Source organism: Alosa alosa, chromosome 4 (genome assembly GCF_017589495.1).
Source record: "Alosa alosa isolate M-15738 ecotype Scorff River chromosome 4, AALO_Geno_1.1, whole genome shotgun sequence".
Classification (NCBI taxonomy): domain Eukaryota; kingdom Metazoa; phylum Chordata; class Actinopteri; order Clupeiformes; family Clupeidae; genus Alosa; species Alosa alosa.
In genome coordinates, this window is record NC_063192.1 from 30,751,809 (window position 1) to 30,823,157 (window position 71,349).

Sequence of the window (71,349 nt, forward strand, 5' to 3'; positions counted from 1 at the left end):
AATGGTTTACTACTCAGGGGGGCGCGATTCCCAAAACCATAGTTGCTAGCCTGTTAGCAAGTTAGTTGGTTGCCAATGGAAAATTAGTTATGGTTTTGGGAAACGCGCCCCAGAGCCATATGTTTATCATTTCCAATGTAAGTGAGTCACAAATGTATAATTTTCATCGCGATGTTGTTATTTGTAGTACAAAACAGGTTTTGTGCCAGTTGAGCTAAAGCTCTAGCTAGAACTTATTTTTTTTTATTGTATCTGCAGGGATGGATTACTGCACGGGCCTACCGGGCCCAGGGGCCCAAAGGGTCAGGGGGCCCTGAAGCCCAAGCCTTTGCATGGAATCATTGCCTCAATATCAACAAATCAGGATGTAGGCTATGAATCTAATTGAATTTAGTATTGGCCATCCCCAAAATGCACCAGAATTAGGGATGTTAGATTACCGGTATAATGGTAAACCGCGATAAAAATGTTGACGATAACAGTTACCGTTTTCTTTTCAAATATCATAATTATCACGGTTGATTACCACGGTGTGGAAACCGTGTGTTTAATCCTTCCCAGCTTCATCCGAGCCTGCTTTTGACATACAGTAGGCCTGGTAAAATGAAACAAAATTGGTACACTACTGATTCTGTTTGATTCTAATGAGTCTAATTGATGGTTTGAACTATGATTCGGATTAGGCTACACCTGATTTTAAAAGGCGGAACATTTTCACCGCAAAATGTGCACTGTATCATGTAGCCACACTGGGTCTCTTTATGTTCGCGTCCACATTAAATCAATTCCACTCACGTTATCAGGAGAATACAGTAGCCTAAAGTTTTATTTTGAACGCTTACTTTGGTCTCACTCATTGGATCCAAATAACAGAAATAGCAAACTTCAAGTTATGATAGGGTAAATTAAGCTATAAGCACATAACCCATTAAACATGACCAAGAAAAAAGTGAACAGGACACTTTTTGGAACTATTTCAGCTTGTGTAAGCCTATCAGTGCTTTCTGAACATATTGAACACACTTTTAGAAATACCGTGATAATACCGTAAACCGTAATAATTTTGGTCACTATAACCGTGAGGTTAAATTTTCATACCGTTACATCCCTAACCAGAATACAGGAAATCACATCAAACAAATTAAAAAAATTCTGGGGGAGGACCCCCAAACCCCACCTCCCACATATGCGACAATTAGTGGGGGGCCCTTAATACATGTGGGCCCAGGGGCCCGAAAGTTCATAATCCGTCCAAGTGTATCTGGGATATCACGAATGCATACCTCAGATTCAACTTTTAGGGGGGACTGCTGGGCTCCTTTACAGACGGACCTGCAGAGAAAATTCAGCTTTGTTAAGGGATCTGGGAAAACCCATCACATGATGAAATAAAAAAATCCTTGATTTTTGCTCCGTTTCAACCCTTTCTGGTGAAATTTCACCAATTTAAGATACCATCCTAGCAACATCCTGGCTAGGATGGTATCAGAATCTTAAGTTGGTGAAATTTCACCATGTGATGGGTTTTCCAAAATCCCATCACATTTCCTATCAGCATCGTCTGGGTTCACCCAGGCTTGGGGGGACTCTGTTGTTTGCGATGCTTTTAGGGGTTCAAACATTTTTAGTCATATCCCTTACAAAAAAGAACTGCCTTTATGAAGTAAATCGTTAGCAACTCTTAGTTTTGGGCACACTGTCCCTCAAATGTTCTGCTCAAATGTATCGTTGACGTTCACTTTCTAAATCATGTCTTTTCTGGGCAGACGCTATCTGCAACTTGGAACTTTACAGTTCTCTTTCAGAAACTGTTCTTAAAAAAATAAATGTTTTGCCCATCACAGGGATTGTATCATTTCCTGTCAGATTTTGGGGCCATCTTGGTAACGCGCTTCGGGCAGTTATTTCGGACAGGTACTTTCCTATTCAAATTAATTGTGAGGTAAGCTATACGTAAGGGTGATACGTACATCAGGTGAATCTGTGTTTAAATCTGAATTGAATCTTTGAATTTCAGCAGTCAATACATCTCATTGTAAAAAAGGTAACAATAAGGAGCCCCTAAACATTTCTGGCCTCTTTAAGACAAAACCTTTGCTCCGCTCCTGTAACATGGAATTGCCTGTTGTCTCATCAGGGTCCAGTCATGAAAAGTGAATCAGTACATGACAAGAAGGAGTATTTCATTTTGGGGGTAAGGCACAGCAGTTTTACACACACACACACACACACACATCATCACACACAAACAGTTCATCAATAGCTAGAGGAAAATTGTTTGATAGATAGAACTTTCTATTGTTTTATTAAAATGCATTGTATTCAAACTGCCAGGAAAACAGGAAACACAAACTAAGGATGCATAAACTTCAAACATTCTCCTTTCTTGGCTCATAAACTTCCCATCATGACCACATACGTTGTGTGTGTGTGTGTGTGTGTGTGTGCGTGCGTGTGTGCGTGCGTGTGTGTGCGTGCGTGTGTGTGTGTGTGTGCGTGCGTTAGCGGCAGTGGCTGAAGGAGCACTATGAGGCGTCTGAGGGCCATAACGTGGCCCGCAGGGTTCTGTATGAGCAGTACATGCAGCACTGCAAGGAGGAAAAGCTGAAGCCCATGAGCTCCGCCTTGCTGGGGATCGTTGTCCACTCCACCTTCATGAAGCTCAACATGAGACGACTGGGTCCCAGGTCAGGATGGCCCCGCTGCAAACACACACAGACACGTGCCCGCTGCAAACACACACAGACACGTGCCCGCTGCAAACACACGCAGACACGTGCCCGCTGCAAACACACACAGACACGTGCCCGCTGCAAACACACACAGACACGTGCCTGCACACAATAGCAGAATAGTAAGTGTGAGAATCGGGAAAATACCTGGTGGACCAGTAATGTTTTCTAGCTGTGTAGCTGTGATCTTAAAATTATTTGTAGATAGATAGATAGATAGATACTTTATTGATCCTCAAGGGGAAATTCAAATTGTATATGTTTTTCATAGAACCTCTGTGCTGCGCCCTTCAGCAACCTGGGGTGTGCGGTCGCAGCTCCTCACTGTCGCTCCTAGTAGCCGCTCCCCAAGGAGCACAGCCCTGGTAGTAATGTCAGAGCTATGACAAACTCATTTGCGGGCATGTATAAGAGTGGGGAGAGTGGGCAGCCTGCAGGTCATTACTGAAGATGTTAGAGTGACATTTTCTTCCAAAATGAGGAATATAACCTCCAGTAAAACAGGCCTTAACTCAGGAATAAAATGGGAATAATATGAAAACTCAGGATGCCTCAATGAATTTAATCCAATCATGCATTAAAACTGAAAATACATGAAAATAAAGGCTATATCCTTTATCAAAAATGCAAATACATTTTGGATCAGAGTATAATGATGTTACTAGTAGTGTGACCGCACAAGATCTCACGATATGACAATGTGCGTGTGTGTGTGTGTGATCGTTCGTGTGTGTCTTCTCAGGGGGAATTCGGAGTATCACTACACAGGGATGCGTTTGAAGAGGAGATCCCCTCTGAACCAGCAGGAGAATGCTGGAGACTCCACCACTGAAACAAAGGTAGCTTCCCTTTCTGCTTCCTGGTATCTTTTTTGCTCTTTTTCTGCTGTCTGTTTCTGCTTCCTGCTAGCTTTCTGCTCTTTTTCAGCTGTCTATTTCTGCTTCCTGCTAGCTTTCTGCTCTTTTTCTGCTGTCTATTTCTGCTTCCTGCTCTCTACTTATACTCTGTCTGTCTTGTAGCTGTTATTTCCTGTTCTCTCTTTCCCGGGATTTACTTGTTCTGTTTACTTGAATTTGTTGTTTACCTACAAAACATGTGTTTCTTTCTTATCTTGCATCTGCAAATTCCTTTTGGCTAGTTGGATCCATTGTGCATATTACCTTTTAATGCAGCAGGTTTCCTACATGTTATTGCTGATAGGATGACATCCTGACACAACACACCCAATAGAGAGAAAATGTACTTCAGTTAGTTGGAAGAAATTATACACACTGTTTCAAGTAATCCAAAATTATAGCAAAACGGTGCAAAACATTTTGAGATTGAACATTCCCTATAATCGTTACCTGCATGCAATGAAACTTTGGATATGTGGGTTCGCTGAGGATTCATCTGTTGGATCCTTCATGACCATACAAAAGAAGGCTGCATGCGTCAGCTATCTTTGCAGGGGTCTTTGAAATGGGACAGCCTAGTCACACCACTGACGCATACAGTCTATGAATGTAGCCCCAGACCTATGCAGCCCTTGGAACTCTGAGCTTACACTTAACTAACTGAGCTTCTTCTCCTGTCTCTGCTCCAGGCCAAGGGCAAACTTGTGGTGAAGACCCACGCAGGCTGGGTAACACATCACACACATGCCTAACACCATTCAAAATACTCACTCACTCACTCACTCACTCACTCACTCACTTACTCAGTTCTCTGTTTCTCTCTGATTATGCTGTGTGTGTATGTGTTAGCGGCAGTGGCTGAACGATAACTATGTGGTGGCTGCAGGGATGAGTATGCCACGCAGTGCGGTTTATGACCAGCTCTTGTGGCATTGCCATGAGTGCAACCTGGATCCAATCTCCTCTTCGGCCCTCGGCAAACTCATCAGCTCCGTCTTCCCTGAAATTATGACCCGTCGCCTCGGAACAAGGTCTCACACGGACATGGACATACACATAAAAACACAGACACACACACTCTCTGACACACTCAGATAGATGTCCCTGATCACTGACATACAAGTATAAGTATATATACTCTTTTGAGTCCGTGAGGGAAATTTGGTCTCTGCATTTATCCCAATCTGTGAAAATCTTGAGAACCGTAGGGCCTAGGATGACCAACTTTTTTTTGTATGTTGGTCTCAAGGGACCATGTCCACCCATCCCATATCCACTCATTTAAGGTATAGCGCCACCTAGTTAAAAATGAATTAGCAAAAACGAGGCATTGTAATTGCTGGTATCTTTGGCTGACATGTTGAACACTACACGAAATTTGAAGTGTATGATCATTATGACACCCTCTGAATACATGCCAAGTTTCGTGGAATCCGTTCATGGGGGCCATATCAGCTACACACACACACATACAGTACACACAGGCACTCACACGCACGCACACATACATACAAACACACACACGCATGCACGCGCAAACAGATGCACACACACATAAAGACACACGCGCCCCCCACACACACAGTACACATGCACACACGCATATGCACGGCACGGACAGACACACGCACACACACACATATCATAAACTCATGCACACACACATACACGCGTGCAGGCACACACACACATAAACACACCCACAAACACACATGCACACACTCATAAAAACACACACGCATGCACGCGCAAACAGACGCACACACACATAAAGACACACGCGCCCCCCCCACACACACAGTACACATGCACACACGCATATGCACGGCACGGACAGACACACGCACACACACACATATCATAAACTCATGCACACACACATACACGCGTGCAGGCACACACACACATAAACACACCCACAAACACACATGCACACACTCATAAAAACACACACGCATGCAGGCAAGCATGCACTCGCATACACACACACTCACAAGCGAACACACGCACACACAGAGAGAAGCACACATATACACAAAAACAAACACACTATGCACACACTTATTTACATACATAAAAGTTGCAAGAGTAGGTGATGGAGTAGGACACAGATTGACAATCATGATTTATTTTTGTTAACTGTGGTGATGGCTCTGTCAGTGTGTGAGTCTGGAGTTTAAGGTGTGTGATGGTTGTCAGTTGTGAGTTTATGTGTGAGGAGCTAAAAGTATGTATGTGTGTGTGTTTGTTTGTTTGTACTTAGGGGGAACTCAGAGTATCACTACTGGGGTATGCAGCTGAAGGAGGACTCTCCGCTCATGCGCCTGAGAGAGGCCTGTCCTGCAGAAATGGAGGTGATAAGTCCATGGACACACAGACACACACACACACACACACACTCACTAGAGATGAGTGGATTTGCTCTAATTTCACCAGAACCTGCTGCTAAAATAAAATCACCCACCATTTTATGCTAATAAAATACTTTCTGAGTACTTGGAGCAGCTATAAGTGGCAATAGGATGGTGTGAAAGCCCCCCCATTCCTGCACACCTAGCATCTATAGACAAAGAGTCCCATCTGAGAGTAAGCAGAGGAGCAGAGGAAAATCTTCCATTCAACTCTAAATCTAGAGAATTTATAGACAACAGATACAAATGAGTAATGAACATAAGAAATATACAATATGTACATACATCTGTGGAAAAAATGAAGAGACCACTGCAATTTTTTTTTCTCATGTCATCCTGCTGAGTATCATTCGAATGCGTTGACGGTCATATTCAAATTTCCAGTGGTCTCTTAATTTTTTTCAGAGCTGTATATACAGCAGTGACTCTTTCACTTACAATATACAGCACTTCAGTTACATATTACATACCCAGCACTTGATTCTTGACTTGGTCTGATAAACAAGCCTACATAACTAAAAGTTACCACATAGCACTTTTCTGTCCTTCTTTTTTTAATTCTCCCTTTTGAAATGTTTTGCCTCCATGCTACTTAAACAAGGACCTTGCCACTGTGTACCCAGACATTTACACTGATAGTCTGGCGTTATAATTTATTTGCCTCGGGTGTACTGTGGAGTGGGTCAGATGGTTTTTAGTGGCAGGCTAACGCATACTAATGACTTACGCTAGCCTAGCACCTGCAACTCTGCAACTCTGCAACTAGGACTGGATGAAACGTGTTGAAAACGGTCTCCACTAATAAATATCACACTTGCTAACTTGGAAATGAGGTCCTATGTCCAAAATCCTGAACCACCCCTTTAATGATTTATTTCAGTGACCTGTGACCCAACCAGAATGTTATTTATTTTTTTTACTTGGCCCACTTGACCTCCGTATTATCTGAAGTGGATATAACCTACATCCATACATCTCTGACACACACACACACACACACACACACAATGAAACGTCTCTATCTGTCTGCCTCATACTGTTCTGTAGACATGGAGGTGAAATGTTTCTATCTTGATATCTTATTCTCTCTCTACCATTAACAAATCAGTATTGAAATTGACTGTAATATGTTTTCTCCCAAACAGGAGGAAGGTGACTCGGAAAACTGTGCAGAAAAAACAGAGGTGAGCCTTCCCACCCCTCCACAAACACACGCACAACATCAGCATTAGAACTTTTACCAAAATACTTTTCCCAAGGATGCACACTCAAGCCAAATTATGTTTTAAGGCATTTCAACAATCAAAAGCAGCAAGAGGTGGCTTGATATCAAAAGGGTAGCTAAGCTGGCCACCGGAATGTAGTTGAGAGCACCTAGGTCCTCTGAAGTCCTAGGGGAAACCCTGATACAGTGTCTGATTTTAACATTGTATTCTTCCTGGGTAGACTGGTATGTCCTTAATTTAAGGTTTAATGTAGCAAGAGACATGCTTTCCTATATCACCTGTTGAGTGACTTGGAAGAGCATGATGAGGTGACGGAGGTCTCTCCTCCACCGCCCTCCTCTTCTTTCCCACTCATTCTCTCTCTTTCTCTCTCTTTCTCTCTCTCACTCCCACTTTCTCTATCTGGCTAGGGTCACACTACCAGGCCTAATCGGATTTTATATTTTTTTTTTTTTCACTTAATGTGACACATATCTGATGTTGTAAAAACAGTGTGACCAGCCACAGTCACGTGAAATCGGACTTTTTCAATTCTGATTTGGACCACTTCCAATATGTGGTCAAAATCAGACACAGGTCTGGAATTGAGCTATGAAAGCAGTCGGTCAGTTGGGCTGGTTGTGTGCTGGTTGTGTGTGGGTTAGTTTGTTGTTGTTTTGCGTATGCTGGTCATCAGTTCAAGACTGTCACCAGTCAACACTGGGATAGGAGTTTAATAGTCAAGGCTGCACCAGGCTGTTTTTGTTGCCGTTTTTGGAGCCTGGGCTGTCTACATTTTTTTTTATAGTGTATTCAGGGGACAGGCAGCTAGCGGATTATGAGGAGATGTTTGCTGTATGTGACAAAAAATGTTTTAGCTTGGAAACCGCGAAACATTGCTTAGAACAGTGGTTCTCAAAGTGTGGGGCGGGTCCCACTAGTGGGGAATAGAGACATGACAGGTGGGGCGAAGAACAGGAGGAAATTTGTTCTTTTGTGCCTATCTTTAATAATGCCTTTCGTTTTTGACAAGGAAGATCATAGATTCAAAACAAAATAGCCACACACAAACATAAGAGTCATAAACAGACCGACATATGAATTAAAATAACATCTGATCCAGCGGACTGAGACAGGAAATGTAGGCTAATGTGGAACCAAGATGTGGTAAAAAATATTTTAATGTTACCATTTTGCTGGGTTGATGGGGTCAGGTGGGGCTTGAAAGTTCCCCTTGACAAGCCTACATTTGGGGAATGACAGAAAAAGTTTGAGAACCACTGGCTTAGAACAATATGAACAGCCACATACACACAAAAAAAATCGTATTTGAGCAAAAACTCTGAATTGAGCTTTAGGTGTGACCCTAGCCTCAGTGTCCTATACAATGGTTAAATTTGGATGTGGTATGTATGTATGTCTGTGGTTGGGGGGTGTTGGTGCATGGCATATGGAGGGCCTACTTCACGGAAGTCCCACGAGATACTTTAAAGGTGACATAGAATGATTGAACAGGGTATTTATCCTTGTTCTGTGATGTGACATATAGACGACAACATTTTGGTTGGGTCTGAATGCCTTAGAAGCTTCCGAAAAACCTCTCTCAGAAAGCTATGTTAGGTAGGGGGATTTTCAAAGCGTGGTTTTGCACCTATTTGGCGTCCTTTCGGGCTTAACTGGCAACCTTATTACGAAATGCAAGCACTTGACGCTGATTGGCTGCCTTTGCTGCCACTCAAAAGAATGTAACTTTCCGGCTTCGGAACATGGACAAACCAACTTCTTACAGCTATGGCCCATTCACAGATTCAGCCTTATACTCTAGGCTAATGCAGATGCCCGGAGGCTATTTGGGTCTTTGGCCGTTTCAACTAGGCCTATTTGTAATAATATGAGCATCAAAACAGACAGAGGGGGCTCGCTCAAAGGCTGATGCTTAGCTGTATGTTGTATTAAAAGTCGAAACGTGTATGTAGAGTCTGATGGCAATTTTGATACCATAGATTTAATAGAGACCCAGTCAGACCAATAGTATGAAAAATCAGGAACAGAGTTTATTTACAATGATGCGCATCAAGGGAGAGACAGCATGACTTCACCTAAAGATCCATCAGCTGCTCTAACTAGACAAGGAAATAGTTAGGGTTTAAGTATCCTTCCAGGCTGACAGGAGATGGCGTTGGTCATCCCATATCACGTGGACTACACTGAATCAGACTCTGATTAGTGGCAACCTGGCAATCCGGAGCAGATAGCTACTGACGCAGCCATGCAGAACAGTGAAACACTGCAAAGACATAATATTCCCGCTTATCTCTAAATACAGTCACACACAGATATACCCAGGGACAGTACAGATATCATACAGTCATTACATAGAATCATACTTTCAGTATCAAAGTGACCCACTAATGAGAAATGCAGAACATTAAACCACATATTGGAATATTGGACATAATGCAGAACATTAAACCATATATTGGAATATTGGACATAATGTTCTATTCCACTTTCTCTCAAGTCTTAGGACAAAAGTTGGAATACAAACATTACAAATGTTTCCCATTACCAATGTCTCGGAGACAGATAGGTAGGCTACTTTCATGTTATCGCACCAGGCGAAACATATTCACAAAGTAAAGGTGCAGATGCCGACGTGCCATCGTCTTAATGTGAGCATGTCAACAACTGATTCAGCTAAAGCTTGGCCAAGGGGGTAATCCGTGCGTCGAAGGCGAATTTCATGGCGTTATCACCAGCATTAAAAAAAAAAAAATCTATATAAAACACAAAATTTGGTCTACAAAAAGCTGCTTCTATTTAGGCTATTTTATCCTTTTCCCAAAAAAAATGTCCTGAAAAGGGGGGTCGTCTTATATTCAGGGTCATTTTATATTTGGGCCAATACGGTATTTCAAATAAGTAAACATTGGAGTCTAACATATTTGAAGTAAAATTAAACAACGTCTTAGTTTCTGTGAGTGGCAAGAGAAAGAGAGCCATTTGCTGATCATAAGTTTATGTAATAGCAACAAGATCTTGGGTGGGGGGTTGAAAATGTATGAGAGTTGACTACTTACAAGTGATTTAACAATCAGGTGTGCATGATTCGCAAAATCCCCCATATCTGTTTTAACACAAGATCAGCCATGTTCAATTTCTAAAATCTAAGAGGGTGGTCTAGTGTGAAGACCTATCCGGTCAAGACATAGTCGGCCTGTCATCCATCGAAAGATGTCAATCAAATCACTAATGCACAAGATCAGCCATGTTCAATTTCAGTAAAGCTATTGCTGAATCCTGTCGATCCCTCTTATTTATATCAATTGATTTAACAGCTACGTTATTCAAGGCAGTACTTACTGTTGCACTATTCACACTGTACCTTGATTGCCTAGTGTGAAATAAATGCTCAATCTGTCTTTAAAAGTGTGTTCATCCATTTTCCATTATTTAGCTAAGAACTGTTGCTCCAACATTGACTGACTGTTGTTTGTTTTCCCCATTATTTAGCTAAGAACTGTTGCTCCAACATTGTTGTTGTTTGCAACACAATCAACACAATCACGCACCCTACCATCCGGTTATTCACTGACCAGACAAGTTCATCATAGACGGTAAATAGTGGGAAGTGATTGGTGTGTGAGTGATTGATGTGTCTTGCTCTTTCATCTGCAGGATGACTCGGAAGAGATTGTGGAAGAAAAAAAGGTGAGCACACTCACCCACCCTCCCTCATTCTCTCACCCACCCTCCCTCATTCTCTCAGTGTCCTACACAGAGACACAGATGCACACACACACTATCGACCATAGATCCTCTACCCTCGCTGCTGTCGATCATATGTCTGTCTTTATTTCACCAGCAGGATGAACCAGAAGATCTAGAAATAACAGAGGTAAGATCTCAATCTCTTTCTCTCTCCACATACACACTCACGATGCAATTACGTTTTGACCGGAGGTTTCTCACTGTCTCTGTCTTCGCCCTGTTGATCCCTGTAATCACCAAATGGGGAGACTGGGTACAGTTTTAAAGGTGCGATTTGTAGGATTGTTACCGAACGTTCTGTAGGCCAAAATCAAAACACTGGTGAACGTTCTCAAGACTACCAGACGCGAGCCTCTTCTGGGTTGCCAGATGTAATGAAGACTTCGCTAACGCTAGTTGACCTGCAGCTGCTTTAACGTTTCTCCAATCATGACCCAGCTACACATTACGGAAACAGTGAAAACAAAAAATACCTCTCTAACCAACGTAACATATTTAGCTGAATTCAGCGATGCAGATGAAGTTTAGCCTAGGCTACCTGTTGTGGAGAAATATGGCCAGCTCTGCGTCAGACTTGATATTCTTCGTTTGACGAAGACATCTCAGGAAGCTCCTCTGATGTCCACTTAATTTGTTTCTTTTTTTAATTTGGGAAATTTGCCTGCCTCTCGTAGGCGTTCATGACTACAATTGACAGCAAGTTGACAGTTGGCCTTTGCTAATTTGGCAACACAAATAGGAGGACACGCCAGCCTATCATTAATACGCTATTCTAGAAGAGATTCCGCCCCGTAACTCATTTTTTTTCATGGGTTTTACGGGTTAGAGTAATGTTGTCAAATAAGCCATTAGCCGACTTCAATTCATCTTGTTTCCTTACTCTCTGACAACATATGGTGATCATTTTTGGAATGGTTACAGTTTATTTTCCATTATTTCCTACATACTGGTCCTTTAAGGGACTGTTCGTTATTTATAAACGGGGCCACCGGAGGGATTTTGAGTGCTTCAATCAAAAGTTGCATGACCCTCCCCTGCATACAAGAAATTTTTCAATGACCCTCCAGCAGTTTTTTCAAAAGACATGACCCTCCCCGGCTAATTATCGATACCTTCCGCCCACGCTTTTAAGCACTATGAAGAAACATCGACTTTGGCTACCGTTCTAAAATCAACCTCTGCTTTCTGATCTTACACATCACACTTCACCAAGATGGTGGCCATTTCAGTAGATTTACTCACTAACATTGTTGTGGAAACACAATAAGCATGGAAACTAAATGCACACTTCCTGCAACTGCATTAGCCTACTTGAAATAAGTTACTCCTCTAGTAAGTATTCATATGAAATAAAACAATAAAACATTGAGACCATTCAACAAAGCACACTGGGTAATAACAAATTCAACACATGAACTTGTTGCTATGGACTCATCTCTAGGCTTCCTCAGTCATTGTAAAGCTGCCGAAGCTGAACATTATCCAAAACTCAATTTCTCAGACGAGCAATTTCAGACGTCAATTTGGGAGCTTGCTACACTCCTTCATTCTCAAATGACTTGAAAAGGCCGTTTGCACAATTTCACAAACTAGATGTACATCCGTTCCGCGAAAAATAAATCACACTTCAATTTGTCTCCATATTTTACTTCATCCCCCACTCTTGAAACTTTTGTGTATGCTTGTTTGGCATGCCTGAGTGTGTGTGTGCGGCTGCACAGAAAGTAGCCTACTGGTGCTGAAAAGGTGAATAGATTGTAGAATAGCCAAAGAAGATGTAGCATTGTTATAAAACCTTTAAAATCTCTAAACAATCACAAGTAGGGCAGTTCATCACAGTTCATCCATTGCAACTGGATTGATGAAAGGTCACTTACACCAGTAGGCTACATTGTATTTGGGAAAAGCAAAAAGTATCGGCATAATGTTATTTATTTATTTATTTATTTATAAACAAAAACATCTCTGTCAGTTCCATGCCGTTTTCAACAGCTATCAAAAACAAAGGTCATTTTTGGATGGATGGATTTTTTGTGAATGTTTCTTCTTCTACATAAGATTTTAGTCATCTTTAGTTCATGTAATACTTTCAATGCACAAATTAAGTAACAGTTGTCTGAAACGTTATTGTTAATGCACAAATTAAGTAACAGTAGTCTGAAACGAAATGCTGTTTTACATCTAACCAGTGGTGCAAATAACTGACATGTCCAAATGGGCCTTGATGAAATGCGTCGCTAGACTGTTCATACACATTTTAACGGGCCAAAGTTGAAGAGCTGTTGTCCGTTATTGTTTGTGCAAATATAGGCTGATTCATGTTCCCTTGCATTGTGTAACGAGGTCCATGGCTAGTCTGGCTTTCACCAGACCAAGCTCAATCTTTTAGGAAATCAAAAAATAAATAGCGGGCAGATCAGGCAGGGTTCACCCAGCCTAGTCCATAGGCACCCGATATTGTTTAATTTTACGATTGAGATATCCACGCTCTGGCTATTCTAAATGCAAAATGCATCAGGAGTTATGACAAAACTGTAACTAACAAACTAGATCCTAATAGAAAGCTGTTAGCTTCCCTAAGCTACAGGTAGGCTTATAAGGTAGGCCTATTTACAACATAAATTGTCAATAGGCTATGCTGGCTTAACACAAATAAAATCTCCTTTGGAAACCAATGGCTTACGCCTTTAATCGGGCTTACGCTTACGATCAAGCGGACTTAAACTGCCATATCGCGGGCTTAAAAGTTGTAATAAAATTCACGCAGCTCCATGAGTCAAGGAAAGCGCAAATGAAGTAGCCACTTCTAAATGACCCACTACACAGTAGCTTAAGGTGTGTTGCTAAAGCAGCCATACTGAAATGAAGGTGTCATTGGATACTTCAACTTCAAAAAAAAAAAAAAAAAAACTTTGACGATCCCTATATGACCGCTTCGCTAGCGGCGGTCATAATAATCACAGGGACCGAAAAATACCTAACATGCCAACTTTTTCCGGGTTTATCATTTAAACTTTTCCCCGCTGTCTTGCCGTTTTAATATTTTCCCAGAATATCCCATATTACTGTAATACTCTCATAACATTAGTCCTGCATTCTGGCCTGTCTGTGTTGTCCTGTTGTTACCCCTTGCCCTTCCAGTGAAACAGATGTATTCAAATCATCGTTTTGCTTGCTTGAATGCGAACTCAGAGTGATGTTAACCTAGGCCTATTTAAGTTAACGACGTGGTTGTCGTGAGAGCACGATTCATTAGCGCTTGCAGTGTTCGGCCGTAGGCTATATCTATGTGCGCACCTGCCAGGCTACTCAGCTACGAGTAGACAAAGAATTCCCCCTGTATATTCACTCCAAGTTGGCCTACCATAACTTACCAACTCTACACTGTAGACCATAAACTGGCTATTTATATGACCAATGTATTTGTTTAACTTTATGAAGCAGAATTACGCACTGGTACTTGGAACGTAACACATTTGTGTTGGCAGGAGAGAGAATGACAGCGATTAACAAATTGCACTTGTTGCTGGTTACCAATAAATAGAGCCTAATATATATTTTTTGCAAACAACAAAAACAGAAAGGATGGAGACAGCAAAGCTAGAGATGGGCAGGAACAAGGTCAATTGGTAAAAATGCTTGTTAGGAGCTGGATGTGTGGATGAATGAAGCACAAGTATGCTTTATGTTAAGCATGCGCACTGTTTAAAGTTAGGCTACACGGTAGGCTAAACTACAAGTAAACCAAAGTTAAATTGAGCTTTTTTAGGGCTGGATAAAGTTGACCAAATGGATATAGGCTGTTAGGCGTGAATAAAGTAGGCTACTTTGTTGCTCCAACCCTTCCAACGTTAATGGGGACGAATGTTGACATTTTCCGTATTTTGCATGAGAAACCCTTCCTTATTTTCATTGTTCAATGTTGACAGAGCTATGGAACGAAAGAGAACGTTATATAATGACAGAAATCAACAATCAAACAAGCCACTTTGATTTTTTGCTGTTTTCATTAATACAAAAGATGGGTGACCCCCCCTCCTAGACAAAAAAAAGTTAGGTGACCCTCCCCTCAACAAAGAATGAAAAGACTTGACCCTCCCCTATTTTCCTCCAGTGGCCCCGTTCATAAATAACGAACAGTCCCTAACATGCGGACAGTGGTAAATTTCTCAGGTCCTATTTAACATACTGTGATGAAACTCACAGATAATAATGATATGCCTTTTTTGTTTATCTTTTTTGTTTATCTGTTCAAATAATATAATTTGTCGGCTAGGAATATTTGTAACATGCATTGCAGTTGGTTGATTAATTTACAACCCATGGGAGTGTTTTTGAACATGTGTAAGTGTTTCTGGTACATTTTAACAGATTGTTAGATACTTCTATCTAACAAAGTAAAACTACTGATTCAATGACTAATTCGGAACCAGCTTTAATAACCTCATGATATAGGCCCAGTTAACCTTGCATGCAGTTGCAATATCTGTTAAATTAATTTCTTTAATGTTTTGAATGCAGGCCCGGAGTGGCTAATCAGGTCCAAACTAACAATTATAAAAAGTATAATGGCTCCGACGCCCATGTAACAACCCCATTTCCAAAAAAGTTGTGAGGCTGTGTAAAATGTAAATTCAGTGTCTCAACCTGTAAACTGTTATAAAATGTGGGTGATTATCTGCAAATCACCTAAACTCATATTTGTTTGCAAAAATATAGATATGCCGATGTGGAAACTGAGAAATTGTAGCGTTTTATTAAAAATGAACGCTCATTTTGAATTTGATGCCAGCAACACAAGATGGGATGGGGTCGACCCAACATCCGATCATAGACAGTGTATAGTAGGAAGTGATTGGTGTGTGAGTGAGTGAGTGATGTGTCTTCCTCTTTCACCTGCAGGATGATTCGGAAGAGTTGGTAGAAGAAAAAAAGGTGAGTGCTCTCTCTGACACACAAACACTCACTCACACACATATATTACAGCAGTACGGCTCTTTTGATGCATTATGGAACACTAAAAAACACTATTAGAAAGCCTCCTGCTTGTTGAGCAGCTGAAAACTTTTGTCAGGCAGGAAAAGGACATCTCATTTTCAAAACTCCAGCAACTGGTCAGTTCTCAAATATTTAGAAGCTGTTCTTAAGAGAAGAGGTGATGAAAAACAGTGGTAAACATGCCTCTTCCAAAAAACTGGGAGGTTGGATGTATCCCACTTATTGTTCACAAGGTCTGACCTCAGTGTTTCAGGTGAACAACGTCGGACATAAACGAAGAACAAGACTGACAACAATAAGTAGTTTTTTGCTTGGTTTTTGAAGAAGCAATTTGACTCTCATCAGTCCAGCCTCCTTGCCTAAAAACGAATCAGAGGAGGGGATATAGTGTTTTAGATGTTTTACTATTCACGGTGTGTGTCTCCACGGACGGCGCCATTATTGTGTGACATTAGATTACTATATTTTGTTGGCGTATTTGTTGGCGTATTGAAATTTCAGACTTCCCAGTTTTCTGGAACGCGACATAAGTACCAACCTTGAGACATGTTGCTGGCATCAAATTCAAATTGAGCATATGTTACTGACCTCAAGTCTAGAGGAACTTGAGCCAGCAGAAGCCGATTTCTTTACATGAAAGTTAAGAACAAGTAGATAGGTGTTAAGGTCGTTGTTGCGTAAACCTCCCTCCCGATGCCTTAAGGCGGGGATCACATTAGCCAGCGGCAGGTTTCCTACTGTTCTCTATGGTTCGGCAGCGGAACGGTGGCAACGCGTTGAACAAGCTGAGTTGAAACTTAGTTCAACTTTCAAAGCGCAACGCGAGCGTATTTAATTGAACAAACCGTTTGTGTTGCTTAGGAACGAGACAAAACTTATTATGGTCTGAGCGCTGTGTTACGTTTGCTGCTGCCGCTTGCCGCTGGCTGATGTGATCCCCGCCAATGGAATTCAAACCAGGCTCCCCAATTCCTTCTCTTATCTTGCCTGATCTGGTGCATGTGGCAACCTAGCAGCACTCGATTGCTCCCTAGTGGACTGGAGTTGACCCAGAATGATCAACCAAATATACATAATACATACATACATACCAGTTTATCAAATACCTAAAAAAGGGGAAATAGGGGTTAGTACAGTAATCAACCGCTACACGTATTTTCTTCATAATTGTCGGTTTCAACATTTGATCTATGTTCTTTTTGCAACTAAATATAATGATTTGCAGATCATCACATTCTGTTTTTATTTACATTCTACACAGAGTCCCAACATGTTTGGAAATCCGGGGGGGCTCATTGTGAATGGTTCAGGGCAGTTTCTAGTGATCCCTGGTGGTTATGGAAGGTGTATAACGGTATTAAATGTTTAACATGGGTTTATAGAAGAATACCAGAGGAGGTCGTGCGTCTCAGAAGAAGCCTGTCTCTGGGAAGAAGACTGGCTCTAGGACCTCACGGAGGACATAGGGTGAGTAAGTTAACCTGGGAGCCACTTTATATCCTTTACAACACAATAAAGGGGGGATCAGGTTCTGTTAGGTCCAGTCATTCTTTTCCCCACCTTTCTGATTCATTCTTTCTCTAGGTTCTGTACAAATGCATATTTTCTCTTTTGTTCTCTCTCTCTCTCTCTCTCTCTTTCTTTCTCTCTCACTCACACACACACACACACACAGACTCTCTCCCTCTATCTCTACCCTTCCCTAGATGTTAAGGATGGCTGCCTGTGCACACAGTGTCAGGGCTCAGGTCAGGGTGGATACTGAAGCCCCACGTGTCTCCTGCTTTCGCTCCTCTTGGAATGTGCCTCTACTTCACCAATAGAGATGGCTGACTAATGCAGAATACACACACACACTTTTGTACTAACAAGCAGGCACACACACACACACACACACACACACACACACACACACACACACACACACACACACACACACACACACTTGTACCAACACACTTACACACACACACACACATCTTGGTGAAATGTAATGCTATTAAAGACTTTGGACGTATTTGAGAGTGGTCATGTGTTGTAATGCATCATTGTCCTTCTTAAGGCTCTTCTTTTTGGAGGTTGCTTAGTTACTAAGCTACGTACTTAGTATACCCCCTCTATTATAATATACAACAATGACAATGTACTGTACATGTTATTTACAGGTAGCACACCACAATGACTAACATTCTTCATACAGTAATGGGTTGTGTGGTAGTCAGAGTTGGGTGTAACGTGTTACAAAGTAATGCGTTACTGTAATCACATTACATTTGTCAGTTTTGAGTAGTGTAACCAGTAATCACACTACAATTACTAACAGTGTGTGAGCAAAGATTACTTTATTCTCCTATTTTAGATAACCTACTAAATAGGAATCTTCCTCCAACCCGTGGAGACGCATGTTGCCGTTGTGTGCTACCCTGTCATGAGCAGGGTGCGTGGAATCAGGCTGTCTCCTACAGCACTACCTTTGAGACGGTCTTTAGATGATACTTCTTTGCTTTCCTACTGTATTTACAATCTGGCCGTTTATAAGCACTAAAAATAAAACACTAAATAATCACCTGTATACATTTTTTTTTTTTTCAAAATGTTGCAGCAGCAGACACAAAAATAAAGGAGAAATAGTAGCCTATTACTTTGAAATGTAAACACGTGGGGAAACTGAACAGTCTAACCAGTAGACTATGATAAGCTAGCCAACTAGGCTAGGCCTACTTTGTTTACAATATTTCCAGGCTTCAACCAGAGCTGCTGAAAGCTGAAACTGTAATCTGCATAATGTGTGCTGTCATCAGAAATTCAGTGTTTTCAAATTTGATCTTAGTTGTTTATATATTAATATCATCATTTTAATATCATAAAATATTGTGTATTCAGTGTTAAAATCAGTCCAGTTTTACAGGTTTTAATAATTCTAAAATATCCCAATATTCTAAATATATCTAATATATATATTATTCTGAAATGTTATTTAATAAAATGTCTTTTTTTATTAACCCCACTCACACCCAAAAAATCGAGGTATGTATCGAACCGTGGGACAAAAATCGTGATACAAACCGAATTGAGTTTGGTGTGTCATTACAGCCCTATGAGAGTGGGTCTGGAAAAGGTTAATAGAATTACAACTTCTGGCAGGGGCATAACTAGCAGTGAAATTAAGCTGAAATTGGTGAATTAAACTCTTGCCAAATCGTTTCAGAAGTGTAGCAATCTCATAAACCAGGGGTTTCAACCTTTTTCAGCCCAAGGACCCCTTGGCTGAGAGACCCTGAGCATAGAGCCCCACCCCGCTCCAGATTTAGCCCTGATATTCATATCTTATATTTGGAACTAAGTGTCAGTCACACACACACTCCAACTTTTTGGGCAATGTTGCCAATGTAATGTTATAATGTTATCTGTCAGTAAGTTCATGTTAATGTTTCTGTTAACGTTAGCTCTGCTAGCTAGGTTTTTAAATACCGGTAGGTGAGTCTGCACAGCTTCTGTGTAATGTTGTAAGCCTAACGTATAGCCCTGTTGTCACAGATTAAATCATTTTGCAGACTTCTTTTTCTTATTAAAAAAAAAAAAAAAAAACGCAGGGGCAGCCGTGGCCTACTGGTTAGGGCTTCGGGCTTGTAACCGAAGGGTTGCTGGTTCGATCCCTGACCAGTAGGAAAAATGTGGGCAGGGAAGGTGGTTGAGCACTTCTCTCCTATGCCTACATCCACAGCTGAAGTGCCCTTGAGCAAGGCACCTAACCCCTCACTGCTCCCCGAGCGCCGCTGGAGCAGGCAGCTCACTGCTCCGGGTTAGTGTGTGCTTCACTAATTCACGGATTGGGATAAATGCAGAGACCAAATTTCCCTCACTGGATCAAGAGTACTTATACTTAGACCCCCGGTTGAAGATCACTGTTGTAAACGGTGCAAAACCAGTGAAAGGTTTTAACTGCAGTTTACTCAATTCCAAAGAAATACACGTCCGTGCCGAAGTAGCTATTGTCTTTGCATGCCCGTGTTTTAGGGACATTGGAAATGGGCTTCAGTGGCCTCTTGGCTAGACAGACTTGCAGAGCAAATCCCAAATTTGCCAATGCAGGATATGCCCGAGGGGATGAGTTGGAAAAGATTGTCTAGGGTGTGAGGACTCCCTTTCTGCCTACCTGGTTTGTGAGGTCCTAGAGGGTGGGCAGGAGAGCTCCAATGATTCTGTCTGCTGTCCTTAGTCAAGTCAAGTCAAGTCGGCTTTTATTGTCAATTTCTTTACATGCACTGGTCATACAAAGAATTGAAATTTCGTTTCTTACTTTCCCATGCAGACATAGACATGCTTTAAATACAGACATAGACATACTATAGACATAGCCATAGACAATAAACATTAAATTAAAGTGCAAGACTGAAATATAGAACATGTATGTATCAAAATAGAAATATAGGACATATATATAAAAAAAAAATAGAGGTAGTTGTGTTGTATATTTATATAGTCTTAACAGTTACATGAAGTTTAAACTTGTGCTTGTGTGACCTGTATATTTACATTGATATGCAGTATGCAGTAATTTCAAGTATATCAGGCTTGATGTGAAGCAGCAACACGTTAGGCTGCGCAGTCACAGTGCAGTTCCACAGGGCGGTGTTGGGGGGGGGGGGTTAGGGTAGACAGGATCCTAGTTTCCTAGGTTCCTGGCTGGCTGGTGGGTGGGGGGCTGTCAGTGATGGGAGAGTGGGTAGAGTGTTCAGCATCCTGATTGCTTGGTGGATGAAGCTACTTGCCAGTCTGGTGGTGGAGGATGGAGGCTCCTGTACCGCTTCCAGAGGGCAGGAGGCTGAACAGTTTGTGTGCAGGGTGGGTTGTATCCTTGACAATCATTAGTGCTTTATGGTGAGGCGGGTGGTGTAAATGTCCTGCAGGGAGGGGAGTGGTGCTCCAATGATCCTCTTAGCTGTGTTAACAGTGCGCTGGAGACGATGCTCTCGATGGTCCCTCTGTAGAATGTAGTCATGACAGGAGGCGTGGCACTTGCCTTCTTCAATTTGGCGCAAGAAGCAGAGGCTGGGCTTTCTTCGCCAGTGATGCTGTGTTGGTGGTCCAGGAGAGGTCGTCGCTGATGTGCACCCCAGAAATTTTGTGCTGCTCACTCTCTCCACAGCATCTCCGTCGATGGACAGTGGTGGCAGTTGTTTGTGGCCTCTCTGAAAGTTGACAACAATCTCCTTTGGTCTTGCTGACATTTAGCAGGAGGTTGTTGTCTTTGCACCATTTAGCCAGCAGGTCTACTTCTTCTCTGTAGTGAGCCTCATCGCCCCTTAGTGATGAGGCCCACCAGTGTTGTTATTATCCCCAAAAACTTCACCAGATGGTTGGAGCTGTGAGTGGTTGTACAGTCATGTGTTAGCAGTGTGAAGAGCAGGGGGCTGAGCACACACCCCCTTGAGGGGCCCCGTGCTCAGGGTCAGAGTGCTTGAAGTGTTGTCCCCGACACGTACTGCTTGTGGTCTCTGCAACAGGAAGTCCAGCAGCCAGTTGCAGAGGGAGGTACTGAATCCTAGCTTGTCCAGTTTGCTGATGAGTTGTTGTGGTATTATGGTATTGAATGCTGAACTGAAGTCTATGAACAGCATTCTCACATATGAGTCTTTATTGTCTAAGTGGGTGAGGGCTGGATGGAGGGCAGAGCAGATTGCATCCTCCGTGGATCGTTTGGCTCGGTATGCAAAACTGGAAGGGGTCCAGGGTTACTGTTTGCAGGAGTCTGCTCATGTCCTGTTTGTGGCTATAATTGATGTAGACAGGCATATGGATGTTTTGTAAGGTATTTCCAGGGTAATTGCAAAACTAAAATGCTGCAGAATGTTACGCTAGAATGTGTTGATGGATTCACACAGTGTTCTAATCCCTGCTTCTCTATAGTTTAGTGTGTTGATCTTTTGTTATTCTTGGACATAAATTGGGGGTTATGTAGAAGTTTGTTTCCTTTGTGTTTTCAAATTCCAATAAGCCACTGATCCAGATCTATTGACCAATGTCCATGGGATGGTTAGCCATACAGAAATAGAGATATGTAAGATGCATGTCATCTGAAGGGAAAAAGCTCAGGCCTGTCCATAAAACAGTTACATGCTATGATGGTTATTGGAACACATTTATTCATTTAACCATGGCTGTTTCTATGCCATGACCAAAGGCTTGGCTATCATTATACAATAATGTACAGGCCTAAAGTAAGATAACTCATATCTTTCACTGCCTTATTATGACCGCCCGGCATGTAGCGGCGGTCATATAGGTTTAGTCTGATTTTTTTTTTTTTTTTTTTTTCTTTTGCCCAAATTTCCGTCAATGATTACGGGACACTGAAAGACCGGGTACCACGAAACTTGGTGGGCATGTAACCCCACATGGATAGCATGGAACCATCGTTTTCGTTTTGATCTGTAGCCCCCGCTGGACTGGACCCCCCCGAAGGAGGGTAGGGCAGACACAGTTTTCTGTGAATATCTCGAAAACCGTAGGGTTTAGGAGGACCATTTTTTTTTTTTGTATGTTGATCTCAAGGGGCCATGTCAACCCATTCCATAACCACTCATTTCATGTATAGGCCACCTAGTTAAACACAAAAAGTAAAATGAGGTGTTGTAATTGAAGGTATCTGTGACCTAACATAGTCAAAACTGCACGAAATTGGAAGTGTAGGATCATTATGACACCCTCGGTATGCACGCCAAGTTTTGTGGAATTCCGTTCATGGGGGGCCACACAATAAATTAATTTATGTTACTATACACCAACTGGCCTGTAGGTGGCCGGAGACAGTTTTCTGTGAATATCTCGAGAACCGTGGGGCCTAGGAGGTCCACCTTTTTTTTATGTATGTTGGTCTTAAGGGGCATGTCAACCCATCCCATTACCACTTATTTCATGTATAGCGCCACCTAGTTAAAAAAATTAAAAAAGCAAAAAATTAGGTGTTTTCATCACAATATCTCTGGCTGACAAGGTCAAAACTGCACGAAATTAAAAGTGTAGGATTATTATGACACCCTCCGAATGCATGCCAAGTTTTGTGTACTTTCGTTCATGGGGGCCTTACAATAAAATAATTTATGTGTACATTTAGTGGCGATACACCAACAAGGATTCGGGACACTGAAAGACCGGGTACACAAAACTTGGTGGGCATGTACCCCACATGGATAGCATGGAACCGTCATTCTTCGTTTTGATCTGTAGCCCCCGCTGGACTGGACCCCCCCCGAAGGAGGGTGGGGCAGACACAGTTCTCTGTGAATATCTTGAGAACTGTAGGGCCTAGGATGACCAATTTTTTCCGTATGTTTGCCTCCATTCCATGTGCACACATGTGCATAAACAGATACACACGCGCACACACATACATTTACAGTAATCATCGTGTATGACACATACTCACACAGTAGACATATGTACGCATGCATGCACATGCACAAACACACATCACGCAGGCAAACACACAAAAACGCACATACACACACACACACACACCCACACACATAAACATAAATTTGTACCTGCACACATGCACACAATTCAAAATTTTTCCGTCATCTACTCCCTGAATTTTTTGGTCATTGATACCGGGACACGAATCACCGGGGTACATGAAATTTGGTGGGTATGTAGCCCCACTAGACTTTTACTGGAAAAATTTCATTTTAGTCCCCGGGGACCACAGCCACCCCACCCCCCCCCTGAACCGCCAAAAAAAACAGTTTTCCTAAATAACTACCTGAACCGTGGCACTGAGGATGAAGAATCTTTTATGGTATGTTGGTCTCAAGGGCCCACATCAACCTGGCTCATAATCACTCATGTGATTTGCACCCCCACCCCCGGTAAAACATGAAAATGCAATATTATTCTGCTTTAATCGCCCCTATCTTCAGTTAAGATGTTCAGAACTGCACCAAATTTTATGTGTATGATTGACCTGGCATTCTCTGGGGGTATGCCAAGTTTAAGTAAATTTCATCCATGGGGGGTCTAAAAAATTAGGTTATGTGTACATTTAGTGACTGTACACTCATTGGCCTGTAAATGGCGGTGCACACATATACACATGCACACACACAGGCACCCACATACTATCGGTATTAAAAGTATCCAAACAATGACACCTTCATTTCATTATGGCTGCTTTAGCAACACACCTTAAGCTACTGTGTAGTGGGTCCCATTTACATTACATTACATTACATTACATTACATTTGGCTGACGCTTTTTAACCAAAGCGACTAACAACATGGTAAACAGTATGTTTTGGAACAATTCTCACAATTTTAGGACAGTTTAAAAAAACATTAGAGTACAGTAAGAATAAGTGCGTCGGTGAGTGCTGTTTTTAACAGTTACTTGTCAGTTTAAAACGGCTGGTGAGTGCTAGTTTAGAAGTGGCTACTTCATTCGCGCTTTCCTTGACTCATGGAGCTGCATGAATGTTATTACAACTTTTCGCCACGATATGACAGTTTAAGTCCGCTTGATACTGTAAAGGCGTAAACCATTGGTTTCAAAGGAGATTTTATTTGTGTGTCGCCAGCAGAGCCTATTGACAATTTATGTTGTAAATAGGCCTACCTTATAATCCTACCTGTAGCTTAGGGAAGCTAACAGCTTTCTATTAGGATCTAGATTGTTAGTTACCGTTTTGTCATAACTCCCTGATGCATTTTTGCATTTAGAATAGCCAGAGCGTGTATATCTCAATAGGAAAATTAAACAATATCGGGTGCCTATGGACTAGGCTGGGTGAACCCAGCCTGATCTGCCCGATATTTATTTTTTGATTTCTTAAATTTTTGATTGCTTGGTCTGATGAAAGCCAGACTAGCCATGGACCTCAGTTACACAATGCAAGGGAACATGAATCAGCCTATATTTGCACGAACAATAACGGACAAAAGCTCTTCAACTTTGGCCCGTTAAAATGTGTATGAACAGTCTAGCGGCACATTTCATCAAGGCCCATTTGGACATGTCAGTTATTTGCACCACTGGTTAGATGTAAAACAGCATTTCGTTTCAGACTAGGCTACTGTTACTTAATTTGTGCATTAACAATAACGTTTCAGACTACTGTTACTTAATTTGTGCATTGACAATAAAGTATTACATGAACTAAAGATGACTAAAATATTATGTAGAAGAAGAAACATTAACAAAAAATCCATCCATCCAAAATGACCTTTGTTTTTTGATAGCTGTTGAAAACGGCATGGAACTGACAGAGATGTTTTTGTTTATAAATACATAAAATAAATAAATAAATAAATAACATTATGCTGATACCTTTTGCTTTTCCCAAATACAATGTAGCCTACAGGTGTAAGTGACCTTTCATCAATCCAGTTGCAATGGATGAACTGTGATGAACTGCCCTACTTGTGATTGTTTAGAGATTTTAAAGGTTTTATAACAATGCTACATCTTCTTTGGCTATTCTACAATCTATTCACCTTTTCAGCACCAGTAGGCTACTTTCTGTGCAGCCGCACACACACACTCAGGCATGCCAAACAAGCATACACAAAAGTTTCAAGAGTGGGGGATGGAGTAAAATATGGAGACAAATTGAAGTGTGATTTATTTTCGCGGAACAGATGTACAGGACTGAGCGGCGGTCATATTTTGTACCGCTATGCGGTACATCTAGTTTAGAGGGGGAGCAGCTTCACAGAAGAGAACTTCTGACGGCAAATTTGAGGAAAAGTTGGTAAACCACCCTTCTTGCCTAATTTGAGGGTGCTGATTCAGAATATTTTGTTTACCAAGCTCAATTCTGAGTTCTAAGCCGAATAATCAACATTTTAACATAAAATAGCAAATTTTTTTTGGCTTATTTTTCCCTAAATTGGGTTGATTTCAAATGTAATCACTAAAACCAAATAAAAGTGTTCTCTAAATACATGTTTGAGCATTAAAGAAGCCATGCTATAATTTATTAATGTATTTAATGGGAACATGATTACAGTTAACATGTAATACACTCGGAAATTCTAATCAAAGCACCATATTTTTATTGCTAACATAGTGAGTCACTCATGTTGTGTTTAATGCATTTCATCACAATAACAAGTTGCACAGATAACCTTCAACTCAGAATATATCCTACAGTACATATGAATTTAGATAGCGGGAATAAGCCTAATGCAGAACTGCATCTACCGTCAGCAACAACCGACAAGTAAAAACCATTTAACTTCTAGTAACACTGGATTTGGTATGTGTGCTTGCCTCCATACTAGAGCTTGATAATGTGCTTTTCTAATATGCCATTGAACAGCATCACTTGTTGGTGGTAGAGCCTCCTTCTTGACATCTAGAATACAGAGTGGCTCTGGCATAGTGTTGTCACGACACCAAAATTATGACTTCGATACAATACCTGCCATAAATATCCTGGTACTTGATACAGAAACGATATCCAAATCCTAAAATATCTGGAAAAGAAAGGATGCAGGCCTCCTCCAAGTGTATTGAGTCATTTGTGTTGAATTTGGTGCACTTTTGGTCAATTCTGGGTTTTAAACTTCCTACAGAATTATTATTTTTGTAGTCAGTAAAATAGTAGTTTGTGTGTGATTAAGTCCTTTATTGTTTGTTATAGCTCATTTATATTGTGTGGTGTTTTGGCAATAAATTACCTTTAAATAGCCTAAATAGGCTAGATCAAGGTCAGTGTTCAAATTACTGCATGCAAATCACTTATTGCTACAGTATGCAGAAGAGCCTAATCTTTAGGCCATCTGGTGTAGGCTACCCTAGGCCTTCCCCTGTTTATGGGATTTCTTTGACAGTTGCAAAGGGAAAAAAGTGAAGATAGTCTTCTTTGCTCCCAGTGTAATTTAATAAGTACATGTATGTTTCAACCACTCAGGTCTTAATCAGATAGGCCTACACCATTATATGTTGCAATATCTGTGTGCATTCCTACATACATTAGGTCTATTTCTTTGATAGTTAACATTATTTGCTACCACATAACAAATACCAAATAACAATACAAACGTTTCTTACAAACTTTCCTGCATACATCTTAAATGTGCTGCAGTCAGATGGGTGTCCTAAAGACATAAGTAGATCTTGAGCATCTATTACCAGTGTTGAATGAGCAGTTTTTGCAGTGATCACTACTGGACATTGCTAGACAGCACTTGAGTGAGAATAGACTTATTTCCACTTCACAAATAACCATTGCTATCTGCAATAGCTACAGTACAGGGACATTAATCAGTTCATAGCTGAGGATTTGTCCTAAGTCCACTTCCCTTTCAGCATCATATGCAGTAATGATGCACTGGAGAGTATTTCTTTTTGTTGCACTATAAAGGAAATCTTGTCTAATTTTTTTGCAAATAATGCAATCCCCATAGCACTCTTCAGCACTCCTCAAACATGCACACTCTTCCATTGTTTTGCATGGCTGGAATTTGAATGATAGGAAAGAGCACCAGTGAGATGTTTTAATTAGGCAAGCACTGTTGCCCTTTACAGTAAAAAAAAAATACAGTGTAAATCCTCTGTAAAGAGTGACAACTGTTCATAATAGTTAGTGACAAAGTACTTTCTACAGAAAAATAAGCAGTCTACAATTCTATCAATTTATTATCAAGGAATCTATTTTGTTTCTAAATGTCATACTGAATTGTAGCTATTATTTCAATTTATATTTTAATTTTAGCTTATTTTCATTTGCTACTTGAGGGTCATTGGGGTAATTCCTGTCCTGTTCTACAACATACCTGATACATAAAGAGTTTATTAATGCCTTATTTTTTGCAATTCCTTATTTTTTGCAATGATATCTGATGGCAAAACCAAAAAGTATGTGAATTATGCTAATTAGCAAGCTTAACTCAAAATTGAACTTGGTAAACAAAATATTTGAATTCAGCACCCTCAAATTGTGTGAAATAGCCCCTTTACCGACTTTCCTCAAATTTGCCAATAGGACTTTTTCTGAACGTTTGTTAGCCATCTGCTCTTCCTCTAATTAAAGGTAAGTAAGCAATGTGGTAGGCCTCTCAGAACCACAGACCATTGCGCAACAGGCAGCTTCTTGTAGTCCAGTCAGCACCATAAACATAAACTGCCTAAAAGAAACGTCAGCACGATTTCGATAATGCCCTACAACAGTGACGATGTTCTTTTTTGTATTACAGAAAAGATAGATAGATAGATAGATAGATAGATAGATACTTTATTGATCTTCAAGGGGAAATTCAGGAAAGCAATTTCCCTCCAAGAATTCCTCTCAATCACGCTCACAACACTGAGTCGTATGGGAGGTTTACAATATGAATGGGCCTAGACTAGTTTCCGTACATCACATGACACGTGTTTTATGTGCATTTGTATTTCTCCACCTGTCCATCTGTACCACGTGATGAACAGCCAGGTGAGCCAGTACGACAGTAAAATTCTTATGAGAACTGAGCTGTCATATTGTGTAAAGGGGATTTTTCCTGTGGTGGACAATGACGATGGCAATTGGGCTACGGACTGTGAAATATTAACCTTAATGCTGACACATTTTAGAACAGTTTTTGGGTTTTGTCTAAGTCTCCGCCCTTTAATCGTCAGGCACCAAAACGACCGACGGGGATCAAATAGAGGAAAAGTATTTCAACTTTTTAAGCCAGGTTTGTGATGGCGTCCCTTGGTAACGCTGGTGCCACATCGAGTCCAATGGTCATGCTGGCCCCAAAAACCAAGACGAAAAAGAAACACTTCGTGCAGCAGAAGGTGAAAGTATTTCGAGCGAGCGACCCAGTTCTTAGCGTCTTCATGTGGGGAGTAAACCACTCGGTACGTTCTTGGTTAAACTTGCTTAGCTTTCGAGCTAGCTAATTTCGTTACCCTATCTCTTGTTTAAACTAGCCAGCTACCATTGCTAGCTAAACTTTATTGTTAATTTTGCAAACTAGTTGTGGGCCTATTGTCGGAAGGCGCACCCAGAAGCGCGAGATAAAAATCCAATACTTCCAGTTCCTATCTTTGTTATTTAGCTAGCTAAGCTAACTTGAGACTGGTTGTTTCAACAAGCTATCATTTGGTTGAATCTGCCCAATTGAATTGCCAGCGCATTGTAAACTGTACATGTTGCACGACTTGCCAGAAAGCAAGCTTCCGTTAAACGTGCACTGTTAATCGTAATCGTTGTATTAGTAAAGTTGCCCAACAGCATGTCGAGAGATGGTAATGGTTTGTTGACCTTGCCATTCAGGCCTTGGTCTATCATTCAGTGAGGAAAGGTCTTGCTATCTGTTCAAGTGTTGTCCCTGTGTCTTATTAACTCGGGTGACCCACCGTTTTGCCATAACTAGTTTTCTCTACTTAACATCTGAATACAAATGAGTTGAATGATGTGTACAAATAGTACAGCACACCTGTCAGCCGTCAAACCTTGTATGATGCAAAAGTAATCTAAGTTGCTCTCTCTCGTCCCTTTTTCAGATTAATGATTTAAATCAGGTACCTATTCCTGTCATGCTGTTGCCCGATGACTTCAAAGCCAACACTAAGATTAAAGTCAACAATCACCTCTTCAACAAGTAATGAGGCCATTATGGTATTTATATCAAGAAAGCAGTAGGCATTGTATATCACTGGTTTTGCACAAAACTGGTTCCTTTTTAACTTGGGTAGAGGAAATTCCTCTCCCAAATCCTTTGGTTTTGCAGTGGCACCTCAGAATTAGTAAGAGATGTGTGAAATTCCTGTGGTGGATGAAAACTCTCTAAAGAAGGGATGGGTTTAAGGCAGGGGCTCCAACCTTTTTTGGCAGATATTTTGATGTCACAAAATGTTGGCGACCCCAATCATTCACAACATATCTGTTGTAACACCCAGTCGAGAGTGGGACTTTGATTTTCCCCAAATGGCTATCTTTGCGCATGTGGTTGTTTTGCTACTTAGTTTCAAACGTATTTTTATGTAGCCAGATTGTAATGAAGGATCTGATTACATAGGGGTTTTAATATATATATATATTTTTTTAATGTATAATTTAATGTAATGTACTGGTCAATTGTAATTGTAAGATACCCAGTATCTCAGTTGACCCCATTTGAATTTCAGGCGACCTCAAGGTTGGGAAACGATGGTTTAAGGGGAGTGAAGGCCATCTGAAAGTTTTTTTTTTTTTTTTTCCCTGCCTTGTTTTACAAATAAGTTGTATGTATCTTTAACTCAGAGAAAATCTCCCAGGACATTTCAAGTTCAAGGAATACTGTCCCCAAGTGTTCCGCAACCTCAGAGAGCGTTTTGGAATTGAGGATTTGGATTATCAGGTATGATTGGGTACACATGGCTTTGCATTCAAATTGATGGGCTGTACATTAAGCATGTGCGAAATAGACTTACAGCTATATCATGTTGTGGTGCTCCGTGTATATGTAAACATGTCATGAGCTAAATTCTTATCATGAGGAGGAATTCTATTCTACCAGTATATTATGGCCAATACAATATGGCACAACCTTACTGTACATTCATCACTCTGTGTAGAAAAAGCAAGCTAAAAAATGTCTGAAAAGATTTTCAGTTACCACTGTCCAGCACATTTTTACTTCTACTCTGTTTTGTAGGTCTCTCTTGCACGTAGCCCGCCTGTACGTGGAGGGGAAAGTCAAGGAGAGGGTCTACTGCTGACCTCATATGACCGCACACTGGTGGTCAAGCAAATCTCCAGTGAGGATGTTGCTGATATTCACAACATCTTGTCAGAATACCATCAGGTATTCCCAAGCTCCAAAACTCAGCCATTTTGCTCAGTGTGTGTGTGTGTGTGTGTGTGTGTGTTAGGGCTGCACAATTTGGGGAAAATATGAAATTGTTTTTTCTGACAGATATTGCAATTTGTGATATGATTTTTTAATGTCAATGATTGATAAGTAGCACAGCACTCCTGATTGACTGTGAAGCTCACCAATCAAAAGTTATGTGCTTATCAAGTAATATGTATGCTCACCAATCAGAAGTGGCACAGTCAAGGAGGATGACATTCATATAAGTAAAACATGTGACAAGATTAACTGCACGTTTATTTGTAGGTTTTGTGATTTGATGCTTAACATTGGTTCATATTTCAATTGCAGTAATTGTGCACCCCTAGTATAGGGTATGTAGGCTATTCGGTAATCTTTAAGAACATGTATCAATTATATTGGCTGTGAATCAGTATACAGAAGAGTTTGTTGTGATAACGTATGTATTTTTCAATCGGTCAAGATTACTCACTACTGATTGTTACTGCCCATTTGCTATCCTAGTCCTTCAATGACCTTCTATAGCAAATGTTTACTGCTATCTGTAGATGAGGGCTCAGTGATCTCAGCAAGGCATACAGTAAAGGCCTTAATGAAGGCCTCAGAATGCCAATGGATGGACCAGCAGGAGTGCTCTTCTCAAGGCCTCTGAATGGTCCCTGCAGTCATTTAGAATAGAACCGTATGTGCTTATCCATTAGGAGTCAGGTACAGTCTGTTTAGAGATGGCCTGGTAGTGAGAAAAGTGTTTGTGTGTGTGAGAGAGAGAGAGAGAGGCGGGGGGGGTGTTAGGTTTAGATTTTAGCTGAACAAGCAGATTGTTATCTAGGCCAGGCACCTGATTATGCCGTGCTTTTACATGTCCAGAGGGATTCACTTAGCATGCATTTGGTCCACTAGTCAGTCATTTATTTTAATTTGAAAGGGAATGTCAGAAGCATTCTTTCAGCATTCCATTCGAGCATTCTTTTCTTTATTGTTTCTACTATATTTGATGTGGTATATACCAGAGCCGTATAAAGGTACCTAAAGGCAGTTATATGTTCTAATGGCCACCATACCGCTGCATTCAGTTTTGCAGTACAGCACATGGTTGTGTTACCCTGTTGAAGAGTAACCTACCTGCACTACAGTCTGCTGTCGTTTCTGGGCAAAGTAGGACAAGAGAATGTGTGCAGGGATACTTGGCAGTCCCAGAGATGGTCTTAACCTAGATTTTGGAATGGTGAAAGAATAGTTACTTGGTGTTAAATGCTACATGTTAAATGCTACATGTTAAATGCTACATGTTAAATGCTACATCAAATTGCAATATGTTGCTTTTTCCATACTGAATCTGGTCATAATACATCATGTCAGATGTATGCCTAGAATCTAGATAGTGATTACATTAATTTGGGCCAATCAAAAGAAGAGCCCATTTATTCCGTCAGGATGCTCATACTTTCAAACTGTGTATTTGGTATTATATGTGATATATGTGACCCTTCCATTTGATCCTTGATCTGAACTTTTCATTGCAGCACATCGTCAAATGCCATGGCAGTACCCTTCTACCCCAGTTCCTGGGCATGTACCGTGTAAGTGTGGAAAGTGAAGACTCCTACCTGATCGTCATGAGAAACATGTTCAGCCACAGACTCCTAGTGCACCGGAAGTACGACTTGAAAGTAAGTTACAAGTACTGTTTCACATTAGCATGAAGGTCTCCAAAGATTGTGAGGAGGAGGGGGGGGTAGGATAGGTTACTCACATAAGTGTGGTTCTCTCCTGGTTTGAGTGAGGTACCTTGCTAGGTGACCTGCCCTGTCGTGTTCCTCATAAGCCATTTTTCACTACACCAGTTATTAACCTGGAGGCTGGACATGTTGACCAACGCACGCTGTCTTGGTAGACCATAATAAGGACCATAGCTCTCCCGGTGATTTGCACCGTGCAATTGAACATCTGTAAGACCAGGCCTGTGACCACACAGATCTGGCATGGTGGGTCATCAGCAGTGATAAAGCATTGAGGGATACCACAGACGATGCCACCGCTTTGAAGCACAGCTCAGTGGTGGAGGATTGAAAGTTGTCTGCTTTGGGGGTGAATGTGGGCCCCGACAGGGTCATCCCAGACTTCTGTGCATGGTGAAGTTGACATGCCACAAGTGGCCCGTTAGGTTGAGTTATTATGGAATGGCAAGCTTTGTAGCTGTTGCTTTAGACACTTTGTAGGTGTTCACTCACAGCTGGGTCTGGTGCCATCACTGCCTCTGAGGGTGAGAAGAGGTTTAAGATTGATGAAGTTATGAAGTTAACATCTTTGCAACTTATAAGTCATATTGCTTCTTGGGAAATTCGTGAGGGGGTGTGTCCCTCAGTGAATCCCTCATTCCTCCTGAAATGAATGCTTGAAAGAGAACTAGTATTGTGTGAAGATCAATAGTGATTTTTAGAAACTCCTAGTCAGTGTTCAGTTGCACTGACAAGGTTTGACCACAGGAGGGCACATAATGATCAGTTAGTGCTGATATTGTTCTCTGTGTTTTTTCTCTAACGTGGACGGAGTATGCCTGTTGGAGGAATAGAAAATTCAATACATGACTGATATTCACAGGGCTCTCTGGTATCCCGAGAAGCAAGTGACAAAGAAAAGGTAAGGTAGAAAAAACTAACTGCATAATCTACTAACTTTCTACACGAACGAGATGTATCAGTACAACTTCAATATAAAAAAATCTAAAAGTCTTATAAAGAGCTACTGGTGTTGCCAAGCAATATGGTTCTTCTTGTATTCAATTTTTAGGTGAAAGAGTTGCCCACGTACAAAGATGTAGACTTCAGAAACAACATGCAGAAGGTCTACGTGGATGAAGAAGAGAAAGAAAGTTTCATGGAGAAACTGAACAGAGACGTAGAGGTGAAACATAACCACACATTTTACATCACCTCCTTTCTCCCCATACAGAGAGATGCACAGTGTGGACAATGAGTCAGTCAATTCCAATCCAATTGTATTCAGAAAACCAAGTACATGAAGCTTCAGTGTAACTATTCTGCATTACTGAAGGGTAACTGCATTAAACAATGTGTAGGTGTCAAAAACAACGTGCTAGGCTATTAGCTATGATAAACATGAGATGCTAAACCATTGGTCTTAAACACCTGGCCCTACGGGCCAAATCCGGCCTGCAAGACAGTTTCTTGTTGCCCCTTGGTTGTCTTATATCAGTTTTTAGTTGCCACTTAACTGTAAATGTAAGCAAACATCTTTTTGAATAAAAAGGAAATGTTGACCAGAAGCATCGGCAGTTTCAAGAGGAGCAGTTTCAAGAGAAGTAGACAAAGATTTATTTTAATCTCTTACTACTGACCTGGGGTGCGTTTCCCAAAACCATAGTTGCTAACCTGTTAGCAACTTAGTTGGTTGGCAATGGGAAATTGCATTGCAACCTGTTGCAATACTGATTCACTGAGGGATACACCCCCCTCACTAACTTAGTTAGAAACTATGGTTTTGGGAAACGCGCCCCTGCTGAAGAGCAGTTTCAAGAGAAGTAGACAAAGATTTATTTTAATCTCTTACTACTGACCTTACATTAAAGTTATCAAATGTCAGGACTTTAAGGAACTGCAGACTCTAATTTCACAAAATTTAACAGTAACAGAGGAAGTGTGAATCACTAGGATTTAATTTCTAACAAGCTGCTGCCTACTTTGATGTCAGTTCTCAAACACTATAAAGGTAAAAAAAAAAACCTTTTAGAAGCATTGTTTATTGGATTATTTGAATTGAATTGAACAGCCGTCATTGTCCTGGATGATGCCATGTCTTATAAACTAGCTGTTTGACCCTATGTGTTCCAGTTCCTGGTGAGGCTGAAGATCATGGACTATAGTCTGCTCCTAGGCATCCATGATGTGACTCGGGCTGAGCGGGACGAGGAAGAAGCCGAGGAGCCTGGCTGTGAGGACGAGGCCGATCCCGACAACGGCCTAGCGCCCGCACCACTGGTCGGCTCCTATGGGACCTCACCTGAGGGCATTGCGGGCTACATGAACTCCTTCAAGCCCCTTGGCCCTGGCGAATTTGATCCCTACGTGGATGTATATGCTGTCAAAAGCGCCCCAGGTAAGTGTGTGGAATAAACAGTGTCTGTCTTGCGTGTATGGCTCCCTGTTGTACTGAGATGAGCAAATGTGATGAAAGGAGTGGGAGAAGTAATGAACCCTGAGTTTCAGCGGTTCTGGTAAGTGCTATTTCCTCTTGGCTTCCAGGAGCACCACAGAAGGAGGTGTACTTCATGGGTTTAATCGATGTGTTGACACAGTATGACGCCAAGAAAAAAGCTGCACATGCAGCAAAGACTGTAAAACATGGGGTAAGTCATTGATTCAGAGGAAGGGAGAGGCTAGTTGCTAGGAAGGATGTACTCATTTTAGTTTCTTCAAAAAGAATCTACATATCTATTTTATCCATACAATGCCTGTTGAAATTGTCACCTACTAAAGTAGTTAACATATATTTTCTGGATGTTTTTGAGGGAAATAAAGGGTTGTATGACAAAATCCAAGTTTTATGAAAAACATTAAATTATCCAATTACATTGATCAAATCTTTTTATCTATATGGCATGCTTTGTGTAATTTTCTGCAAATCTTTGTTTTACATATGAGCTCATCCTCTGTTTCAGGCTGGTGCTGAAATATCTACTGTTCATCCAGAGCAGTATGCAAAGAGATTCCGCGACTTCATCACTAACATTTTTGCATAGTGGCACTGTTCAACTGGATGTACATGTACTTTACCAGAATAAGATAATTTAAATAGTGATTTTAAAAATTAGGTCATTTATACATACTCATACAGTATACATGACAATATATCAATGTCTGGTGCAGAGTAAGGTGAGGCATCACAATCGTTTCCCCATGCTGCACATGGGCAAAGAGGGAGGATTTTGTAATCAGGACCTGAAGTGGCCTACTATCAGCCTCATATCTGAGCTTTAGTAGTACATATAGAGTTCATGGGATGAAGAGGTAGAGCCCACAGTATAGCAGGGTATTCTAGAGTAGGTAATCGTCAGGTGCACTGCACAGTAAAGGGCTTGTAGTGTGGTTTGAACTGTTTTTACTCTGCGTATTCTGGAGCTGCACTAGAATGTAATTTAACCTAGCTTTGAGTCTTAGGAGTCGTGCATGGGTGCGTCAGATACCGAGCATAGACAATATACGAAATACAACCTCTAGATGCCTTTGGTGGTTTCTGGGAGTTTTTCGAGTCAGTATTCAACTGCTGCTGATAACCTGAAGCTCTCCTGAGTCTGCCATGATTCTAGTAGAGAACCGAATAGTTCAACAAAAATTGTTTATTTTTTTTCCTTAAGTGCTGTCAAGGATCTAGGGTACAAAAAGTAGATAAATACATAGCTTTGAAGAAATAATTTATAGCTGATATTGATCAACTCTGGCATACAATATGCCTCATTGCATTGTATTTATTTTGTTACCAGTGTTTGGACCAAAAGGTTTTTTTTTTTTCCATAACCTTTTCTGCATCATTTTTAATTGCCATTTTTAAGATGTACCTCATTCCTTTGCAACTCAACAGTGCCAATATCATGACATGTGTCGTAGACAACTGCCCCAGGATGCTTTGCAGGTTTCCTCTTGATCTTCCCTCCTGCAATAGTGGTCTACAGTTCCTGTATGCCAATGGGCGAACATTTCTGCGATTTCCACCTCAGAGACACATGACATAATTGGTTGAACCTGAAATACTTGCAGTGCTTAAATTTGAATATATTTCAGAGCACAGTGCTGGACATACTCAAAGATATTTTTCTTCACAATGATTCTGACATTGAAAATATGCTTTATTTGTGTTGAGCCAAACTGAAGAACCATGGTAAATCTTGTCTTCTGGGAGCCATTTTAGAGTTCTATCACTTAATAGTGATTGCATTATTTAGTGTTATTTATTGGAACCAAATTATTTTCTACATTACTCTTACATGTCATTCATCATGGCATATGGGTTGTGTTGCAATGAAGTTGTTAGTCCCCATTTTTTCCCATGGTGATGTGAGGGGTTGTCTGCTTGGAGGTGTTCATATTGCAATGTTAAAATCGTACACATTATAATGTCACTCACAAAAAATATGTGCAATCAGGTATTCCAAAAATAAGTGCATCTGTAAGTTGTTTTGATATATTAGGGAAGATATTAAGTAAGCTTGCCTGCTTCCCCATTACAGTAAAGCAGCTGTATGGTGATGTATTTCCTCTCAACTAGAGCAGTTTACTTACAGCATATTGAACCTGTTGCTGATGTTAAGTAAATAAAGCCTATTTCATTGTCCTGTTTTGTCCATTGTCCTGTTTTATGTGGTGTCAGCATAATGACTTAAGACTTCACAAATACCATATGGGCAGTATTTATGATGCATGCATTTAAAATATGTATTTAAAATACAAAATAATAATTTGACATTTGTATTTTATTGGGTTGCCTTCATATTTTCTATCAAACTACTTAAAAATACTGTTTTGTCAAATATTTTTTGGGATCAATACTTCTGGTAATATACAAGTGCAAAACAATGAATTTAGCCTCTGACTAATGCTGACAGAATCAAAGCTGTCATGGACAAATGCTTGGACCCGGCAGATCTATTTCAACATAGCATATTCACCCCATAGGGTTCCACTGTCGTGTCACCTGACGTTTGTATCCAACATGGCGCCAATGATTTGAGTTGGACAAACTATATATGGCTATGATTAAAATATTGAGTTTCAGGAAGATGATCCAATGCAACATGATTAATATGTAGGTTGCTCACACACAGAATACACTCCCTCTTACACCAGTCTCAAGTTTCTTGAGAACTTTAATCATCCAATTGGAACACGTGGAACCAGTTATGTTGTGTGGCTCAAAATGTTACACCATGTATCACCTACAGCAACATGATGAAAAATTCATATTTATCCCCCTTGGCATCAATTTAGTGCTTAACAGGTCCTTCCTGATCAACAGCATTACACAGTGCGATTGCAATCTGGGTATGCATTGACCATGTCAGAGACTTGTCTCCACTTTGTACCACTTGACAAGCTCAGCTGTGACTGAGTGCATCTCACAGTATTTAAGCTATGAGATGTAACAGGCAGGTCAGCATAGGGGATCTGTTGACTGTTGGTAGGTTTATGGCATGTCTCGTATCTCAATCTCGGTCCACTTAATCAGCGAGAGTCAGTGTGCTGATGAAGGAATAGATCAAATAGACAGATATGCCCATGGGTTATGGTAAGGTTTACAAAGTTATTTCATGCTCCTTTTGGAGAGTATTTTTAGTATTTTCAAAATAGAAAAATACTGTATTTTATTTTGATGCATGGCATATTTTGTAGTTTATTTTTTACAATGAGGGTATTTGATGTTTTATTTTAAAATACATGTTGATGTATGTTTAATCCATTCCCTGGATGTGTGAGAGTTTACAGTTACTTAACCAAAAAGAAGTATCCTATTTTAACCAAAAAGAAGCATCGTATTTCAGCGCATATGGCAATACAATGAAAGACTAAGGTAAATGTTAAGGTTACTTAAGTGGTGCTGTACTCTAAGCCTACACCAAGCTCACATAGGGCCAGAACAGGATTCATTCCCCCTTACCAGAAGCCATAATTTTGCTGACAGTCTGCTTCCTGTTGCTCTCGCAAAAAGGGGTGACTTCTCTTAACTAAGGGAAACACGCAGGATGAGGAGAGACAAAGAAAAAGAGGATACAAGAAGAACCTCAGACCTCCGTAAGCTCTGAATTTGCTGACGAGCAGACCAATTGTAAGGGGCTGGAACATGGCGTCCTGACCACCTCACATTTATCTGCAGTCAATTTGAAATGTTGCCAACAAAAACGAAGGGCGAGGGGGGACAGTTACTGGTTTCCTACATGCTGGAGTGGTAGCATAAGGACACGTAAATGGGGTTTTCCCTCTTTTCAGATTTTTGAGATGTGTTTACCCAAAGTCTAATGTTACAGATAAAATGTAATTCTGTCAAAGGATTTTGGAGTTGGTGGGTTTAAGAAGGGTTTAGAGTGAAGTTTAGCAGGGGACTGATACAAAATCATCCAAAGCAAATAATTTCCATGGCAACTTTAATATGAAACCATGCATGCACCACACTTCAGTGTTTTGCAAAGTGTGTGCCTCAATGTCTCCTTTCTGACATACTCCCTTGCTGAGGTGAATGTCAATTCCTAATTGTTTCGTGGAAATCAGCGAATCATCCCTGGGCATCCATTCTAACCTGGGCACTAGAGTGAACAAATCAAATTGGACAGGAGTTTAGGTTAAGAGGTTGCCTTCCTCCACAGCCCACATGGTCGTCAGGCTTCCTAAGTCCCCCGCTGCGCCTACTCTTCACACTGGCACTAGGACTTTGAGGTATTTCCTGCTATTGTCCTACATGTGGGGGCTGTTTTTTTAGCATATCAGTCTCAGACCACCTATATGTTTTTCCTAGAATTTGGAACTCTTGAAAAGATGCACCAATATCCATGGTGAGATGTGCCACCATAGTTGTTACACAAAGGTGAATCCAGGAATAGTCATTTCCAGGCTTGTTTCACATTTACTCTTATAGACTGATCAATAACTTCCTAATTTTAAGTTTATCATTTATGTATATTCTTATATAATAATTTAGTACACCATTTGCAAATATAGATAGCCAACATGATTGCCCATAATATCAGTCAATCAGATGTTGGTTACACTATTTGTCCTTTAAAGTGACATCCGATATTTAACATCCTCACCTGTCTCCCACTTTTGAATTCTTACCAACATAAACCCACTTGTGCATCTCTCCCTTTCCTGTTGAGAGATAAGTTAAGAGGATATCCTGTGCGTTCAGACCTAGCCAACAGGGACAAAAAGAGGGAGGGGGGCACTTTAATACTCGTGTTGTTAGCTCCAGCCCCAGTTACTACAAAAGTCTCTGGACATCAGGTTTCCCTCGGCACAGATCCCCCCAGGATACCTTTCTGTTTTTTCAGAGGAGAGGTCCCCTTCTTTGCTCACCTCGTCATCCCTGCACGGATACCTGACAGCCAGGTAAGGAAACGCTGTACGAGCTGCTTCTCTGAAACCTCTGTTGAACATCATCTGAAAACTGCTGCTGGCTGGATGCACAGTAGTGTTTGCCTCTGTTGCGTTTCTCCACTAGCAGTGCTTAGTAGTTTGAGGTTGGAAAAAGGTTACAGGCTGTTCAGGAACTTGTAATCCCTGAGCAGTCTTAGCAAATGACCCAAGATCTTTTGCAATGTGATGTGGGAATGAATAGTTAGCACATTGTTACTGTTGTCCAATGAAGGAATTATGTTTTAACACACTTATGTACTTAAGAATGTTATGCATACATGTGTCAAAAGTGTAAGGTGAGCTATTTTTTTGTAAAACCTGGATAACATTTGGAATCCCATGATGATCAATAACATCTATTAGGAGATATAATCAGACACCATGTTCAAACAGTATATACTGTGTAAAATGCAAATAAAACAGAATGTGATAATATATAAGTCTAAACCCTTATTTAGCCACAAAAAGGACATATAGACAACATATCAAATGTTGAAAATGAAAATGTTGACAATTTCATGGAAAATGCATTGAATGTAATGCCAGCAACATGTTCCAAAACAGTTGGGCCAGTGTGCTGCCTCATCTCTTCATTTAACAAATTTCTGTAAAAGTTTAGGAACTGAGGAGACCCGTTACTAGGTTTTGAGAATGAAATGTTGTCCCATTCCTGCCGATATAGCATTTCAGTTGCTCAACAGTGGGGGTATTCTTAATCATGTTTTTCATTCTATGATGCACCTAATTTGACAGGTCAGGACTGCAGACAGGCAATTTTAGCACCTGGACTCTTCCTCTATGGAGAAATACTGTTTAAATATGTGCAGAATTCATTTGTCCTAAAATATTCAAGGTCTTCCTTGGAAAAGACATTGTTTACGTAGTAGTATATGTTGTTCAAAAAAACCGTATACATCATTCAGAATTGATTGTGCCTTGCCAGATGTGCAAGATACTCCTGCTGTAGGCATTAATGCACCCCCACACCGTCATAGATTTGAGTTAAGTTTCGAACTGAGCACTAGTTTGATAGGTTGCATAGCCCCTCTCCTCTCCTCTCCTCTTTAGTGCAGATGAGCGCATGATTTCCTTCCTTTTTCCACGTTACCTGAATCCATTTTAAACAAGCTCAGGCCAAGATAAGACAGTGGTATTTCTGTATCATGTCTAAATACAATTTTGGCTAGTTTAGACTAGCATTTCTGAATTGAGTATCAAACTGTGCTCATAGATAATGGTTGTCAGAGGTTTTCCCATAGCCCATACAATGTTTTTTTTTTTTACAGAAACAGATCTGGTTTTTTGAGATCTGAGCATCTGAAATTCAAACTTAAAATAAATTTTCCCATGATATAGGCAAATTTGTAATTTTCAACATTTGATATGTTGTCTGTGTCCTTTTTGCAACTAAATATGAGTTTACAAGATTTGCAGATTATTACACTCTGTTTTTGTCCAAGGCCAGTGGTATGGCATCACATTAGACATCTAAGGACATAACTCAGTAAGCCCATGTATAACAGCTATTAATCAACAAAACCATTTTTTTTTTTTTGATACTGAAGATGACAACTGCATCACTTGTCAAATGAACATCAATGAACAATATGTAAGGGCCTACCCACAGCTTAAGTCAGGTGGCTTGGTTTACCCAACATTTATAATTACAACAACACTATTTCTACTCTACAAAGTCTTACCATTTCGAAACATACAAATATTTCTGAAGTATTCTGATAAATGTATTACAAATCATTACATTAGACAACAGGCACAGAAGTATTTCAGCTGAAGCTGTATTTAAAGTTGAAGGATTGAGAAATTGATTTCCTCACTGTCACCACCCTCAATGGTCATCTAATCATGCCCACTTGATCCCTTAGATCTGGTTGATTTGGTGCATTAACTCATTATTAACAGCTGCAGTGACCTGGACCTGTACTGTTGTTGCTAATCATGCAGTGGTCCAGAAAAAAGTTTCTTTCCTTCCTGTTGCAGTTTATCAAATGTGACAAATTTTGAACTTGAACTCTATCTAACTTTCTTGAACAGATCATGACGTTGGATGACATAGCGCTTCCCTTCCATGACCACTACAACTCCACATACGACTACAACAGCACACCGTGGTTCTTGTACGAATGCACCCTCAAGCTGGACCATGACTACAGACGCATCGCCCTCTTCCTCATGTCCTTGTTTACCTTCATGGTGGGCCTGTTCGAAAACGGCCTGGTGCTATGGGTCAACTGGCGGCGGCGCCACTCGGCTAGCGGCGTGCTCTTCTGCGTCCTCAACGTCAGCCTGTCTGACATGATGATGGTACTGACCTCGCCCTTCTACATGCTGGAGTTCACCATGGACAAGGTGTGGATCTGGGGTCGCTTCCTCTGCCGGGTCACCCATCTCATCTTCCTGCTCAACTTCTACAGCAGCTCCTTCTTCCTGGCCCTCATGACCCTGGAGCGCTATCTGAGTCTGGCCCGGCCTTCGTCCCATCCCTTCTTCCCACCAGACCGCTCCCGCCGGTGGCTTTTGTGTGGCGGGGTGTGGCTGCTCTCGCTGGTGCTGGCCCTGATAGAGAACGTGCACGTTGACCTGCTGGAGTGGGACGAGCCTGGCTGCTACCTGATGCCCGAGTACAACTACACCGGCTGGTTCGTGGGCTTCACCCTCATTGCGCTGATCTTTCAGTTCCTGGGCCCCAGCGCGGTCATCATCACTTGCAACGTGCTGATAGCGCGGTTAGTCCGCTCGGCCCCGGATGTGCAAGGCCGGCGAGACGTGTGGCTGGTGCACGTGTACTCGCTGGTGTTCGTGCTGACCTGGCTGCCCTACCACCTTGTGTTCTTCCTGCTGATGCTGGACGACGTGGACCCACACGTCTTCTCCTGCAACACCGTCGAGGTGCTCTATTTCTCCTACGACATTGTCCAGTGCGTGTCCCTCTTCCACTGCGTGGCCAACCCTATACTCTACAATTTCCTAAGCAAGAGCTTCCGCACCAACCTCATCAACGCAGTGGTGCAACACTTACCTCCACCAGAGGCCAATGCCAACGCAGCTGATGCCACTCCAGGGACAAAGACAGGGAATCAGCGCAAGCTTAGCAACGCCAGCACCAGCCAGTCCGATGTGGGCTCCTAGGACATGACAGCAAGCAGAAAATCAGCACTAAGACTCCTGTGAGATGCTGAAAAGTGTACATTTGTGTTCGTTTTAAGATTCTGTCACAACCTGCAGGGGTAGGGAAAAGCATAGAGACCAACATGAAGAGGCAAAAGAAGTATTTCCTTTCTCTCCCTCGCAAATGTTGAGTCCCACAGGAACTTCCTAGAAAAAATCCTGAAATCTGGGGATTACATTACATTAATACACAGGATTAGGTGTTATAATCCCTTGTGCCAAAATCCAAGGTAAATTTACCAAACTGTGGACACATATTCTATCTAAATATGAGTCTCCTGTGTGAAGGAGAACTACAGAGGGGCATATGAAATGTTTTTCCCCCTATACTGCAAACACTCTTCTGCACTGCATTCATAGTACCAACCTCTAAAGCGTCAATGACTAAAGCTTTGTCCATTATTTGTATTGTTATTAAAGAAAAGTCCACCAAAAACTAACATGCACAATACAAACGAATAAAAAAATAGCCTGTAAATGAGATATGATCTATTGTTTTAGAAATGTGGACTTTTGCCCTCTTGTAATTACAGTTTGAAGACCCATTACAAGTTTGTTTACATACTTTAGGCTCATTTTCTCCTAGAGATAAATCAGAAAATCTATCAACAAGCAGAACATCTTCCACAAACTGGCAGACCACGTCAAGTATATTACCACAGCCAATTACATGACACGATCATAACACTAGAACCACATGTCTGTCCCGTAAAAGCACTTATATGTGGTAGACTCATGCCTTTGAGAAATTGACAGTCGTTTCTTTCCATTCTAATTTAACTTCTTAACCTATACTGTATAAGCCAATGTTGTAGAAAAATATTTGTATTGATTTCAAAACATGGTATTTAAAATCACTGCATAGAACAGAGACACATTATTCAGGCTATGTTATCACATCACAAAGCCAATGTAACAGTTTGAAATAGCAGTGTTTACTGCTTTAGTATTGTGACTGTGGGGCACCTACTGTATGTCTATGTGTTTTGCAAATAATAAGCTGTGGAAGAGAAACGTAATCATTTTGTGGATTTGATGTAAGGATTTTGTGTATAAACTTCAGGTGTTAGGGATGCACGATATTTCTACCGATATTTTCAAACTCATTTTAGCGGATTGCCGATATATACAAATCTTTTTTTAATTTCCTTTAAGGGTCTTTCCTGTACTAGAATTAACCATTTGTTCTTATTTTGATGGCCTATTCGTTGCAGATACAGGCACATTTCCTTTAATTCTACCCCAAATCATTTCAACTTGGTAAAATGTAAAATATGCAATTTGATATATGACTTTTTCCAAATAAAAGTAGGTCTCATCCTATTTGAACAGGTCTGTATGATGCTTCCTCTGAAACCCTGATTGTTTGTTCCAATATAGTCTTGCCGATTTTCTGCCAGGGATATCTGCAGAATGTTGTACAACAATATCGTGCATCCCCATCATCAGGTGTCTAAAATATTTGTAGCAAAGTGCAAGCTGACTCACTCGTATAATAAGGTTCTAAATGTGAACCGAAACAAAATAAAAGCAATTATGGCAGTCTGCTGAATACATGTATCTGCTTCACCTTAACATATAATACATTATAAAAAATATATATACAACTAGTGTGGGTTTTCAGAACTAATAACTAGTATTCACTTAAAAGACGTAGATACACTGCATTGGGTTTGCCTTGCAAGGAACCATTTAATTCTCTAATCACCATAGTTTAATCATGACATTTATTTTCTTTCGATATTTTAATTTCACTTGGAAAGACAAACCATTAGAATGTTTTGAAAGGCATTCTGTGTGTTGTGAATGGTAATATGTTTTTTAACAAAACAAAGAATAACAACTGTATAAATAAAATAAATAAAAGTCTGACAAAACAGGAGATGAGGCCCATGAGGACATAATCCACGCTTAAGGTAAGCACTGTCTGTTGAAGAGTCCTCAAGATGACCGAAACATAATCAAAATATAAACATGATCTAAAATGACATTGGCATATAAAGCTTATCAAAATGTAAGTATTTTCTTATACATAGACAAATGGCACAGAACCCAGAAGAACATCTGTTTTACACAACACAGTTTTGCACCAGTGTTGGCTCTTTTCACCAATTCCTATATTGGCAGTACCACTGATATGTCTCTTGGAAGAGGAGTTATCGATATTTAAGTGTTCAAGATTATTAAGTATACTTAAAGAAGATGGGCATTTTTCAACCTAGGGTCTACTTTTGAATGATGACTCATGAAGGAGTAAATTTTTAACTGGGATTAGAACAACGTCAATCGGGGCAGTTTATCTTGCAAGGAGAAAGTCTGAACAAGTTGATTACCGAATGCATTACAAACTACTGTCAATATACAAAAAAGGAGAAGAGTTTGGTAATTGACTTGAACGGACTTTCTCCTCACAGGCATTTTCTGGTTATACTCAAAACTCAAATTGATGTTGTTTTACTCCCAAACAAAAATGTAGACTCGTTATCATCCAAAAATAGACTCTAGGTTGTAAAATACAGAACTTCCACGTTAACCTATTAGAACACCACAACAAACCGATGTATTAATGACACACACAAAATATTCCACATAAGATTATACATGTATACCTACGTGACCGCTCTAATATAAAAATAACACAATTGACTTTTGAAAGAGGAATTATTTTCAGTAATTAACAGTTATAAGTAAAAACACCTCACCTGGTCAGTGTGCAGAACGAGGCTTTTCTATTGCTCAGAACTGCGGTAGCATAAAGGTGAAATATATAGTGTCTTGTTGTCAAAGACAAAAACACTTTCAAGACCAATACAGTAATGCAGTAATGTATGAGCCCCTAAGGGGACATAAGCAAAAAAAAAAAATTTCAAGTTTAGTTTCATGTGCGCACGTGAAACTTAAAGTTTCACGTGCGGACATGAAAGTTTCATGTGCTCACGTAAAAGTTTCATGTGTGGACATGAAAGTTTCATGTGAAAAGGCTTTGCGTCTTTACCTGAAACTTTCATGTGCTCCCCGATGAAACTTTCATGTAATGCAAGACATGAAACTTTCATGTCACATGAAAGTTTCCAATAAAGCACATGAAAGTTTCAGGTGAGCATGTGAAAGTTTCACGTGAGTACACAAAACTAAACTTTAGATTTTTGCTCATGTCTCCTTAGGGGCTCCATAGTAATGCCATTCTGAAGGACAATATGATTTAGCACACTATAGAATTGCACATTCTATAGGCTTAGAGCTTGAAAACATGTTTTTCTTATGGATTTGTTTTCTTCATGTTTTGGTTTACACAGTATATAATCCCAGACAAACAACAAACAATATCTATTAAAACGGTCTGATGCTGTTGCTTTACTATGCCCTTAGAATGCTGACATTTTTGTAAGTCTCAAAGCATTTTCGAATTCTGACAACAAAAATAACATATTGCACCTTTAAAGTTAATTTAAAAAGCTTGTTGTGTCTTCCATGGCTTAGGCCTGAGAGAGCAAATAGAATCTGAGGTGATAACCACTTACTTGATAGTACTCTAGGGATTTCCACCCACACAAATCATATGCTGCCATCAAGTAGCCATGGCGCTACCCAATTTCAAAAGGTTTCATTTCACACACTCAACACATACAGCAGTCAACAAACATTACTATGACATTGCTTGGAATACTGACCATTAAGTAATGGACAGAGTTTTAAAAACTGCTACGCACCGCATAAAGGCTGTTTTTTTTTCTTCTGTAGAACAAAAAAAAAATGTCTGCTATACCATCTCAAGATTTCACATAGAAAAGCACAATGGTTATACCAACAGGCAGTTAAATACATTCTGTGTCCACGGAGCTATGGTCCCCTGGCAAACACAAGGAGGTTAAGAAATAGGAAACACTTAGGACAAGGCAGTGGGGTTGAGATATCGACAACTCAGGGGACATCCAGGTTGGACAGGGGCTCTTTGGAGTGGTCGTTATACATGAAGGTCTGCTCGATGTTGAAGTCTGGGGGCAGATGGTCCTTGTGCAACTCCATGTGTGAGGAGACCAGCTTGAGCGTGGAGAAGTAGAGGCCGCAGACAGTGCAGCGGTACATGAGCGCGCCAGAGTGGGTCTTCAGGTGGCAGATCATGGTTGAGCGGCCACGGAAGTAGCGGAGGCACACCTTGCACTGGTAGGGCTTCTCCCCGGTGTGGATGCGGAGGTGGTACGTGAACTCGCCTGAGTGGGCAAAGCGTTTCCCGCAGTAGCGGCATCGGTACCACTTCTGCTTCACCACTCCACCCATCGCACCGCCTGAGCCGTCATTGCTGTTCGGCATCAGCCCGCCAGGGAAGCAGGGCAACCCTCCCTGGAGCACTTTGTCCTGGAGACCCATGCCCAGGCCGAAGCCCAGGTTGAGTTTGCCCAGACCGCTGCCTCCTCCACCACCATCCATTGGGGAGGAGGACGAGCAGGATGAGAAGTCCAGCCCTGTGTCGTGTTTGCGCTTCCTAGCGCCCATCCAGCCCTGAAGGCCCAACTCTCCCCCGTGCGTGGGCGCTCAGGTGGCTATGGAAGGTGGCGGCCGAGCTGAAGGTCTGTGGGCACAGGAAGCAGCGGTAGTCCTCCTCCAGCCCGTTGGCGCCGTCTGGCCCTCCTCCCCTGGCCAGCATGGAGGTGTCGGCATGCAGCACCATGTGCCTGTCCAGCAGGGGGCGCTCCAGGAAGCCACAGGCACACACCGGGCAGGAGAAGGCAGCCAGGGAGAGGTGTGTGAGGGCGTGCCACAGCAGGGCACAGAGGGAGGGCTGAGACAGTTGGCACACCACACAGCGCAAAGACTGGACACAAACGTGGGTCAGCAGGTGCTCTCGTACAGCCTAGGGATAGAGAAAAGAAGTCACAAGAATTATTCATATAAAAAGAAAAACACAGCTGTTTTGATGAGCACATAACTGATTGTGTTGTTTTTTTATGGCAGAGAACAGCATTTGGTAAAATCTAGTTGGAAACAGCAGAGTAACTAGCCTGGAAGCCAGTCAAATTTAGCCCCGCTCACAAAATTTGAGGTCGGGAAGTTCGGTCTAGATTGTTGTGGAGCAACTATGTCCGAACCAGAGCGGTTCAAACCAGAAAAAAATCCTGAATGGTTTTGTTCAGAGCTAAAAATGCAACTGTGTTTGAGGATAGATGTAGGATGCTAGTGACAAAATATTAGCTTTCAGTACGATGTCTTTGTAATTAACGTCTAATTACAAAGTGTCGATGTCTTTCGTAAATGACGTCTAATAACAAAGTGTTTCATTCATCCCGGTTCTCCCTAACAAAAATGCTATTGCTAGAAGGTAAACATTTAAGATTTCACCATCACGTCTGTTGTAGAAGATTTAGACAGTGCAATAACTTTAAAGAAATTACCAGAAAACTAGTGATGGGCAAATTAAGCTTTGGTGAACCACAGCAGTGTGAACCTAGCGACACTAGCTGAAAAGCAAAAAGATGGCCGCCACACATACATTTTTTAACATAAAAGTCCTTAGCAAACCAATATTTTTGGTTACATATACTGGTTTGGGTAAGGACTTTTATGTTGAAAAATCTACATGTGGCAGCCATATTGGATTTTTTCATTAGTGTTGCTAGCTTCACACTGCTGTGGTTTAGTGGTTCACCAAAGCTTCATTTGCCCATCACTACAGAAAACCATATTAAGGCAATTGTGAAGAAGGATGGTTCAGGTGTTCTTCCTACAGGATTCACCCCCTGTATCGGTTGAAACACACCTCATAATCACATCCCAATGGAGCAGTATCAGACTCAAATTCTGACCACAATTGAGTATGAAGAGGTCAGGCTACAGAGTAACAGGGTGTCCATTCTAATGGTTCTAAAACTTTTTCAATAGCACCACCTAGTGGCAGCATTTTTTTAAGTATCTCAGACAAAAGGATGCCTTTCAACCACCAACACTTCATGTAGTTGCATGATCTCTTATCAAGATCATGTAGTGGTCATGTTATCATATCTTACCTTAAATTGCCAGTTTTACAGTCATTGTAGCTACTGAATTTACAAAGCAGAGTTTGGACATCTCCTAGTTTGGGAACCGATTTATCTTTGGTATGGGACCTGTTGCTGTTTCCTTTTAATATCATAATTGTTGATAGGATGTTGGCGTCTTGAGACCACTCACCTTGAAGTCTTTGGCAAAAGGTTTGGTGCATACGGCACACTGCACTTCTCCCCCTTGGCTCTGGGTAACACTGTTGAGCTGATCGGGGGAGGGGAGGCTGTAACAAGCTGCCGACTGCCGGCGGTGGCGCACCAACTTGGCCTGACTGCTGAACTGCAGCTGGCACATGTCACAAGAGAACAACAGGATGCCCACGTGCGAGAGGGCGTGAGTGACGCTGGCGCCATGCTCTGGGAAGGCCGCTCCACACACGCGGCACTCGCCTGTCTCTGTCAGGTGCGTCTCGGCGTGGGCCCGGATGGCCGTGGTGTCTGCTGGGAGTGCCAGCCCACAGGCTTTACATGCTGCCGCCGCTGCCATGCCTGCCTCTCTGGATGGATCATCCGCGCCGCTGCTGCCATTCCCACTGCCGTTCTCGACAAACACCAGATCTTCTTCATCCTCGTCCTCCTCTTCCTCCTCCAGGTAGCGCTCCTCTTCGTCGCTCAACTCGATGATTTCCTCGGCAAGCCCTCTCCACTGCTCAGCCCCCTCTGGCTGCTCCCCGGCTTGCAACCTCCTTCTCTCCTCAGCCTTCTCCTCTTCAAAGATGGTGGCCACCACTCCATCCTCCACTGGCCCCATCTGCAGGCCGTCCAGAGGCTCTGCACAGGAGGAGGACGGAGCACAGGTCTCGTTGCCCAGCTGGGCAGAGGAATCTGGGAAGGAGCAGGCCTCTGAGACCCTGCTCAGTGGGACACTGGTACCCGCTAACGTTTTAGTCCCACTGACCACTGCTTGTGTGTTCTCCAGCTCACCCCGCTCTTTCTCGGTCCTTTCTTCCATACATCCACTGGCCACCTCCTCTTCCTCCACTTCCATCTTCAGCTGAAGAGGGAGCACTGGGGGACACTCTGCCAATGTATGCGAGTGCTGTGCATCTGAGGAGGGCTTGCTGTCTGGCACCTGGCTGTACGCAACGTGTGACTGTGCGTCCTCAGCCTTTGGTGACAGGGAGAGTGAAAGGGACACGGCATGAGGTTGGCCCAACCTGGAGGCTCTGCCCTGAGAGAATGGTGACGGGGTGGCTGGAGTTGGGGCAGCAGAGGAGGAAAGCGAAGAGCAGGACGCGGCAGAGGACGAGCACACAGAGGCAGCCATGGCAACACCAGCTGATGCGGCCTCAGGGTCCAAGTCCCGCTCGTGGCCGCACTGGCCCGCGGAGGAGCTCTGCAGGTCAGGGAAGGTGGCATGGCACGCCTGCACCAGTTCCCTCACACCCAACCTCTCAGCAAGCTCATACAGCACCCTCACATCGATAAGGTCAGTGAAGATCTCCCCCGTGTAGATGAAAGTGAGCACCTTCTCAAAGTTGGCTGCCGGACACAAAGTCCAGGGAGAGAGTGGAGCGCGGGCCTTGAGAGAAGAGACTGTGGAAGTGTGTGCATGAGCAGGCCAGGACGGCTCGATGGGCTGGAAAGGAGCGCCCACCCACCTGAAGCACCACATCGCAGAGGAGACGGGACAGGCGGCAGCGGTTGAGTTCAGAGAGGAGACGCACCGCATGACTGGAGCCCTGCAGCCTGATCCTCATACCTGGCACTCGGGCTAAAAGGTTTGTCCTGTTGGAGTAGTGAGAACAAATCAGCATTACAACACATGCAAATCAAAATGTACAGAAAGTTCAAGGCTAGTCTTTCCTACGAACAGGTCAATGGCCTTCTGTGACCTGAACTGTGACCGTATCTGTAGCATCCTCCCCTCTATTTTGTGACATTTTAGGTGAGAGACACAAAAGGCCCTAGGGTTTGAGAAACTGAACATACACTTCACACACCATAGCTAATTTCAAGAAAAATGAAGACGGGTTGCGCTTTAGTCACATGTCAAGTAATGTTACTTGTCAACTTGTTTGATTACCCGCTTAAAATAAATATCGCTCTAGGCCGGGAGAATGCAAACCGTTGAGCAAGTAGTGATAATTAACACTCAAATAGTAATAATGCTGCTGAAACAGAATTGCTTTCTTTTATGCTGTTGATGTACATTTACACTAGCCAACGTGAAATAAAGTTGCATGTACGTGCTACACATGGACATAAAATGAAAACAACTATCGCCGTGGCAAACTTAAGTTGACTATCAAGTGCAGCATCTCAAACGTGAGCTTGCTAGGTAACGTTAGCTGTTTGAGCTAACCAGCTGGTTTGCACTTTAGCAATCCCGATGCAATGAACAACCTTTCTTGCGATTACATTGCTTCATGTCTAAGTTAGCCATCAGACACAAGAGTCAGATTACACACGTAAAATGTTGGGGCTAAGGTTAAATTAGTCGCTAGCGTGGGTTGCCACTTCAGTTTGCCATCTTGTATGCTAGCTCAAGGGATGGAATAACCAACATAACAAAGGCGACGGACGTTGGCTACCTAGGCTAATTCTATCTAATTTATACTTCGCTTGCAACCTAAAGATAGCAAATAAACGAACACGAGATTGATTTTGTACGTAGCAAGACATATTTGCTTTGGACCATTTTGTCAAAGTTTTGAATAACCAGTAAGCTAGCAAGCTAACATTCATAGCAAATAACGTTGCACTAGCCAGCTAGCTAAGAGCTATAACAGGCTAGCTACCTAACTTGCCAAACAGTAAAATTTACAAACTGGTGGTGTTTACCCATAGAACTAGAGAAGCAGCAGTTTTCAGTAGATAGCTTTCCCTGTGGTTGTCAAACAGCAGGCTAATGATGACGATGGCCCACTTTTGAAGCAGAGGGAACAAGCGAAAGATGCTTGTGACACTCGTGAATGACCGACGGAGACTTGCCCATTTCAATGCCCCTGCCCCTTCATTCGCATACAGGTAGCCCGAACAGAACTTCTGATTGCCATTCATGAGACAAGGAAGACATTTAATTTATAATGTTAGTAGCATTGATACTCTCACGGTCATTGCACTTTATTTCCCCAGACAAATTTCAAGTAGAGGTCAAACATAATGGTAAAATGAGAACTGAATCACACAGACTGAGTCGGAACAGCTGAAACACATATTATTGGAGGCTATCCGGGTAACTTTAGGCTACCTTTTCATTCATTCATTATCTTTACCATGTCATTCACACTGTCTGTGTGCCAAATGCCCAATTAGAAAATGTTTGGAGAAGACGGCACTTTAAAAAGCCTTTTCCTGAGTTAGACCACATTAGATTAAATTCAATTTTGTTGAGTAGACTATTTCGTGTTTAGTAGATTAACTAGGCCTGCCTATGCCTTCAAATATCAGTTATCTTCCCAGTGCAAAAATGCGATATGAAGACTCCAACTGTAAGCAAGTAGGCTATGGCTTCATCTGTATAAACAGCACGTGTTCATGAATAAATAAACAACATTGTGTTAAATGCATTTTTGTTCTTGGGTTTATAGGTAGGCCTATTACAAAGACATTATTTTAGTAAGGATTCTTTCTTCCCCAACTAACTGTCTATACTCATTGATTCAGATTTTACTTGCCTAAAAAAATATCTGCCTGTGTCAGTGTGGTGATTCATGATGCAAATGGAAAGGCAAAACACAGAGACAGCCATAAAAATATTGAGTACTTGATTATTCTTGAAATGCAAACATTTTGTACTAACACATAGTGATAACATTGATATTACACTGATCAGTCTCTGAAAAATCCTTTTGTTGGTTACATTGATATCAGTTATTTGAAATGGTCCTTGTAGATTTCAGTGATGACCTCTCTCTCTCAGTCACACACACACACTTTTTCAGCAAATTCTCTTTTTACAATTAATTCTTGAAGTATTCTAGATGTATATGTTGTATCCATGTCTCTGTATTTAAGACATCAGAAGTTATCCCTTCTCCTGGTCGAGTTGGCTCGTCCCAAACTGGTTATGCTACTTTTTCGGGAGAGGCTAGGTGTAGACAGGGTGGGAGAGAGTTCATTGGGACAACCGTATTGCAGCAGGATCTGAGCACACTCTCTGCTCCCTGTGTTTCGAGCCATGGCCAAAGCTGTCTGGCCTTGTGGACCTCTTGCCTTTACATCAATGCCGTACTGTAGAAGGTATGAAAATTCAACATTAGATTTTTAAATCCACCAAAATTATGAATTTTGCATTACATATAATTTTGAAATCTCATAGTAATCCCATGTAAACCTGTGGTTATTTATCACAGTTCTTTTTGATATTTTTTTCAGTTATTTCAGTTTAGCATGTGCTTCTTATCAACTCAGTTTATAAGTAAACAACAGAATATATGTAATTGTTAAAATGGTTGATGTTCAGACATGGTGAACTTGTCTCACCCAGACCAGCAGTTGGGTCATCACCACATCCCCAAGATTGCAAGCAGCATGTAGGGCTGTGCGTGGCTGTGGAGAAGCCTTAGCCAGCGGGGCATTGATCAGCTCCTTGTTGCTGTGGGCAAGGAGCAGCAGTAGGCGGGGGAGGTCCCTCTCGACCACTGCACAGAGCAGCCAGTCTGGCATGGAACCCCTGCTGTCCTCAGCCTGGGCAGGCAGGGGCGCTACGAAGACACGCTGCTCATACTTGGCTCGGATCCATGTCTCCCTCTCCTCCCTGGAGGTCAACAAGAGTTGTTCAACATTTCTTCAGTTCCATTTCAGACAATTCTCAGCCCCATTAAAATTGCGCACAATAGCCCCTTTCTTATTGAGGGGAAAGACCTAATCATATCATACTCTCTCTGTCTCATTAGTGTAATGGACAATATGAATATAATATGAACAACTTCCTGGATGTGCACTTGCCTTGAGGCCTCTGGCGTTGGCTTCTGTCGCCCCTGGGTACAGCTCTCCCAGACATTGTTTGCCATGTGGTTCCCAATAGCTCTTAGCACTTGGGAGAGCTCAGGGGACAGGTCATCCAGGTCCAGAGAGCGGACACGGGACAGGTGGGTCCCCAGGTTCCTATGGATACCTGAGCACTCAATACAGATCAGTGCTCCCAGGTTAAGACTTGCCCATGTTGGATCTGACAAAAAAAAAGCATATTAGGAAAACAGTGTGAGCGAGTATGATGCCTCATGGACTTTGATATACTGAAGAACATTATTAGGATACTGAGGTAATACAGCCATCTGGTGTTAGGTGCAGAGCTATAGAAGAACTCACTTGGTGCCCCACAGTCAACACAGAGATTGTTGCCTTTAGCATTACGGATCGCTTGCAGGGCCAATTCACTCTGGCTGTTGCGGCGAGCCTATAGAAAACACACATGCACATATGGAAATGTATTAATGTTTCATTTCTTTATAATATTGACCTTCAGTGATGAAGAAAACAAATACTAATAATTATGATATACACTATGCAATGAATGTCATGGATCATACATAGAGGTTATATTTTCCATGGCAGAAAGGGCAAGTATTTCCAACTCATGGAATGGAGAGTAGAAATGTCTTCTTATTTTGGAATGTTATTGTTCATAATGTGACATGATATTTACCTTATGCCTGTTGCTCTCACAGCCTTGCAGACAGGCAAGGATCTGACTCTCAATGGCTTGGACCCAGGCATCTCTCTCGTCTTGACTTGAGGCTTCAAAGTGCCAGGTTTGTCCTGTGCTTGATACTATAATGAAGTCGGCATTGTCCTCCTCTGCAATATGAATAAATCATTAGATCTGTGACCTTAATGTCTTAAGTTGAGTCTGTTTCGCTTGTCAGCTGTGTATCTTTATTTGCATATTTTTACCTGTCTTGTAAATGTTTTTCAAGCTACCAAAACTCTTTAATTTCCACATTTTTCGCTTGGCTGCAGAAAAAGGTAAGTCCAGGGCAGCAGGAAAAGGAAGAGGGCCGTAGAAAAGAGTGATTATTTAACAGGGACAGTAAATGAAAGATTCATTTTAGGAGTCTGCGAGTTCAAAGTGTTGAAAGAGAGTAGAGAAGCAGAGAGATCAGCAGGGCAAAGCCGGCCATTTTATATCATATTTGCTCAGCGATTTGTGTTCCCCTTCAGTCAGATGGTTAAAGACATTTTGAACTGAGACAGTTTTTTTAAAATACTAAAACACAAAGACATTGTTTAACCCAACACAGTGTCAGCAAAAGTAAGAAGAGGCAAAATAGCACTCTCAAACTTTTGAAGGAACCCTTTTTAGCCAGGATCCCCAGTGTAAAACTAAATGTGCATACTGTACATTAAACATGTCTGTTTCTTTGTTGGATTATTTCGTTCACTTTGTGGAGACTTACCCTCAGCCTGACCCATGGCTGCATCACCTTTGGGGTTCATGCTTTTTTTTCTTGTGGGCTTTTTCCTGCTGGTCATTGGGGAGGCTGGGACCTGTTCTTTTGAAGCAAGGTTGGTCATTCCGTCAGCGTCTAAGAAAATGACAAATATTTACACATTTTGGGAGCGCTCAAATCATGAAGAGCAGTAAACATTTCCTGATTTTGGAAGTGGTTTGTGGGTGAAAAGGAGTGGCTGCAATCGTATAATTTTCTTTAAGAATAGTTGAGTACCCAATAAGCCAACCCTGTGATTTTAAGCAGATGTATTTCTATTTTGTTAGACCATAAAGCAGCTGCTTTTGGACTCCTCTGGATTTATTCTGACAAGCTGTGTAAGGTAGTTCATGCTGTATGGAAGCCAAAGAGAAAAGCTAATATTGCACATGGAGGTAACATCTGAGCCCTGGGACACACCTGAGTGAAAGTTCTTATTTGACAGTGTTGAAGAGCACCGTCGAAGTCCAGTCTCTCGCGCAGGGGAATTGACCACTCCGGCTCCCTCATCCACAGGCAGCAGGCTGACTGGGCTTAAGGAGGCAGCTTTGGAAACAGAATAGGTCCTCTTTTGGTTTGTGTTGCAGGACTAGACACGATTTCATCACTTTTTTGTTAAGAGACTGCTCAACTGATCTGTTGAAATGTTTGTGATGGGTGGAGAAATCAATGTCCACACTTTTACAACTAATGCTGATTGTAATACTCACACCTACATTGTTACAAGGCATCGTTACAAGGCAACTCCTAGCCACATTAGCCCAGTGCCATTCCTAGTTCGTTGACCCAACAAAGCAGCATTATTTCTGGATGCCCTCTGATTTCTTACCCTGGAAATCCAGAGTTCTCGCGAGAGCACTCTGGAGACTGCGAGACACTCTGGCAATGAGCAATGATGGGGAACCAATCAAATCGGCGTATCTGATGTAGGCGGGCCAGAAGCGAGCTAAACTGATGACAACAGCGCTGCAACCTTGGAGGTCAGTAAACATTGGTCGTAGTGTTATCCAATTGTGTGCAGTGAGATTTTCAAATGCATGCTTGGTGCTGCCCCTCGAGTTGGGCCATTACATTGTTCGTGGTCAGACCCTTAATCTTTCTAGATTACCAGGGTCTGGATTTTCCAGGCTACTGATTTCTTCTCCTCACCAAACAAATCACTTCTGCATGATTATCTCTTTCTCTAGGAGAATGGAAGGAGCACTCCTGCACTATCCCACTTACCTGGTGTGGTCCCTTCAGAGGCCAGTCCATCCTTGGGTACTCCATTCAGGCCAGACGTCGAGCCACCATGAGACATAGCACGAGGGGGGCGCTTGCCTGGGACTTTGACCGTCACACGCAACAAATTGATCTCTTTGCCATGCACATTCTGTGTGTAGTCCTGACAAAACAAATGGATTTTATTGACCTATAGCACATACTCAGACTTGTCCTTAGTTATGTAGAAGACTGAATCCAGAACATTTTCACACACTGGGCTGATGTGATATAATTTGTCTGTACATAGACACACTTCAGTTGTGTTAAAAGTTGTAAAGCAGTTGAAATATATATAGAAAATTGAAAGTCATGAACTCACATTTTGATTTGAATGGTAATACAGAATGCCATTGTTAGACAACGTAACAAACTTTTTCTTCCAATCCTTGTTCAGTGAACTTCCACTGCGTTTCCAGAGTATGCCCTAGCAGACAGTAACAATAAATGTCAGACAATGGACCAACTCTAAATAACAATAATAACAATAACAATAAATGTCAGACAATGGACCAACTCTATACATTATTTCCAAAGACCGTACTCAACACAGGAAGAGTGATGCATGCTAACCTGTTTGATGGCAGCTGAGCGTATGCCAGGTACTTCAGCCCTGTTGTCAGGTGTTTTCTTTTCGGAATCACTCCCTCTGCGATTCTGAAATAAGGGAGGTGAGAGATAAGCCACAGGAGAAGATGACAGAGGGATGGCTATTAGGGAAGAGATGGCTGATGGCAAATGAGAATGGGTTGTAAAAGCTTGATTGCCTACAGTAACCTGAATTACATTAAATGTCAAACTACAATTACTTTACAATTAATATAATATATAACAACATATATATATATATATATATATATGTGTGTGTGTGTGTAAAAGATATAACTAATTGATCTTTTGAATCTACCAGTAATATACTATGCCCTAATTTAAATGACGGGCAAAGTCACTCAATGAGCAAAGTGTCTTGTGCATAAATCAAAGCTATCGTGTGACGTGTGGGAGTATGGAGTGGACGCACCGATGTTTGTGCTTAGGATCTTTCTACGGTATATTTAATTAGCCAATTAGATTTCAACTCATCATTAAATTAGCTTTTGTTAGGCTTTACATTTTGCCCAGCATTTAAATCATGTTTCTAAATTGGCCTCGGATGGCTTGCATGATGTGTATTAATGCTTACACAGACTAAATTCACTAAAATATATTTGCAAATATACCAAACATTATTAAATAAATCTCAGATGGTCTAAGCAAATACTGCTTTCCATACAACTCTCTCTGTGTTTGTTTCACCACAGCTCTGTAAGAGAGGGTTGCTTGGATGCAAAGGATATAACTGATAGTGGAACTAACCCCAAATAGGGATGTCCGTCGACGAGGGATATTTCTCTGAGAGCCTCCTCCCCGCAGCTCTCTATGGCCGACCACAGGAGTGGAGGGCAGGGAGGAGGAGACGTCACTACTCTGACCTCCATTACTGGCCTGAGAGTGGGGGAGGGTGGACAGGGATGGGAGGTGTTACATATAAAAGGCAAGAAATGTGAAGTGAAGACATATGGTAATGGTAGACAGTGATGGCTTACTGTGGAGGCAACAGTCATTTGGTAATGAATGAATTCATGTTACCCTGTTTCTACTGTGGTATATAAAATTGATCCCATGACAAAACTGTATCTAGTCCAACTAAAATAATTCTGAATAAACTATGATGTTTTCTCAATATTATGATACTATGTATCTTAACAGTCCATTTCAGGCACAAGTCACATTTCCGACCTCATATATGCATAGCTTTGTGCAAACCTGCAGTAACATTGTATCTGATCATCTGATATCTGACATCATTTTTTTTGGTGGATATGCAGCATTACTTGTTACCTGTCCGTGGTAGGGTCCTGGCACAGATGTCGAGTCTGCAGAATGACAGGGGGAGTTTGGAAGGGATTTGCTGGCAGCTAGGAGGGCTGCTTGCTTTTTTGCTGCAACAATCTTCTGAGCAGCTAAGAAGAAATGAGAGCATGTCGAAACATATTTCAGCCTATACAATGACCAACTGAATGGATATAGATGAATATTTAGCCACTTTCCGTATGCCCAAATAGAACTGGGATAGTGAAAGTAGTCCAAATAACAACATTGAAAATATTGTAGTTTTTAGGCATTGTAGTTCATTCAGGATAGTTGTCCAAAGGTACTATTGAGGAGACTCTTGGCACATTCATGCAAGCAACATAAATGGGCAGGTAGGGGTGCTCTGGCAGACTTACCCTCTGTGAAGACTCTGTCCACATTGAGGCCATATGTGGCACAGGTCTCGTAATACACTGAGCGCTTCACATCCACAGACAGTTGACGAGCGCGGCTATCCTCGATCACGCGAGGGTTAGTGCTACTTATCTTGTCTGTTGGGAAGAACGAGAAGCTGGGTTTGTTCCAAAATCATATGGATATGGTTGACCACTGCCAACGCTTGGATGTTGGGTGTGCTTAAAGAACTGCTGTTTATCATTAAGGAGGGTACTGTGGATACATGTGTTATGCTCATTCAAGATGGTTTGGAGGTTCACACACCTTATGTCAAACCAGTGACTAGGAAGATGGAATTGCAAAGATTTGTCGAGTGTAAGGTACATTAAGTTAGATTTGTGGAGTGTAGGGTACATTAAGTTAGATATATGTGGATTGCAGGCTACATTAAGTTAGTTAGATATGTGTGGATTGCAGGCTACATTAAGTTAGTTAGATATGTGGATTGCAGGCTACATTAAGTTAGTGATGCTCATACCTTGGGTGCCCACTATTATCAGTGGAATATCAACAGTGCTTCGGTGGGAGCTGAGTTCACTGAAGTCCTTGTACACTTCTTGGAAGCTTGCTTCATTCTCCAAACTAAACACAAAGACGACCGCATCCACCCAGTTGGTGAACTGTAAACCCCAATGAAGGAAAGAAGAAAGAAGCAGGGAGGACAAGAAGGGAAACAATATTGAAATCATTTCATAATTCCCCTGTTTAATTTAATTAGCAACAGTGATGATGAAAAATAGTAACTCTATCTCTATCATTCACACACACACACACACCTGTGCATCAGGCAGCCCAGGCTCCTCTCTGATTAGTAAAAGGTAACTCTGTCCATCCACCAATACCTCCTTTTTGTACCTCCCTCCTGAAAGCAGACAGACAGACAGACTCCAGTGAAGCTAGGATAGGCAAATGGCAACCAATGTCAATGACAGGAAGGTGTGGAAATGCATACCAGAGAGGGTTAAAGCTCTATCTAGTAATCAAGGATCTTTATGCATACCTTCGGGGCATTCCATGGGAACGTAGCTGCGAGTGATGTACCTGTTGACCAGTGCAGATTTGCCACTCCGTAGACCTCCCAACAGACCCTGTGTGTAAAAATCAGCACAGGACCCTTAGTCACTCACACTACACAACTTAATCAAGTTAGTATAAGAGCACACTATATTACGCTGAAGCAGTAATTCATCAACAGTGCCGAAATATACAAAGCATGGTCACTGTTTGGTCACACAAAGTTGGACTTACCAAATGCAGTTCTGGAATGGAGCGATTTAAAGTCCATTCTTGACTGTTGGAACAGGCCACTGAAGAGTAAAGAGGGGCAGAGAAGATAGTTAACACATACAAATCATAGAGCTGATTCAGCAATGCTGCCAACGTGCTAAATCATTTAGTATAATGGATAAATGACAAGTGGTGTGACCGAATATATACAGTTTATAATATATATATATATATATATATATATATATATATATTACATATAATATATACATATAATACAGTTGTGATCAAATAAAATCTTTGAGGCAAGGGCTGTGTTTTGACATTGTGGGGTTTCGGGCCAGGGCAACATAACAAAGTCAGCCAGAGAGATCTGTTCAGTGATCTTTCTTATCTGAACTGTTAAAGGGTCAAATGGATTGTGAGACTCCTCCGTTTTACAATTCCACTGTGTGTGTGTGTGTGTGTACGGAGGGCGTGTAACTCCCATCCTCGTGATTGCATCTAGTGGGGTAAAGATGAAGGTCAAAACGCAGTGACTGGGTAATGCCGTAGAAAAGTCAGTGGTGAGGGTGGTGATAATAACTCCAAAGGTTGTCTCTGTGATTATGGTGTGGATGGTGATGGTCATTCTAAAGGTTGTCGCTGTGATTATGGTGAGGTGATGGTCATTCTAAAGGTTGTCGCTGTGATTATGGTGAGGTGATGGTCATTCTAAAGGATGTCTCTGGGATTATGGTGTGATTATGGTGAGGTGATGGTCATTCTAAAGCTTGTCGCTGTGATTATGGTGAGGTGATGGTCATTCTAAAGGTTGTCTCTGGGATCCTGTGATTATGGTGAGGTGATGGTCATTCTAAAGGATGTCTCTGGGATTATGGTGTGATTATGGTGAGGTGATGGTCATTCTAAAGGATGTCTCTGGGATTATGGTGTGATTATGGTGAGGTGATGGTCATTCTAAAGGTTGTCTCTCTGATTATGGTGTGATTATGGTGAGGTGATGGGGCATTCTAAAGGATGTCTCACACACCCACACACCATTACACACACACACACCAGAGGCACATGGTCACACACACACACACACACACACCAGCAGGCACACACACACACACACACACACACACACCCAGGGCACACACACACACACACACACACACACCAGCAGGCACACACACACACACACACACACACACCAGCAGGCACACACACACACACACACCAGCACACACACACACACAGCACACACACACACACCAGCAGGCACACACACACACACACACACCAGCAGGCACAGCAAGCAGCCACACAGTCACAGCAGGTGTGCTGTCACCACTGCACAGTGGGGCTGTCTTTTGCCCAGTCACATCTATCATTTCCTTCATCTCTCAACCTCTTTCTCAATCTCTCTCTCTCTCTCAACCTCTTTCTCAATCTCTCTCTCTCTCTCTCTTCCCTCTGCTGCTCTCTCTCTCTCTCGTCCTCTTTCTCTCTCTCTCCTCCTCCTTCATTTTCATTTTTAGTGTCTTTCACTTTCTGTCTCTCTTCCTTTCCATCTATAGTGACACCAGTCATCAGTCAGACCTCAGCTTGTGTGGTGTGTGTGTGTGAGTGCATAAGTCATCCTATTCTAAGCCACACCATAGGAAAGTGCCATTAAGCACCTTCAGCTGGGAGGCCAGGCTTTCAAGCTGCCCAGAGCAGGCACATCAAACCACAGCTGTGAATCAGAGAGCCTGAGAGGAGGACAAGGCAGAACCAGAACAGATGGCTAGGGGTACAACAAAGAGACTGAAATGTACAAACCACCAGTGAAGGAAATACAATTCCATTAAATCAGACATTTTAGCATCAAATTCAAATCTTTGTCACTCGACAGATATGAGGGTGTTCCTATCCCAACATAGGAGGTAAAAATCTGGTGTTCCCTCCCTGCCCTCTTAATAAAACTGAACAAAGCTTGCTGCATACAAATGCACAGCACACCTTATGCTTAAGGATTGGGGGGAATCTTTCCTTTTGTGGATTTTTCCCCCTCACAAAGTCTGTTCTAAAACCTGGTTGCCCTTCCCAACAAAACAACATCCCCAATCCCCACAGTCACACACGCACACACACACACACACACACACACACACACACACACACACACACACACACACACACACACTGTGTCATGTAACCCATGCAACCAGCAGCTCTCATCCCTATCCTGTTGCCATAACAACCTGTCCTCTAGCCCCTGCTTTTTTTTCTTTAGCTCAGTGCAAATGCAAATACATTGGGAGTCCACATGCCATAATACGCGCACACACACACACACACACACACACACACACACACACACACATACACAATACACAAAATAAAGTCAGCTCCACAAACATTCTGATGACTCCAACATGCTCTAATCTTATGATTTCCATAATAAAAGTTTGTCTCATTTTTTTTTCAAATATGATAGAATTTGGTAGAGATTGATATCTTGATGATTGCCAAATATGGTGTGAATATTTGTCAGACCCTTAAATCCTCTTAACCCCAACTTAGTAATAACTACTGTAAAAAAAAAACAGCTGGTTTTTATTCATCTTCATCACAACCAGCTTCTCCCTTTGCCTGAGAATCCTTATTTATTTGGTGATTAAAAATGAATTCGTTCAAATTTAATCTTCCTAGTTGACACTGATCGTAAATGGTTCATGTGAGGTTTTCTGGCTTTTGAAATTATGTATCTATAAGGAAACGTGAACCAGTTTTGTCAAGCATGTTGTCAAACATGTCCCCTCTCTTTGTACAGTAGGTCCATTTTAATAATGATGGAGGCCTGTGAAATGTAAGCGCCTCAAATTGACTTGACGTGGCCAGGAAATAGGGAGAGCAGGATGTGGGATAGAAACTGCCATGGTGGAGATGCTTCTGAGAAGCAGGCGGTGGGTGGAACATCAAAGACAGGATTAGGACATTGGCTGTAATTGCGGCTACCCAGAATGTGAGTATTATCAAATTTGTTTTCTGCCAAGTGCTTGGGCGGAAAAAAATGTTAGGAAGTGGTTGTAAAATACTACACAAGTAATTTGTCAACTTTAATGATAGTCTTCATTCGTCTAGTGTTGGATCAATATATAGTGGCCCTTCCTGGTGGGAAAAATACAGCTATGATAAATACCCTCACTAATAACTGAATAAAACAAATAAGATTACCACACATTGTGCCCATTCTGAATAAAATTTAAAGCATGAAATTTTCATTTAAATTCCTCCCATGTTCTAAATATATATGCAAATCCTCCCAGTTAGATTAAACAAACACCCCTCTCTCTCTCTTTCTCTCTCTCTCTCTCTCTCTCTCTCTCTCTCTCTCTCTCTCTCTCTCTCTCTCTCTCTCTCTCTCTCTCTCTCTCTCTCTCTCTCTCTCACACACACACACACACACACACACACAGCTGATTGCTGATAAATGTTTACCTTCCTCTTCACTAGAGTCTCTCTGCATAGAGCTCTGCTTTGGAGGGGCAGTGGAAGGGTTGCTCTTGCTGAAAATACCGCTAATAAACTTCAGCATCTTGTGGTCTCGGGCTGAGGCTTTATTGGACTGGGCTGCTTGTGAATGTGTAGCTGCCTGGCCCTGGAGCTCCTCAGATAAGCATCGCAGGTCACTATTGTCCAGGGTGTGGCTCTTCTTGCCCTTCCTCAGGGTCTTGGAGGCCTGAGTGTTGGGTCCTGGCAAAGACACCGAGCCCATCTTCAGCTTCTGTGGCCTGGGGAGGTTTCCTCGGGTTTCCTCTGCATTGCCGTACGCCAGAGCAGATACACTACTACCCTCGTTTCTGCCGCTCTCTCTAAACGCTCCGTTTCCACTCTCATTCCAGGAGGCTCTGTGAGGCCCCACGAATGACCCGGTGTCCTCAGATGCACTGGTGGGGAAACTCACTCGGACCCCCCTGTCCTCACAGTTCAGGCTCTTGGAGGAGCGGCTCTTCCTCGTCTCCCTGAGCTCTGGGCCGCCGATGGTCCTGCAGTGGGACTTCTCCAGAGAGGTTGGCCCCTGACTAATGCTTTCTGAGGTGTCACTCTCGGTGTTATTGGCAGATGCCCCCATGTCCGCTAAGTGGAAGGGTTGATCATCTCTGATAGCTGGCATTCCTGTTCCTTCACTCCTTCCATTTTTGTTGGTATTGGTGACCTGCAGGCTGGTAGAGGGGACTCGCTCCCCTTCCTTCAGTTTGATGCATTTCCCAGCCCCCTGCTCTGCCGCCTCCTCTGCATCCTGCCTCTGGGGAAGCTCTCCCTCATCCACCAATGCTCCAGGTCTCTTCTGGCCAATTTCACTCCCCAGCACATGAGCAGTCGGTCTGGTTTGTCTTGCGCCATGCTCCTCGACCGCCTCTACCTTCACCAGGGTGACAGAGATGAGGTAGGTGGTCCGCTGTTGCAATGTATCGCCTTGACTCATGAGTTCAGAGCATGGAAAACAGACCATAGACAGCTAAATCTAGACACTGCATCAATATGATTGATTCTATTCTCTCTAGTAAGACACTTCTCCAAGGCTCGAGAGATGGAGTGGGGAATGCTTTCCAGGAGGAAGTTTCAGTCAAGCTGATTCCAGTAAACACATGCACATTCTCACAGTTCTCTGCAACTCCAAATGCTTTTGCTGAATCTCATCTGTCAATGTCAGATACTTCCTTTTATCTGGCCACTAAAATGCCACATTCCTCTAGCAAACACAGAATGATGGCTGCAAGATCAATGTTGTCACAGTTGATCAATGTTGTCTTCTATGTGAGATCATTTACTCTTCAGTTTTCTTAGTCCACAGACAGAGTGAGGCACACATGCTGAATTTCTTCTCATTCAAAAGATCTCTTTGAAATGCTCTTAAAATTCTAGTATTCACTGGTATTCAAAGATACCGGCAAAGAAACCGGCAAAAACACAACAAGAAACAAATGTCTGAATTATTACCTGCTCAACCAGCCTCCATAGCAACAGTAAAATCTGTGAATAAATGAGCAGCGGCAGCCTCGCTGGTGATGTGGGGATACGGGGGTATGGTGAAGCCAGCTGTGGTGCTCAGATTATAGGATGTCACTCCAAGTCTTGCACCATACTGTGCGATGGGGAGGCAGGCAACTGACAGACCAGCGAAGTAAGACAGAGACAGAGATGAGATGGGTTCTGAGGAGGAAGAGGAGTGGGGGAAAAGGCTAATGATAATTCCAGTGGGAGAGAAGAAAATGTAATTTCCTCCCTGAATGTCTGGCCATCCCGCCCTCCAGGCTCCATGGGTCGTCCAGGCGTATCATGCACTGACAGCGTCAATATAGCTGGTCCGGCCGCACGCCCCTGACGGAGGCCCTTTGCCTTTGCTGGGGTCAGAAAATGGATCACAACCAAATACCTCTGGAGGAGTCCAACACAAGGAGTGCCAGACCAGCTGTGGCGTCTAGGAATATCCCTGGTGCCCACGCAGTTCTTCGCATCTCATGAAGCCCTGCCTTCCTCCTCTTCACGCGCACACACACACACACACACTCTCTCTCTCTTTCTCTCCCTCACTCACTCACTCCCTCAGTCTCTCAGTCTCTCAGTCTCTGTCTGGCTTACGCGCTTGTCTCCCCACCCTCTTGTTCCGCCTCTGACAGAAAGCAGACTGTGCTCAGCCCGCGCTCTCTGTTGCTCACATGCCCCCACCCCTCTGCCTCTCCCTGATGTGGAAGGGAATGGCAATGATGCTTTAGGAATAGGCGGAGAAAGGCTACAAAACACAGCTCTCAGAGAGAGAAAGAAAAATAGCTGGATGTTCTAAAATGCCACAGATTAATTAAGGCAACTATTCATTTATCTTCCATTGGATTCTCTCTGTATTGAAGATGTATTTTCATATTGTGTGCAGAGTATGTGGCTGGTAAAGGCCATAATGACTGTATTGATCTGTTTTCCTGTTAATCAGCAGAACACAACTGGATTTATATTGCAACTGAAGCAACAATGACAATTTCATAATTAGATATATGTATAAATGCATACACAATACATAAGTCAATGTATTAAATAATGATTTGCTTTGAATTTGACATCTATTATGTATTTGAGCGTGAAATATAGTGGGTGGGGAACAGGAAGTGAGGGGAGGATGAAGCTACTCTGTTTTAAATAAATAAATAGGAATTGTGTACAGGGCGCTGGTTCATGCCTATTTGCTTTGTTACAGATATCTGTAGACTGAAATTAGCTTTAGTATCTGAAGTATACTGGAACTGCTTTTATGTACAAGCTTGTATTTATAAGGAATTAAAATGCTATAGTCCATGTACATCTTAAATCAAAAATAAATTAAGTATAAATATAGGAAGGCCAATGGCTTAGTTATTGATTGTGATTATTATTATAAAAAATAATGCACAAAGACAACGGCATTTTCCCATTATTATGACCACATTTTTAGTGAGAAAAGGGATGTGGCTTCTGACCTTGTGAACCCAAGGCAATCCTTTTTTGGACATCTGGTGAGGTGTAATTGATATGCTAAAAAAAGCACAGAAGGGGAAGGTGGTGAGACAGTCCAGAGGGGGGCGGCTGCTCCTGGCAGCACTCAATTAAACACTGACCAGTGACTAGGATGAGCGAAGATCAATAATGTACTGTAAGTGGTACAATTTCACTTTGGGAATGTGTGTAAAATGGTAGCCTATGTGTGTGTGCATGTCTGTGTGTGTGTTCAGTTTGTGCATAGCAAATGTTTGCTTTAATGGGAAAGATACTGCTGCTATGGGCTCTGTACACTAGCTTACTTGAAGTCGGCAAACCGGTTTCCTGTTTGTTGACACTGCTGTCAACAAGCATCTGAAGATGAGTGCTTCAGTTGAAGTGCATGTGCATTCAACATCACTTCTTGAGATATATTTCTGGACCATAAATTGCCAATGATTCAAAACAAACAGAAAAAATATGAGAATATGTCATATCAAGACAAACATTTAATTGTGTCTTGAGAGGTTTTGTGGTTTAATGCATTTTTGCTTAATACCAAAGTATTTCACCTTTAAGCAAAGGAATATAAGGGGAATGGCACAGTGGGGACAGCAGCAGGTGGTGTCTCTGACTGACAGGAAGTGGCTTTTGGGGCCAGCTACTGAGCGTCAGACACAGGAAGTAGGCTAGCACAGCAGGAACAAGATTCTGCTGTCATGACAACACACGACGGCTCACTGCAAAGCTTTTGTCAAGAACTGGGCCATGCTTATATGGAAAAATTGCCTGACCATTAATAGTCAATGCATTCAGCAAATGACCTTTTTCTGTAGCATATTGTCTTTGCTGCTGAACACTGAGTTGAGTTCATAAAGCAGCAGTTGAGAGATAAACTCCTCAAAGACAGGGGAGACAGGAAATGTTGTGGTAGATTTATGTCGTATGTCTGCGTAGACTCAGACACTCACAGAAGAGTTAAGGAGAAACGTACTATATGATACTACAAAAAAGGTACAATGGCAAAAAGTCCCTACAGTGCGAATACCCCTAAACAGATATCTATCTTCAGTGTTGCAATGTGTACTTACTGATCACATGTATGTAACTAGGCGTACATATTCAAACAAACAGACAAATAAAGAAAAATAACATAATTTAAAGTCTTTTGATATTGACTTGATGATTTTCTTCCCTGTATTTTGCACTGCATGATTGCACTTTTAGACAACAGAACACTGAGAATTGTCAAATCAATGCAATTAGCAATCCCTGCATTGCATGTTCCACATGTCCTTTGAGACACTTTTACAGTTTCATACTGACTGCAGGTATCCACCATTTTACCCTGTGTTATAGTCAAGAAGCACAGTCACTCAATACACTTCATGTGCAGCTACAGCAATACAGCAGCACTACAGAGTGCTCACCTTGGATGCTGTGGAGGTAAAGCTTGAGGCCACTTCGGAGCTGTTGGTCGGTCACCCTCTCCAGCTGCTTGCGAAGTTTGTTAATGTTGTTCTGGACACTCTCATGCCGCCGCACCTCTGCTCTGATGGCACTTGAGTGTGCCCCTTTAATGCTGCTATTCATGGTGACTGTTGAGCATCTGCTGTGAATGGACTCAATACACAGTCCATCTCACCCCTCGGCCTCCCTCTCCATGTCATGGATTCCGTAAATAAAAGTCCAGCTCCGAGTTGTACAACTGGAACAGAGCAGAGTCAAGTCCAACTTGAACAGAGCAGAGTCGCTCAGTTTGTGTCAATTTCCTTTGCGTGCTTTTGAATCACTTCCTGATTTCACCTTTACTGACTGAGTGCTCAGTGTATCACAAACAGGATCTTGCGGTGGGGTTTACTGTAACGGTTTGTCGTGGCCCAAACAGCTAGAGCTTTCTTTTCCTGAGATCATCTTCTGGTGTGTTGAAGTCTGACCTTGACTTATTCTGCACTTATTTTACATCAAAAGAACCAAAGAACATTTTTGGTAAGTGTTGGAGAACACTGTTATCATGTATTTAAATGATTTTATCTTGTAAAGGGTTTGTATAGGACATATTAGTGAATAATAAAGGTATTTTATGAATGCCTAAATGATTGAATTGATTATTTCATAGGCTATATTATGTAGATTTCTCAGGGAAACACGATGTATTAATGATGTTGTAATGTTGGGGCAACTGAAGTCTCTGTTACATCAGTGGCTATTTTGTCATTGCTTAAGAAACACAATGTAGGAATTCCCCTTTTCATGAGGGTCATGGTCCTACCCGCGACAACAACATTAGCGCAATAGGTGTTGTGGGCACCATCATTTATTGTAAGTTAGTGTGGCATCAACATTAGTTTTAAGCATTAAGGTAAAATAACTACATTATGTTACTTTAATGAACATTTATGTGAAATGTCTCAACAATCTAGAGGGAGATGCTTTCATGAAAATGAAATAGATTAGATTAGATTAGATTCAACTTTATTGTCTTTGTGCAGAGTACAAGTGCAAAGACAACAAAATGCAGTTTGTGTTTAACCAGAAGTGTAAAAAAAAGCAGAAAAGTGCAATGTGATATACAAAGTATATAGCCTGAAGTTGGCCGGGGCTAAGTTCGGCAGGCACCGAGACTACAAAGTATAGACAGGTGGTGCATAGACAGGACAAGAAATATAGTGCAATGTAAACAGTAGTATACATATTGATTTACAGAAAGTGGTTTAGAGTAATATAAATTAAATATAAATATGTGCAGTGTATTAACAGTGACCTTATAAGAGCAGAATAAATATGGCTATGTAATATGAAAAATGTATGAACAACATGTACAGATATGTGCAATGTGGCAGTACCATAAGAATAATATAGATATGCAGTGTATTAACAGAATATATTATAAGAAAAACTGAATAAATATGGATATTCAGTATGAACCATATAGACAGGTATGTACAGTGTGTATACAGCTATGTGCAGTGTGGTAACAGTACCATTGTAGCAGTAACATTATAAGAGTAGTAAGAATAAGTGTATGTGCAGGATGAAGAGCAGTAGAATATGGCTAAGTGTAATTACAGCATGTACATTTGTAAATAAATAAAACACTATGGGTGGAATATAGCGCAATTGTGTGTGGTTGGTTGTCACCGGGATACAGAGCTAGAGTTCAGTAGGTAGGGTGACAGCTGCAGAAAAGAAGCTTCCTCTGAACCTGCTGGTTTGGGTGCGGAGAGACCTGTAATGCCTCCCAGAGGGGAGTAGGGTGAACAGTCTGTGGTTGGGGTGAGAACAATCTTTGATGATGCTGAGGCGCGGCTTACCCTCACCACCCTCTGCAGTGCTTTTCAGTCGTAGGCAGAGCAGTTGCCATACCAAACTGTGACACAGTTGGTGAGGATGCTCTCGAGGGTGCAGCGGTAGAGGTTCACCAGGATCTGAGGAGACAGGTGGACCTTCTTTAGTCTCCTTAGAAAAAAGAGACGCTGGTGAGCTTTCTTGATCAGGGTAGAGGTGTTGAGGGTCCAAGAGAGGTCCTCAGAGATGTGGACACCCAGAAACCTGACGCTGGTGACACGCTCCACCTCAGTCCTATTGATGAGAATGGGTATGTGTGTGCTAGCTTTAGACTTCCTGAAGTCCACAATGAGCTCTTTGGTCTTCTTGGTGTTGAGAGCCAGGTTGTTGTCAGTGCACCACGATGTTAGGTGCTGGACCTCCTCCCTGTAGGCCGTCTCATCATTGTTACTGATGAGACCAATCACCGTAGTGTTATCTGTAAACTTGACAATGGTGTTAGAACCATGTACAAGTGTGCAGTCGTAGGTAAAGAGGGAGTATAGGATAGGGTTCAGCACACATCCCTGTGGTACGCCGGTGTTCAGGGTGATGGTTGAGGAGGTGTGGTTATCTAACCTAACAGGCTGAGGTCTGTTGGTTAGGGAGTCCGGATTCCAATTACAGAGGGAGGTATTGATACCCAGTTCACTGAGTTTGGTGATCAATTTGGAGGGGATGATGGTGTTGAATGCTGAGCTGAAGTCAATGAACAGCATTCTCACATAGGTGTTGTTATTGTCAAGGTGGGACAGGGCAGAGTGAAGTGCTGTAGAGATGGCATCCTCTGTGCTTCTGTTCTGACGGTAGGCGATTGGAAGGGGTCCAGTGAGGGAAGTAAGCAAGTCTTGAGGTGGGCCAGGACCAGCCTCTCGAAGCACTTCATGATGATGGGGGTGAGGGCAACTGGACGGAAGTCATTAAGGCTTGTTGCAGTGGAGTTTTTTTGCACCGGCACAATGGAGGTGGTTTTAAAGCATGCTAGTGGGCTAGTGACAGATTAAATATGTCAGTCCAAACCTCAGTCAGCTGTAATGCACAGGCCCTGAGTACACATCGGGAGATACCATCAGGACCAGCAGCCTTATGTGTTAATTACGTATCCTTACGCATTAATCCAAGAAATAGGCCTGTTGATAAAATGCATGACACTCCATTGAGCCATATTATGATAATATTTGTAAAT

At 41.9% G+C, this 71,349-nt stretch overlaps 5 protein-coding genes across 9 annotated transcripts; 3 read left to right on the forward strand and 2 right to left on the reverse strand.

Moving 5' to 3' along the window:
• The first annotated feature begins 335 nt into the window (after positions 1–335).
• LOC125294045 lies at positions 336–18,030 on the forward strand. The gene is made up of 14 exons (XM_048242402.1): positions 336–367; positions 1,845–1,942; positions 2,138–2,194; positions 2,506–2,687; positions 3,475–3,571; positions 4,318–4,356; positions 4,478–4,659; positions 5,892–5,982; positions 7,185–7,223; positions 10,923–10,955; positions 11,110–11,142; positions 15,918–15,950; positions 17,396–17,480; positions 17,689–18,030. The coding sequence occupies exons 3-13, from the start codon at positions 2,147–2,149 to the stop codon at positions 17,477–17,479; spliced, it is 861 nt and encodes a 286-aa protein (XP_048098359.1). The 5' UTR covers positions 336–367; positions 1,845–1,942; positions 2,138–2,146; the 3' UTR covers position 17,480; positions 17,689–18,030.
• Positions 18,031–28,341: 10,311 nt separating this feature from the next.
• Positions 28,342–36,533, forward strand: pip4k2ca (phosphatidylinositol-5-phosphate 4-kinase, type II, gamma a). Its single transcript, XM_048241972.1, has 11 exons — positions 28,342–28,447; positions 28,633–28,857; positions 29,506–29,603; positions 30,245–30,341; positions 30,639–30,788; positions 32,342–32,488; positions 33,420–33,458; positions 33,609–33,722; positions 34,670–34,934; positions 35,081–35,184; positions 35,497–36,533. Exons 2-11 carry the CDS (start codon positions 28,699–28,701, stop codon positions 35,575–35,577), a joined length of 1,254 nt encoding a protein of 417 aa, XP_048097929.1. The 5' UTR covers positions 28,342–28,447; positions 28,633–28,698; the 3' UTR covers positions 35,578–36,533.
• A 3,315-nt stretch (positions 36,534–39,848) lies between these two features.
• On the forward strand, positions 39,849–44,467 carry gpr182 (G protein-coupled receptor 182). Its single transcript, XM_048240172.1, has 2 exons — positions 39,849–39,931; positions 42,011–44,467. Exon 2 carries the CDS (start codon positions 42,014–42,016, stop codon positions 43,103–43,105), a length of 1,092 nt encoding a protein of 363 aa, XP_048096129.1. The 5' UTR covers positions 39,849–39,931; positions 42,011–42,013; the 3' UTR covers positions 43,106–44,467.
• Positions 44,468–46,234: 1,767 nt separating this feature from the next.
• LOC125293281 (zinc finger and BTB domain-containing protein 39) lies at positions 46,235–52,162 on the reverse strand. Its single transcript, XM_048241129.1, is given in 5 exon segments — positions 46,235–47,662; positions 47,664–47,996; positions 49,310–50,668; positions 50,670–50,910; positions 51,967–52,162. Coding segments are annotated over 4 exon segments (2,502 nt in total). The 5' UTR covers positions 50,883–50,910; positions 51,967–52,162; the 3' UTR covers positions 46,235–47,065.
• Positions 52,163–52,180: 18 nt separating this feature from the next.
• agap2 (ArfGAP with GTPase domain, ankyrin repeat and PH domain 2) lies at positions 52,181–68,593 on the reverse strand. Of its 5 annotated transcripts, none has more exons than XM_048241127.1 (19): positions 68,267–68,593; positions 60,378–60,436; positions 60,130–60,217; positions 59,906–59,991; positions 59,608–59,749; positions 59,090–59,224; positions 58,701–58,822; positions 58,176–58,304; positions 57,393–57,476; positions 57,142–57,246; positions 56,784–56,943; positions 55,980–56,105; positions 55,527–55,655; positions 55,024–55,083; positions 54,776–54,927; positions 54,439–54,526; positions 54,076–54,298; positions 53,611–53,884; positions 52,181–53,358 (listed from the first exon to the last, which is right to left on the reverse strand). In XM_048241127.1, the coding sequence occupies exons 1-19, from the start codon at positions 68,427–68,429 to the stop codon at positions 53,146–53,148; spliced, it is 2,538 nt and encodes an 845-aa protein (XP_048097084.1). In that variant the 5' UTR covers positions 68,430–68,593; the 3' UTR covers positions 52,181–53,145. The 5 variants fall into 5 exon arrangements, with proteins under 5 accessions (XP_048097084.1, XP_048097081.1, XP_048097085.1 ...); XM_048241124.1 differs by lacking the exon at positions 68,267–68,593 and adding an exon at positions 63,828–65,997; XM_048241128.1 differs by lacking the exon at positions 55,024–55,083.
• Between the last annotated feature and the right edge of the window lie 2,756 nt (positions 68,594–71,349).

Coding starts and splice junctions, on each gene's coding strand:
- LOC125294045 (XM_048242402.1), top strand. CDS start 2,147: ATGAAAAGTGAATCAGTACATGACAAGAAGGAGTATTTCATTTTGGGG. Junction 3,572..4,317: donor ACTCCACCACTGAAACAAAG/GTAGCTTCCCTT, acceptor TCTCTGCTCCAG/GCCAAGGGCAAACTTGTGGT. Junction 4,660..5,891: donor ACCCGTCGCCTCGGAACAAG/GTCTCACACGGA, acceptor GTTTGTACTTAG/GGGGAACTCAGAGTATCACT.
- pip4k2ca (XM_048241972.1), top strand. CDS start 28,699: ATGGCGTCCCTTGGTAACGCTGGTGCCACATCGAGTCCAATGGTCATG. Junction 30,789..32,341: donor TCTTGTCAGAATACCATCAG/GTATTCCCAAGC, acceptor TTTTCATTGCAG/CACATCGTCAAATGCCATGG. Junction 32,489..33,419: donor ACCGGAAGTACGACTTGAAA/GTAAGTTACAAG, acceptor TGATATTCACAG/GGCTCTCTGGTATCCCGAGA.
- gpr182 (XM_048240172.1), top strand. CDS start 42,014: ATGACGTTGGATGACATAGCGCTTCCCTTCCATGACCACTACAACTCC.
- agap2 (XM_048241124.1), bottom strand. CDS start 64,842: ATGGTCTGTTTTCCATGCTCTGAACTCATGAGTCAAGGCGATACATTG. Junction 59,992..60,129: donor TCCCATGGAATGCCCCGAAG/GTATGCATAAAG, acceptor GTCTGCTTTCAG/GAGGGAGGTACAAAAAGGAG. Junction 56,944..57,141: donor ATTACCATTCAAATCAAAAT/GTGAGTTCATGA, acceptor TTGTTTTGTCAG/GACTACACACAGAATGTGCA.